Here is a 72089-nt window from a genome sequence, read left to right as displayed (position 1 = left end):
AGCTGTTTGGATTCCGGAGAAATGTGATAACTCGCAAGGCAATGCCGACCCTACGACTCATTTTAGAAGGCAAGTTGAAGAAATATAAACTCAAGTATGAAAAATTTGTAAATTTAGAGAAGGGTTTTGGTACGGTGGACTGGAATACATTTGTTTAAATTTTTAAAGTACTAGAAATAAAATAGAGGGAGCGAAATGTTATTTACAACTTTTCAAATAACAGAATGCATTTATAAGTTTCGAAAGAATGAAAGGGAAGCAGTGCTTGAGAACGAGTTAGGCAGGTTTGTGGCCTATCCCCGATATTATTCAGTCTCTACATGGAGCAAGCTTTAAAGTAAAGCAAGGAGAATTTTGGAAAGCGAGTTAAAGTTTAAGAAGAAGATATAAAATCTTTGAGGTTTAACGATGACATTGTAATTCTATCATAATTCTGTCAAAGATGGCAAAGACAGGAAGAACAGTTGAACGGATTGGGTTGTATCTTGAAACGAAATTATAAGACCAACATCAACAAAACTAAAACAAATATAATGGAATTTAGTCGAGTTAAGTCAGGCGATGCTGAGGGAATTGCGTTAGGAAATGAGACACTATAAATAGTAGATGACTTTTGTTATTTGAGCAGCAAAATAAATGACAATGCCTAAGTGGAAAAGATGTAAAATCAAACTGGCTCTAGCAAGAGAAAAATTTCTGAAAAACAGAATTTTGTTAAACTCTAATAAAAACTTAGATTTAGGAAGTGTTTCCTGGGAGTATGAGTCTCGAGTGTAGCCCTGTATGTATGTGAAATATAGAGAAGAAAGAGGTTCAGACGAGAATAGCCTACAAGTTTTTGAAATGTGGTGTTACAGAAGAATGCTGAAGATTAAATAGGTAGATCTAATAACAAATGAGGAGGTACTAAATCGAGTTGGGAAGAATAGAAAATTATGTCACAATCAGACTAAACGACGTGTTTGACGTGGGAGGGTCAAATTGTTGAGGGAGGCCACAGCTTGACTGCAGGAAACAGGTCTACATTGATGTAAATTACACCATAATCCGCAACTGCGTTTATGGCCTCTGGGTTGGGGATGCCCTAAAGACAGCTGTGCAGTTAGCCTATCAGTGCTCAGTCAGTTTCTGCGTTCCGTTCTGTGTAAACTTCCGAGAGACTTGAGCGTTCCTCGCGTTTTATGTCGCGAAAATGTGATTGACCGATTTCTTCGGTATTCACCCTGTTCGTGTGTTCTGTGAGTTTTCTCATAATCGCTTGAACACCTAGAAAGCGCCAAGTGTTTCACAAACATGCAAGGGACGTTATTTTTAAAGTGTACTCATTTCTCAAACGTGAGACAGGTTCAGGCTAGCCGGTGTTCGAGGTTTCCGAAGTGCGGGAATGCACTGGTGTGCGAACTGTCAAACGTATTGGGCTCCTGCGCAATACTTCGGTACATATTGCGCAGCAGCCCGAACTGTCTCTGTGGGCAACAGGAAAGTGGAATTTTGGTCTCCAGCCAAAGCAGGGAACAGGAATCGACGACTTCGATCAAGATGTCGGAAGGTTTTCCAATCGTATGAACAAGGCGAATTCCCACGGCAGCGAAATTGCTCACTGTTATACGTGAAGCTACTGGTTTTGAAGGAAGTGCAAGGTGAATGCAAAGAATATTGAAGAACTTCGGATTGGAATATGTGAATCTAATGACGGATGGAAATTTTTAATGCAGCGAAGTGGTATTGTTGCTGTTAGGATGACGTTTATAAGAATATGCATGCAGTCAGACCAAAAGGAACATTACACTGTGTATTGCTTGAATAGACTTGGGTAACTCGAAATCACACTACAAAATTTTATTGTGCGAACAACAGAGGGACAAGGCGCCTTGGAAGTTCCAGTGGCAAAAGGAGGTCGTCTTGTAACATGTCACGATGGTTCCACTGATAATCGGATTTGTGCCTCAAAGTAAACTTGTCTTGTGACCAAAATGGAAAACCAACTCTGATTACCATTCCGAAATGAATGGAGAGCGATTGCGAGAATGGTTTCAGGATCAGCTGTTGCCTTATTTGCATCAGGCCCTGTCACTGTTGCGGACGATACAAGCTATTTTTCTCGGCGGGCCTTCTACTACGAACTCAAGAAAAAGTGATATTCTTTCATGGTTTACGAAGTGATAATATACGGCATAATGAAATAAAAACAAGAGCAGATCTTTTGGAGCTCTTTAAGATTTCAAAAGGCAGCGGTAAAAAATATGAAATTGATTCCATAGCTCTGCAATATGGTCACAAGGTGATAAGAGTACTTCTTTATTGTTGTCATTTTAATCCAATAGAAATGGTGTGAACATGGGGCAAGCGAGATGTGGCGTATAAAAGCACTACGTTTAATGTAGCCCACATTGAAAGGCTGATCATTGAAGCATTCCATACTTAGTCACAGTACCACAAAAAATAGCTAACTTATTCAAAAAAAAAAAACAATATTAAAATATCTTTCTCCACAAACAGCAAACTTGGATACCACTTACCTCACACAGTGAACACAAACAAACCAATAACGCAACACAGTGGAATATATAAATTACAATGTAACAGTTGCCCTGCATTTTACATAGGAAAAACTGAAAGAACCTTCCACACACGGTATAAAGTACACACCGATGCCTTTCGACTAAACCATTTCGAAAAATCTACAATAGCTAACCACATGTATATTAATAAACACAGACTTGACGACATCCATAACAGCCTAACTGTACTTCACACAGAACTCAACTGTAAAAAACTTAATCTACTAGAACAGTTAGAAATAATGCTACACAAAGAAAAATGCTACACAAAGAAAAATATTCCGAAAACTTGTTGAATGAAGAAACAGAGTTTAACAACCACAATTTTTTCTACACCTTTAAAAGTTTATTTTTTCCTGAGGAATCAAATCTCTAATAGTACAAACAGCTGACAACCTACAACATGGTGCCAGATAATTATTTTAATAATACCTATGTACGAATAATACTATATCACATTATCTTCTGTAAACAAAAAAATCGATTATATTTAGAAGTAGATCTGTATGAACGACATGAACGAGAATCTTTGACATGTTTACGTTCTGCTACTACAATGTGTGAAAAAGTGTGTGACTATGTATGTATCCCAGTATGTACTGCAAAATTAAAGATGTATATTGTGTATACCAACTGCACAACAGAAGCAGACATCATACAACGTTAAACTGTAAGTTATTTTCATACTGTTAACGATGTTAAACTTATATCTACAATATACCATGTTTTAACACAAAAATGTAATATCAACAGGCAAACAACTAAAAAACCTGATGTAAATCACTAAAAAGCACCTGAAGATGAGCCTCCAGGGCTCGAAATGCATAGTGCAGTAAATAAACGCAACTTATGACTGAAGGCGGTTTGTTCTTTATTTTACGAAAATTACGGTTGCTCATTTAAAGGCGCTCTTACGCCACGCCACGCTGACAAACTGTAAGAATAAGATTACCGGAAAGAAACTGTTAGAGAAGAAATTATGGATTTGTTAACTATCAGTCTGACATCTTCATCTAGCGACTTCAGTTCTGAAGGTAGTGACAGTGAAACATCTGAATAAAAAGGTACGCGAATGGAATTTAAATTTATTTTGTAATTTTCATGGAATATTTATTTTCTTGCCAATTTTCCTGTGCAATAGAAAGTAGTTCACAGCGTAACCTGTTCTGAAACGGAAATTTTATTTTACTTATCGCGCTATTCTGACTATAATATAATTTAGTTTAAAATGCTGTTCATCCTGCTTGTACATTTTAGAATTGATTCTTTTCCACGCGGAGTGGCCGCGCGGTTAGAGGCGCCATGTCACTGATTGCACGGCCCCTGCCGCCGGAGGTTCGAGTCCTCCCTCGGGCATGGATGTGTGTGTTGTTCTTACCATAAGTTAGTTTCAGTAATGTGTAAGTCTAGTGACCGATGACCTCAACAGTTTGATCCCTTAGGAATTCACACACATTTGGACATTTGTGATTATTTTGTCGTTTCGGTAACAAAATAAGAGGTAATCGAAGGTGTAATCCGTTCCGTAAGATGCAATTTATTATCGGCTTGATGTCTGCCGAATCACTAAAGGGGCACATATCGAACATTTGTGAATGCCTAAAAAAACGTTTTGAGTTTTTGTATGTGTTTGCAAAGCATTGTGAAAATATCTCAAATAATAAAGTTATTGTAGAGCTGTGAAATCGCTTCAATCATTTGTAATAACCCTGTAGAATCCATTCTGCAGTGCGAGAATCTGTATCCCTGTTTTTCTTCATGTCATTATAGCTGGGAAAGACTGCATATACATTCCATTTCTAATGTGTATCTCACATTCATTAGGTACACTTAATAAGTTTATAACTAAACGGTTTATAGTACTCTATCAACCAGACCGCAGCGATGTCGATTAAACTTCGGCGATTGCAGCTGTCCGCAAATTGTTGTCTACGCACATTCAGCCGAGTTGACAACGCAAGACTCCTTGTGAGCTGCTTGGCCAGAGGCCATTAACGCTTCGCCGACTACAGCTTTGTAGAGATGAAGAGGCTTGCACAGGATCAACTACCATGGAGAGCTGCAAGAAACGAGTTTTCGGACTGAAGAGTACAACAACAGTATCCTTAAGTACCAAATGCTGCACACTGCGGATCTTACTGGGGGTTTGTCCGATACCACTGGTATGAGTCCCACGAAACCAAACAGGGTACAGGTCTATTTTACTTTATTGAATCGATATCTAATTAGAACTCCATGAATATTTTATGCTACCCACTTGAAAAACCGGTGATGGTTCTACATTTTTCCTCCGAAGTTTTTCAATCGATATGTTTCAATAATCGTGTGAAACAATACTGTCAATAAACGAAAATAATTTATACAAAAGACTAACATGAAAAAGCCTGCGATCAGCTGGGTTTGATAGATGAAAGGAAACAAGAAGGTCTGCGTTACTCTAGTGACAACTAATTGTATATCACGTGTAAGTGATGTTCTTCAGCTCTACAGGGATATGATGTTTCAATATCTTTTCGACGACCAAAACGAAGCAAAAACTCAGATACAAAAGGATGGCAAGAGGAACTGGTAGCGTGGCCTTGTTTCAGAGACGATGCCAGAATTCTTATGGAACACTATGAGAGTGAATGGGTATTCGATTGCCGATCATCCAGAATTCGAATCCCCTAATCACTTCGCAGTGTAATTTGTTGATCATTGAGTCTGCAACACAAACAAGAAGAATGACCAAACGCTTGTAGTGTTGATGTATCTGTGAATATCAACTAATTGCACTCTGTTTTTCACTGAATGGTTGCTGGCCAAATTGCAAAAAATAACAAGCGACAGGTGTATCTGGAACTGTGGTCTTTGTTGAAGCGTAATTAAGAAACAATGAGACAAACAGGGAAAGCTAATCCCGGGTAACAGCAGATATTTCATCGGCACTACTTTATCATAGTATATAAGGCTCTTTGTTGATAGATGTAATTCACAGTGGACGCGACAGAGTAGAGCTAAAAGGCCGAGCGTATGAGAGCGAACAAGTGGTGCTAACAAGTCAAGCGAGTGCGGGAGAAATGCCACTGAATTACGCAACAAAGGAGTTGTTATAAAGTAGAGTGCGTCTGAAGAATCGACATGTGTGACGCCTTTCATTGAAAAAAAAACGTTATTGTGCGTAGGCAAAAATGCACTTAGGTTTCTGGATTTATTCTCATCTGAACAAACAGTTGAAATTGAACAACAACGCATAAATGTGTTCAGTTTACACTCGAAAGCAAAAGTGTCGGCATTTAACGCATCATTCATATTTACACATCGATTCATTCTTCAGCAACTGAACAAGGTTCAGACTGGAATCTGAAGTTCGTGGAGTAAAACTTACTGGTATAGCATAACGCGCAGCACACTAGCTTTTAAGAACAGGAAGGTTCACCACACGCGGCGCCCGTGTTTGTGCCAGCCTGTGCTTTTTAGACACTCGTTTGGCAGATAATAGGCTGTCTCCGTTTCCTGCCTCAGGAAATACGATACACAAATAGTTAAAATACGATCACACACAGTACAAAGTTTACGCACATGACTTGCCTCCCATGAGTTTGTTCGGTGAACCTTCTCCCAGGGATCTACGTGTGAACTGCAGATTAGTCATGTAGATGTATTCATTGTCCACAAAAATTGCGTATTGTGACAATATGTCCTGACAATAGTGTCCCACAACAATGCGGTCACACGAATTGCAGCCACACGTAATGCGACATTACGGGCCATTATTGACCGACGGTGTTTAGCGCTATACATTTCCGAGCCAAAAGTGTTTACGAGGGTTCACACTATTGCCAAAATATGGACGAAGATGAGATAGTGGAAGTCAGTGCGGCTGTACTGCTTGTACATCACACAAGAACTCTAGTTAGAAACAATGAGAGAAATCCGGCTTTGCGGATGGGTCTTTTTTAAGTAACCGAAATCCTTCAGAAAATTTAACTAGACACAAATCTTTTCGAAAATCTCCTCTGAACAAAAGGTTCGAAATTACTAAAACCGATACAAATATGAGAGAGTGTTATGAGGGAGTGTATCTACCAGTAACAAACAGCCTGGAGATTATCCTTTGGCTTTTAGCTACTGGTGATTTGCACAGAAGTTCAGTATTCATCAATAAGCCTCCTGATAACACAAGTATGAATTGCTTTGGAAGATGGGCTGAAAGATTTCGTTAAGGGAAGTTCGAAATAAGAACATAATTTTTAATTTTATTTTATTTTTGTTCACTAGCACACAAAACTTTGTACACTATCTATTTCTGCTTCAGATATGCCTCAAGACTAGCGTGAATCTCATGGAAACAAACGCAAACCATATGCTTACAGAGGTATCTGCGCTTCCACTTCCACATAACTTTTTTGTCTCACATTTGGCATGGGCTCGAAGACTTCGGAATTTTTTGTATGCTTCATCAAGTGTGATTGTGAGCTCACTGGCGACTGTTTGCCAACTTGTTTTCAGATTGTGATCTCCCACACCACTGGCCGTAGAAGAACTGCATTCATAAAATTCGTAGTCCTCTAGTTTGTCCACTTCTACAGCACTGTACACAACAAAGTCACAACAACAAACAACTAAAAAACATATGGCTACATGCACGCACGTAAGCTTTCGAACAAAAGTGAAACGATAACGTATTGTATTTACTCAAACGTGACTTCAACGCTGTCGGTGAAGTATGGAACATGTGTGAGCTAGAGGGTTGCATTTACAGATAAGGACAGAGATAGGTTTGCCCTGCAATACGAATTATTCTCCATCCTTATTGGACAACATCAGCAACCCCTCGGGAATACGTCGGTAATTGCATGAAACAGCCTGCAACATCCCGGGTTCCCGGGTTCGATTCCCGGCGGGGTCAGGGATTTTCTCTGCCTCGTGATGGCTGGGTGTTGTGTGCTGTCCTTAGATTAGTTAGGTTTAAGTAGTTCTAAGTTCTAGGGGACTTATGACCACAGCAGTTGAGTGCTCAGAGCCATTTGAACCATTTGAACCTGCAACATCAACAATATTGCCCGGTCATACCGCAAAATTGCCGTCTATTGCGCCACATTGCAGCAATGTTGACGGTAACGCTACTGTGGCAAGATATTGCCTTAAAATCTAAAGGCATCTTTAAGTAACTGACGGCTGCAGCGACTAGAAGGGCATCCGGCTGCAGTTAAATCATGTAATTTGCCAAGTCTTGAGTACAACTGACGATGCACTAGATGGGATTAATGATGTGTCGACAGAAGTGCCGACACAGTGTTATTTTGAGGGGGCCGATATGCACGCTATAAGCTCACGCAGAATATCGTGACGTCTGAAACAGGACGCTCAATGAATGTTATAAAGAAAAGTACGTTGCTTTTGGAATACTTAACTTTAATCCATCCTTGTTGCATACATCGTTCTTGTTGAGACAAGCTTTAGACGATAATTATCAATTGCTATGTAAGGCTAATGGCGCCTTGCTAGGTCGTAGCCATGGACTTAGCTGAAGGCTATTCTAACTATCTGCTAGACAAAGGAGGGAGGCTTCGTCAGTGTAGTCGCAAGCTACGTCGTCCGTACAACTGGGGCGAGTCTATTCCGTATCTCGAGACCTGCCTTGTGGTGGCGCTCGGTCTGCGATTACACAGTGGCGACACGCGGGTCCGACATGTACTAATGGACCGCGGCCGATTTAAAGCTACCACCTAGCAAGTGTGGTGTCTGGCGGTGACACCACAATTAACTCGAACAAGAAGAAGGCGTCAGACAGGTACTTCTCCATTTCTGATAAACTAACGTTGCAGTCTTCCTTTTTAAGTATCAGTATTGCTCCCATATGCCTACTCAAACATGCAGACACGTTCCATGAAGCTGTCCTCTCGGTCTTATATCTTGAAATCCAGCTGAGAACTTCCCTGGTCCATCTGTCTTCGTTGCAGTTACAGTCATAATTACACAGTACAGTCACATTAATGTGACCACCTGTCGAAAGCCTGAGTAATCACCTTTTGCAGTGCAGACCGCTGCGAATCGAGTAGGGAGACAGTCATTGAGGTTCTGGAAGATAGCAACATGGATGTAGAGCCATGCCAACTCCAGTGTCAGCTGCGCTAGATTCTCGGATGGAGATCCATGGCACGAACAGTCTGATCAACGTGTTCCTACGGCTTCTTGACTCGGTTTATATTCGAAGAGTTTGGCGGCCAGGGCTGTACGGTAAACCCATCCTGCTGCTCTTCGAACCACGCACGTACAATGACAATGTGAGCTGTGTGATATATTGCATTATCGTGCTGATAAATGCCATCGTGCCGAGGAAAAACAAACAGCATTTAGGGGTAGGCATGCCACCCCCCTCCACCCCCCCGCCCACCCCCCTCCAAGGACAAATGCATATTTCTGTTGATCCACTGTGCCTTCGAGATCACCCTGGGAATGCCAAGAAAACATTTCCGAGAATGTAACTCTTCCTCCTCCGGCCTGGTGCCTTCCGATGATCCAACAGTCATCTCTCCAGCAGAGCACTAAACGTGATTCATTCGAAAAGGCCAGCTGTCGCCATTCAGTGGCTGTCCAATAGCGGTACAGGTGTGAAAATTCCAGCTTTCCTCTCCGATGAGCAGCAAGCAGCATGAGTGCATGGACCAGGCTGCTGCTGCGTAGGTCCATACGCAGCAATGTTCTGTGAACTGTCTTGAGGAGACACTGTTCTCAAAAGTGTAGCACAAACCAGAAATCGTCCCAAACAAATTTCCGTATTATTTAGGATACCTAATGTTAGTTAAAATTTTAAACAGGGCTGAAGTAGCAGGTGTTGAAAATCTTCACGGTAAATGATAGCAGCTAAACAGTAGCAGGATAAAGATTTAATCGAATCCATGACCCCGGTTTCGGTATATCTAAATATATCTTCATCAGAAGCAAAAATACACTGTAAGTAGGCTGTTTAGGTTTTTATATTGGTAACGCCACGTAGCGCTCTGTATGAAAATCACTGGCTGTGCTGTGTGCAGTCTGTGGTTGGTTTGCATTGTTGTTCGCTATTGTACTGTTGGGCAGTTGGCTGTTAACAGCGAGTAGCGTTGCGCAGTTGGAGGTGAGCCGCCAGCAGTGGTGGATGTGGGGAGAGAAATGGCGGTGTTTTGAGAGCGGATGATCTGGACGTGTGTCCATCAGAGACAGTAAATTTGTAAGACTGGATGTCATGAACTGATTATATATAATGACTTTTCAACAGTATTAAGGTAAATACATTGTTCGTTCTTTATCAATATCTTTCATTTGCTAACTATGCCTATCAGTAGCTAGTGGCTTCAGTAGTTAGAATCTTTTATTTAGCTGGCAGTAGTGGCGCTCGCTGTATTGCAGTAGCTCGAGTAACGAAGATTTTTGTGAGGTAAGTGATTCGTGAAAGGTATAGGTTATTGTTAGTCAGGGCCATTCTTTTGTAGGGATTATTAAAAGTCAGATTGCGTTGCGCTAAAAATATTGTGTGTCAGTTTAAGCACAGTCAATCATAAATTTTTCTAAGGGGACGTTTCAACACCTGAACAGGAAGACATCTTCATTAGCAAAAAAACTTAGCAACATAAATGAGACAGAAGAAAAAAAAACACTTATAGCTTTAAGTAACCATTACCAAAGTAATTACAAGCGTAAAAAACTTTTAGTCACTTACGCAATTAGCTTCGGCGTTTTTCGTAAAAATACTTTTTCTGATATTATCCTAGCAGATTCCTGTCACCCACAAACTCACAAAACTGCCTTCTTTCACTCTGCAGTTCATCATGCCGTGAACACACCCTTAGAACAGGATTATTTAGAAAAAGAAATATCTTTAGTAACATCCATAGCTATTAACAATGGATACGACCCTATGTTAATTGGCCAAATTGTTAGGAAAAAAACAGCTGTAAAATGTTCAGCCTTAGGAGATAACAGGGCGATAAAGAGTGATGGTAATAACTTTATTTCTATTCCATTTTTGGGGAACGTATCATACAAGATAAGGAGACTTCTACAGAAGCAATAAGGTTACAGAGTAGCCTTTTCCGTAAATAATAACTTAAAACAAAGAGTGATTCATACTATTGGGGCACGGGAAGAACTTGGCATTCAATCCGGAGTTTACAAAATTCCTTGTAACGACTGCCCCCAGCTATTACGTTGGACAGACAAATAGACCCATTAAAGTAAGATATAAAGAGCACATGATAGGTAAAAATGGGGAAAACGTGTACAATTCCACGTTTGCTGAACATCTACTGCACTTACAGCATACACCACGTAAACTGGATGACGTAGAATTGCTACACAAAGTGAGTAAGCGTTACAAATTGGACCTGATTGAGGAATTAGAAATTTTCAAACATCTGTCTCAAAAAGATGGATTTATTCTTAACGGACAGGTGCAGCTTAGAAACAAAAAATTTTTGAATAGTTTCAAACCCCTTCTTGCTCTAACGTAAAATAGTTTGGCTGACTAGAAGCTAGTTTTCTTGTCTGTTGATGCTGGTGAGATGCTCCTTTCTTGTCTTGTTGAGATTTTACGTACTTTTGATGATTGTTGTTCGCGGTTTTTAATATGTACGTGTGGTTTAAATGATTCTGTTATATCGTTTTATTCATGAAGACAAATAGTTACGATTTACTACAACATTTTGTTCGTTTTCGCTAGTATGTATCTTAGTCTTTAATTTGCGCGAGATTCTCGCGCATACCACAAGTGCCCTCTCTCGGTGAAACTGTCTGCTCTAGTGCTTCCACACCCTCTTCACGCTAATTCCCAGGCAGGGAACTGATAATATGCAGTGTTCGCATCAGCCATCTCTTCATAATTATGCTGTAAAGATAGAGGTGAGATTTTAATTTTAACTACTTAGACGCGCTTTCGCACGGTTGTTTTATTCGTCTCCACTGCAGGGTGTGATTTTAGTAAGTGACTAAAAGTTTTTTGTGCTTGTAATTACTTTGATAATTTTCATGGTTACTTAAAGCTATAAGTGTTTGTTATTTTTCTTCTATCTCAGTTGTACTGGTAAGTTTTTTGCTAATGAAGGTGTCTTCCTGTTCAGGTGTATTTTTGCTTCTGATGAAGGTATATTTAGATATACCGAAGCCGTGGTCAAGGATTTCAATAAATATTTATCCTGCTACTGTTTGGCTGTTATCATTTACCGTGAAGATTAGTTGTTCGTCTGCGTGTTCAGCTGCTCGACAGTTGCGCGTGTATACACCCAGTACACGTATCGGCAGCTGCCGTTCACACCTGTCCTGTATGGCCCGCGGTGTACCACAGTTACCTCGGCGCCGGTTTTGGATATCGCCATTTTGCCCTGCAATGCTTACTTTAACCACGGTGGCACGCGAACAGTATACAAACCCACCAGTTTCGGAAATGCTTCCACCCTTGTCCCGAAAGTGAATGATCACTCACTTCTGTACGTCTCATATGTCGCTCAGTTGCCACATTAGGACAAAGACTGCGCTGTTTCCCGCGTGCCCTCGTCGCGCTTTGTGTATCTTACATTGATAGTACTGCCACCTGCGGTCTGGGGGTGGTTCTTCCACGCCGACGTGTAACATCGACGGTGGTCACATAACTGACTGGACCGTGTATGTCACCCAATCTAGGCTGTTTCCTGCTCTATTTGCTTATAATTCTTTCTCTGCCAGAAATTCGCAACAAGCATGTCTCCTTCGCTTGCTCAGAAACCGCCAGTCGTTGAATGGTTTCCATATTAAAATTCAATGTCTGACTATGGTCAGTCAGGTTAAAAGTTTTCCTAATAATTGTTAAAAGAAATAGGGTTCCGCTTATTTCAACAGAAAACGTGCGGATTACCTTGATCAACACTTGTGTGGTGTATTGCTGTATCAGTTTTGCAACATGAGGTTACGGGAAGGAAAACAAGGAGTGAGTGAGGCCAAATGGCTGTAGGTAGTTTTCCTATATCTACGTCTAAGCAAGATACTGTACGCGGATGGTACTCTGGACCAAAATTGTTAATTTTCTTTCCTATTCCATTTGCGTTTTGATAGAGGAAGGAATGACTGTCTGTAATTGTCAGTACGCGCCCTAATCTCTGTAATTTTATTCCCATGATTCCTATTCGAGTTACTCGAACGCGGCATAATGATCGCATATTCTTCTTCTCTAAACGCACACACCTGTGTTACGCTGAAACTACGTTACTTTTTTTCCCATGATTTCCAATTGACCGAATTAAACTGTATGGTTCCAGCGACCTTTTCAAGTCTCAAACATCTATGGTGTATACATGCAGACTGAAGCGATGAATGAAAATTTGTACCAAGTCTGGGATTCGAACCCAGGTCTCGTACTCACTAGGCAGATGCGGTAAGTACGGCAAGAGTAGAGTGTGAAACTACTGTGCCAGGGTGGCGTACTGGTTAGCGCACTGGCCTACTGAGCAGGAGACCTGGGCCCGAACTTTGCTAAAAAATTTTGCTCATTGCTACAGTCTGCGTGCATACATCATTTCCAGTTAAGTTCCCCTAGCTTTTCTGTTTGACTTTCGTGTGGGCTTTACCGGCCTCATAAGATTACTAGCAACACATCTCTGTATTTGCTCGATATCTGGTGACATGTCTACCAAATAAAGACTCCAAACACTGGAACAGTAGTCTAGAACTCGTAGCACTCCTATCCAGTGGCGGATACATATGGAGGGCGCGTCTGCATGATCGTGTTTTATACGTTTATGTCTGGCACATAGATAGCTAAAACATAGCTACGAGAAAAGTCGCGGCCATTCTAATGATTTCGATACGTTATTCTGTCTGGCATTTGGTCGAGAAAAGTCGCGAACATTCTACTGTTTTGTGATTAAAAAGAGACTAATGGGAGAGATTCTTCAATGCAAGCAAACGAGCATAAACGCCCTTAATGATCGCGATTCTTTTGTGCAAGCGTTGTTTGTCTGTCCTAGATCTGATTATCCTACTTTGCACACGCCGCAGAAAATATTTGCTTGTCTACCTGCATCTACTGTTACAGTAGAAAGAAGTTTTTCAACACTGCGTCGTACAAAGACATGGCTGAGGTCGACAATGAAGGATGATCGACTTAATGTCTTAGCTCTGTTTAACACTCGCCCAGACATTGATTGTCCTATTGACGTCGTAATTAACCAACTTTCCAGGAAGTATAGGCGCATAGAATTCATTATTTAAGGAAGAGAACCACAACTGTAATTTTTTTAAATCATAAGATGTCATTGTCTTGTATATGTATATAATCAGTTTAAATAAAACTTTCTTAAACTTTGCATGTGACTCGATTATTTTTTATTACGGTAAAAGTAAAGGTAGCTCAAGGTATATTTAGCGCCCCTTCTTGAGCTTTTTCTGTATCCACCGCTGCTCGTCTCGGATTTCCTTCACAAATGCGCTGTATTTTACGTGAACCCTTCAAACAAATCTAAGCCTTCCAGTCGCCTTCCTTAGTATTCATTACAGACTGCCCCAAATAAAGAACATAATCAGACTTCGGAGAAATTTGATAAGCGATTGTCTGGTGAACAGGAATTGTTCCCAACCATCTTCCACCATCCCTTCCATCCTTATTTATGGCAAAACACGTCAGTGTAACTATTGTTATAATTTGTGTATTGGATTTTAGAAATCCAGTTAATTACTCCAACATCACCCTCCTTCTCAGCTATATACAAGTCAAACTGAGCAAGCAATAGTCTGTCGGTAAACTGAAGAGCGAACAGGCCAGTCCCTAATATATGCACCCAGTTACGTCAAATGGCTCAAATGGCTCGGCCGGCCGAAGTGGCCGTGCGGTTAAAGGCGCTGCAGTCTGGAACCGCAAGACCGCTACGGTCGCAGGTTCGAACCCTGCCTCGGGCATGGATGTTTGTGATGTCCTTAGGTTAGTTAGGTTTAACTAGTTCTAAGTTCTAGGGGACTAATGACCTCAGCAGTTGAGTCCCATAGTGCTCAGAGCCATTTGAACCATTTTTGAACCAAATGGCTCTGAGCACTATGGGACTTAAGATCTATGGTCATCAGTCCCCTAGAACTTAGAACTACTTAAACCTAACTAACCTAAGGACATCACAAAACACCCAGTCATCACGAGGCAGAGAAAATCCCTGACCCCGCCGGGAATCGAACCCGGGAACCCGGGCGTTGGAAGCGAGAACGCTACCGCACGACATCTACAACTAAATGATTACTCTGCAATTCACATTTAAGTGCTTGGCAGAGGTTTCATTGAACCACAATCATACTATCTCTCTACCATTCCACTCCCGAACAGCGCGCGCGAAAAACGAACACCTAAACCTTTCTGTTCGAGCTCTGATTTCTCTTATTTTAATTTGATGATCATTCCTACCTATGTAGGTTGGGCTCAACAAAATATTTTCGCATTCGGAAGAGAAAGTTGGTGACAAATTTCGTAAATAGATCTCGCCGCGACGAAAAACGTCTTTGCTTTAATGACTTCCATCCCAACTCGCGTATCATATCTGCCACACTCTCTCCCCTATTGCGTGATAATACAAAACGAGCTGCCCTTTTTTGCACCCTTTCGATGTCCTCCGTTGATCCCACCTGGTAAGGACCCACACCGCGCAGCAATATTCTAACAGAGGACGAACGAGTGTAGTGTAAGCTGCCTCTTTAGTGGACTTGTTGCATCTTCTAAGTGTCCTGCCAATGAAACGCAACCTTTGGCTCGCCTTCCCCACAATATTATCTATGTGGTCTTTCCAACTGAAGTTGTTCGTAATTTTAACACCCAGGTACTTAGTTGAATTGACAGCCTTGAGCATTGTACTATTTATCGAGTAATCGAATTCCAACGGATTTCTTTTGGAACTCATGTGGATCACCTCACACTTTTCGTTATGTAGCGTCAACTGCCACCTGCCACACCATACAGCAATCTTTTCTAAATCGCTTTGCAACTGATACTGGTCTTCGGATGACCTTACTAGACGGTAAATTACAGCATCATCTGCGAACAACCTAAGAGAACTGCTCAGATTGTCACCCAGGTCATTTATATAGACCAGTAACAGCAGAGGTCCCAGGACGCTTCCCTGGGGAACAACTGATATCACTTCAGATTTACTCGATGACTTGCCGTCTATTACTACGAACTGCGACCTCCCTGACAGGAAATCACGAATCCAGTCTCACAACTGAGACGATACCCCGCAGGCCCGCAGCTTGATTAGAAGTCGCTTGTGAGGAACGGTGTCAAAAGCTTTCCGGAAATCTAGAAATACGGAATCAACTTGAGATCCCCTGTCGATATCGGCAATTACTTCGTGCCATTATTGCGTTGCACAAGAACGATGTTTTCTGAAACCATGCTGATTACGTATCAATAGATCGTTCCCTTCGAGGTGATTCATAATGTTTGAATACAGTATATGCTCCAAAACCCTACTGCAAACCGACGTCAATGATATAGGTCTGTAGTTCGATGGATTACTCCTACTACTATTCTTAAACACTGGTGCGAGCGCAATTTTCCAATCTGTAGGTACAGATCTATCGGTGAGCGAGCGGTTGTATATGATTGCTAAGTAGGGAGCTATTGTATCAGCGTAATCTGAAAGGAAACTAATCGGTACACAATCTGGACCTGGAGACTTGCCCGTATCAAGCGATTTGAGTTGCTTCGCAACCCCTAAGGTATCATCTTCTAAGAAACTCATGCTAGCAGCTGTTCGTGTTTCAAATTCTGGAATGTTCCATTCGTCTTCCCTGGTGAAGGAATTTCGGAAAACTGCGTTCAATAACTCTGCTTTAGCGGCACAGTCGTCGGTAACAGTACCATCGGCACTGCGCAGTGAAGGTATTGACTGCGTCTTGCCGCTTGTGTACTTTACATACGACCAGAATTTCTTCGGATTTTCTACCAAATGTCGAGACAATGTTTCGTTGTGGAACCTATTAAAGGCATCTCGGACTGAAGTCCGTGCCAAATTTCGCGCGTCTGTAAATTATATCCAACCTCGGGATTTCGCGTTCTTCTGAACTTCGCGTGCTTTTTCCGTTGCCTCTGCAACACGTTCGGACCTGTTTTGTGTACCATGGGGGATCAGTTCCATCTCTTACCAGTTTATGAGGTATGAATCTCACAATTGCTGTTGCTACTATATCTTTGAATTTGAGCCACATCACGTCTACATTTGCATAGTCAGTTCGGAAGGAATGGAGATTGTCTCTTAGGAAGGCTTCTAGTGACACTTTATCCGCTTTTTTAAATAAAATTATTTTGCGTTTGTTTTTGGTGGATTTGGAAGAAACGGTATTGAGCCTAGCTACAACGACCTTGTGATCACCAATTCCTGTATCAGTCATGATGCTCTCTATCAGCTCTGGATTGTTTGTGGCTAAGAGGTCAAGTGTGTTTTCGCAACCATTTACAATTCGCGTGGGTTCGTGGACTAACTGCTCGAAATAATTTTTGGAGAAAGCATTTAGGACAATCTCGGAAGATGTTTTCTGCCTACCACCGGTTTTGAACAAGTATTTCTCCCAACATGTCGAGAGAAGGTGGAAGTCCCCACCAACTATAATCGTATGAGTGGGGTATTTATTTGTTACGAGACTCAAATTTTCTCTGAACTGTTCAGCAACTATATCATCGGAGTCTGGGGGTCGGTAGAAGGAGCCAGTTATTAACTTAGTTCGGCTGTTAAGTATAACCTCCACCCATAGCAATTCGCACGGAGTATCTACTTCGACTTCACTACAAGATAAACCACTACTGACAGACACAAACACTCCACCACCAATTCTGCCTACTCTATCTTTCCTGAACACCGTCTGAGACTTCGTAAAAATTTCTGCAGAACTTATTTCAGGCTTTAGCCAGCTTTCTGTATCTATAACGATTTCAGCTTCTGTGCTTTCTATTAGCGCTTGAAGCTCAGGGACGTTCCCAGCACAACTACTGTGGTGTCACCGCCAGACACCACACTTGCTAGGTGGTAGCCTTTAAATCGGCCGCGGTCCATTAGTATACGCCGGACCCGCGTGTCGCCACTGTCAGTGATAGCAGACCGAGCACCACCACGCGGCAGGTCTAGAGAGACTTACTAGCACTCGCCCCAGTTGTACAGCCGACTTTGCAAGGAAAGGTTCACTGACAACTACGCTCTCATTTGCCGAGACGATAGTTAGCATAGCTTTCAGCCACATTTTCTACGACCTAGCAAGGCGCCGTATTCAATTGATAATTAATATTATGAAGCATGTACCGTAACGAGAGATGTTCTACAATTGTGGATTAAAGTTAAGTATTACATCATCTACGTACTTTATTTGCAATTCTCAAGATATTGTCCTGTTCCAGACCTCACGCCAGTCAGAGTGTAATTAAACGCGTGCATTTCGGCCTCCTCTAGAAAAACAGTTTTGGCTCTTCTGCCAACACTACAACTACAACAATTTACAACTACAAATCCGACTGTTCCTTGATCCAAGCACGTCCTGTATTTGCCATGCACCCTTTGAGATTGCAGCCCACCCCGTACTTTCCCGAGGCCTTCTAACCTAAAAAACCGCCCAGTCCACGCCACACAGCTACCCGTGTAGCCGCTAGCTGAGTGTAGTGAACTCCTGGTCTATTCAGCGGAACCCGAAACCCCACCACCCAATGGCACAAGTCAAGGAATCTGCAGCCAACACGGTCGAAAAACCGTCTGAGCCTCTGATTCAGACCCTCCACCCGGCTCTGCACCAAAGGTCCGCAGTCGCTTCTGTCAACGATGCTGCAGATGGTGAGTTCTGCCTTCATCTCGTAAGCAAGACCGGCAGCCTTCACCAAATCAGATAGCCGTTGGAATCCAGAGCGAAGTTCCTCAGATCCAAAGCGACACACGTCATTAGTGCCGACATGTGCCACCACCTGCAGCTGGCTGCACCCTGTGCTCTTCATGGCATCCGGAAGGACCCTTTCCACATCAGGAATGACTCCACTCGGAATGCACACGAAGTGCACACTGGATTTCTTCCCCTCCTTAGCCGCCATATTCCTAAGGGGGCCCATTACGCACCTAACATTGGAGCTCCCAACTACCAATAAGCCCACCCTCTGCGATTGCCCGGATCTTGAAGGCTGAAAGTCATCCTCTGAAACAGGGCAGGCAGTTGCATCTGGCTCAGCCAGAGACAGTACCTGAAACCTGTTTGTCAGACGCACCGGGGAGGCTTTCTGATCAGCCTCCGGGGACGTCTTTCGCTGCCTGCCACGCCTTGGAACGACCTCCCAATCAACCACAGGCGAGGGCTCAGCCCCACTGCAGGCAGCAACCGGGGCAACCACAGCGGCAGACCGATCTGGGGACAGACGGGACGAGGTTGACATCCCCGTGATACCCAAGTCCGGCTCTCCACAGTGGTGCCCTTTGGCAACAGCCTCAAGCTTCGCAACCGAAGTCAGCGCCGCCTGCAGCTTTGAGCGAAGGGATGCCAACTCAGCCCTCATCGGAACACAGCAATCACAGTCCCTGTCCATTCTAATCGATGTTGAACAACAGTTACTGAAACACGAGTCCGTGCCTAGATAATGCAGGGGAAACATGCAAAGAATGTATGAACTAACCTGTACAAATGCCTAACGACTGCGCTACAATCTGCCTGAATTTACGATTACAGTAACTAAAACTCGAAATTACACCTCCTATACGAAACTCACACGCAATTTAAGTAAGAATCTACGAAGTAAACACAGAAAAGAAGCTATATACGTATCTTCCTGCGCTGTCGATGTGCACCAACTGGGAGCTCAGGCGGCAGGGAGCACACTGGCTGTGACCAACCGACACTGGCCGTTCAAAACAAAAACAGAAGACAGGCGACTACGCGAATTTACACTGTTCAGGTACTAAAGAGAGATGCTACAACTCTCAAACACTATAATACACGCGAAATTTATGAATTAAACAATGCAAGTACCCAAAAACACGCATAGAAATTAAGAATTAAACTATGTGACAAATAAGTGAGCTAGGAGTATACGACTTGCTGCTGGCAGCTGCTTACCCAGCGGCGGCAGGGAGCTGCGGACCAGCTACGTCACAAGGAGCAACTACAAGCTGCTTACCTATGTTAACACCGTCCCTTCCGCAGCACGCCTTTCAACGAATGGCTACTCAGTCCGGATACACGCCTGTGAATATTTATTTTCCATTAAATATGTGAACAATTTACGAAATACATAATGTAGTAGCTAATGTAACTAGTGCAAGGTTCAAAATGGCTCTGAGCACTATGGGACTTAACATCTATGGTCATCAGTCCCCTAGAACTTAGAACTACTTAAACCTAACTAACCTAAGGACATCACACAACACCCAGCCATCACGAGGCAGAGAAAATCCCTGACCCCGCCGGGAATCGAACCCGGGAACCCGGGCGTGGGAAGCGAGAACGCTACCGCACGACCACGAGATGCGGGCCTAGTGCAAGGAAAGCACATCAACAAAATCTACGTAAATCACTGCACGCTGCACTGCTAGACGGTCAACTGATTCTTAGTCATCGTGCACGGCATATAGGGCAATCTTTTGCAAAAATTAGCTTCATCCACAGACTCAGTTTACCGACAGATTATAATTGAGGACCGTTTCAACAAAACTCAACAAACGCCGTTTATAGAATTTTACACGAGAGGTATTTTTTAGTTGTACTAAATATCGTTGATTCAGAAAAGTTCAAAATTATAATACTGGTCATCCATGTAGGTATGGACTGACGAAGGAAAAACTAAAGTTCATCACAAACCTATTTTATTGAGAACAGGAGTTAAAAATTACAAATTCTTACAAAACCCAACATATCCACGTTTTCATACGTGTTTGTTCTTTAGCGCTACAAATACTTTCACATTTTCATTTGCGTCCTTGCAGAGAGGTGAGTGAATTTTAAAATTTAGGAGCTCTTTTTATCCATAAACTAATGCTTTACAGTCCGCAGCTCGTGGTCGTGCGGTAGCGTTCTCGCTTCCCACGCCCGGGTTCCCGGGTTCGATTCCCGGCGGGGTCAGGGAATTTCTCTGCCTCGTGATGACTGGGTGTTGTGTGCTGTCCTTAGGTTAGTTAGGTTTAAGTAGTTCTAAGTACTAGGGAACTGATGACCATAGATGTTAAGTCCCATAGTGCTCAGAGCCATTTGAACCATTTGATGCTTTACAACCTTCATGTATGACATTTTCATTTGTAGCAGCCGTTTTTAAGTTACAGGCGTTGGAACATGAGCGTAAGTCACTTTTCCGCCAAACTTCTTGAGGGAACAGTCTACAGCTGTCAAATATTCGTAATATGCATTGTAAACCAGCACAACTTTATTCTTCTACCGGTTTCGATTCATAATACCATCATCACTGGTAGGAAATCTGGATACTAGTGACTTACGCAAACATATAGGAAAAATGGCACTTCACTGTAAATTTGCTTCGGTCGTGGTTCATACAATATATGCTTATCATTACAGCAACTTGTGTCAGAAGATCACGATCACAAACTTCAAATTATTATCCAGAACATGGACAAATTTATCAGGAAGTGGCATTGTATCGATATGTATGTGTAACTCACCAATGTCCAGCTTTTCCCCCGGTGATGATGGTGTTATGAGCCGAAACAGGTAGAGGAATACAATTGTTTTGGTACAGTTGCTGGACTGCTATGCAATATTTCAAATTGGTAAAAATTTCCGACGTTTGACGATGGATTATGGTTGAAAGGCTGAACCGATTTTAACTTTTAATTAGGTCATTCGAAGCAAAATTTTATGCTCTTTCATTCTGGTTTTTTTTGTAGGCTAAAGCGTTTTCGAGTAATAAGCGAAAAAATGAAAAAAAGTCCAAAAATGTCGTGCTTTTTCGGCCCTCAAAAGTTTAGCACAAACCATAAATCGTCCCAAACTAATTTCAGTCTTATTTAGTATAAACAATGTTAGTTAAAATCGAAACTTCCTGGCAGATTAAAACTGTGTGTCGGACCGAGACTCGAACTCGGGCCTTTCGCGGGCAAGTGCTCTACCAACTGAGCTACCTAAGCACGACTCACGCCCCGTCCTCACAGCTTTAATTCTGCGAGTACCTTGTCTCCTACCTTCCAAACTTTACGGAAGCTCTCCTGCGAACCTTGCAGAACTAGCACTCCTGAAAGAAAGGATATTACGGAGACATGGCTTAGCCACAGCCTGGGGGATGTTTCCAGAATGAGATTTTCGCTCTACAGCGGAGTGTGCGCTGATATGAAACTTCCTGGCAGATTAAAACTGTGTGCCGGACCGAGACTCGAACTCGGTACCTTTGCCTCTCACGGGCAAATGCTCTACCATCTGAGCTACCCTAGCACGACTCACGCTCCCTTCTCACAGCTTCACTTCTGCCAGTACCTCGTCTCCTACCTTCCAGACTCTACAAAAATGGCTCTGAGCACTATCGGACTTAACACCTTTGGTCATCAGTCCGCTAGAATTTAGAACTACTTAAACCTAGCTAACCTAAGGACATCACACACAGCCATGCCCGAGGCAGGATTCGAACCTGCGACCGTAGCGGTCGCGCGGTTCCTGACTGAAGCGCCTAGAACCGCTCGGCCACCACGGCCGGCTCCAAACTTTACAGAAGCTCTCCTGCGAACCTTGCAGAACTAGCACTCCTGAAAGAAAGGACATTGCGGAGACATGGCTTAGCCACAGCCTGAAGGGGAGGTTTCCAGAATGAGATAGCCACTCTACAGCGGAGTGTGCGCTGATATGAAACTTCCTGACAGATTAAAACTGTGTGCCGGGCCGAGACTCGAACTCGGGACCTTTGCCTTCCGCGGGCAAGTGCTCTACAGTTTTAATCTGCCAGGAAGTTTCATATCAGCGCAAACTCCGCTGTAGAGTGAAAATCTCATTTTAGTTCAAATTACTTGCAGCTTGTGCATATTCGTTGGTCAGCAAAAGACTAATGTGCTTACACTTATCGTAGTAAGAAATCATCCTGTTCAACATTTATTTTGTTCATATACAGTACAGGCTATCTCTAAAACGATTAAGATAATTGAAACACAGGCATCCTGCTTTGCATGTTGTCTCCTTTCTTTTTTCAGTATGGTTACAGTCTATACAGGAAGTTCGGAAATTCCTGTTACGAATTTCTAGGACTTATAAGGGAACTGAGGAGACAATATTTTGAATTCGAACCCATGTCCGGAAAAGTATTGTTTTCGCAGTACAACCGTTTTAAAACATGTTTGCTAGGTAGGTATGCAACAGGGTAGTCATTGTGGGGGGACGGGGGTGCTTACGTCGGATGGGATGATATCATTTGACGTCTGTCCTGCCTCCCTGACCTGGTTCGAGCCTCACTCTGTGAGTGCCCGCATCTCGTGGTCGTGCGGTAGCGTTCTCGCTTCCCACGCCCGGGTTCCCGGGTTCGATTCCCGGCGGGGTCAGGGATTTTCTCTGCCTCGTGATGGCTGGGTGTTGTGTGATGTCCTTAGGTTAGTTAGGTTTAAGTAGTTCTAAGTTCTAGGGGACTGATGACCATTGATGTTAAGTCCCATAGTGCTCAGAGCCAGCCAGCGTCACTCTGTGAGTGTTATAGCAACACGGTTGAGTACACATTTGCCGAATACACCGACATGATCCTTCTGTATGACGAAGTTTACGGTAGTAGAAGTTCCGCTAGTCGCCTTTATCAATATCGTTATCCACAGCTTCCGAATCCAACGCATACCCTTTTCGCCACAGTTAATTAACGGATTCGAGAAGTTACTCTAGTGCTCCAAGGAGATGCCGAACATCCGAAGTGGAAGAGATCGTACTGCATTACGTTGAAGAAAACCCATCAACGAGTACACGAACAACTTTTTTGATTGTTAATGAGTGGAACTGTAAAACAAGTGATGACTGTGTCACGCCTTGTAAATTACTTGTAAAAGTGGCCGCGTTACTAATGTATTTTTGGACAGGGGTAGGAACTCATCCTATGTACTCACTTCCCCCTCTACAAGTCCTAGAAGTTCTAAATGGGAATTTTCGAACGCCCTGTATTCAGATCTTCATTTTTGAGGTTGCAATCGTGTGCTCCTCACTCTTTTGACTTTGACGACTCCTGCTTTATCTTGCAGTTTTCCCCTCCTGCACTGTTTCAGAATATTCTGAATCTTCTAAAATCTTAATAATGATGTACCAACAAGCACGTACTACAACAGCTACTAATCTTGTAGTAAACCAGTAGCTGAAAATGAAAGAGAATTAAGTGGGACATTATGTACTGTTGTTCGGGCCGACGGGACCGATTTAGCAAACAGCAGGTTTATCTTGTAGAATGTTGTACGACTGCCTGAGAACTACATGCGAATGTACAGGCTATTAAATTTAACTTTTAAATTTTATATTCTAAGTTACAAGTATGCAGTATAAAAGTGGTTCAAATGGCTCTAAGCACTACGGGACTTAACATCTGAGGTCATCAGTCCCCTAGACTTAGAACTACTTAAGCCTAACTAACCTAGGGAGATCACACACATCCATGCCCGAGGCAGGATTCGAACCTGTGACCGTAGCAGCAGCGCGGTTCCAGACTGAAGCGCCTAGAACCGCTCGGCCACAGCGGCCGACTATAAAAGTGGGATTACTTAAGTATTGTGGACTCGGGCGCATTTCACAACGGCAAATAGTTACGTCGTATGTTCTTTTAGCCACCGTGTGAGGCTCGTATTAAAATACCAGAAACAGTCAGAAAACGCGTTTTGAAAAAAAAATGGCGTTTGTTATGTTAAAACGTTCCTCAATTCTGCTTCGAAATCGTGCCATTCCCAGTCTCCCTTAAAACTGGTCCGACTTTGGCTAGTTTCCAGCAATATTTCATTTCTGTATTTTCTTAGTTGCTAAATTATGTGTGTGGCTACTTTCATCCGAGTATCGCCCTCCTGCATTCGTCTTCCTACTTAACTTACATCCTATACGAGAAATAAACGACTGCTGCGGCTACTGCCACACGCTGCCAGAAAAGCGTGAATCACGTAGATCCTATTTCGGATGTTGGGAATAGTGCAAATGTGTGACGCAGGGGGAGCGGACCGGCTTTTGGAATGCCAATGCCAGTTAGTCTGAAGGAAAACAGCGCCCAGAGTCGCCGTCGGCCGCCCCTCCACCCACGCAGGTCTAATTCCGTTCTAACCCTGCACGTGGGTTGGCCGGCCCCCGGAACGCCCGGACAAATGGGATCGTCCTGCAACATCTGGCAGGTGGCAGCACCTCTAGGCTCAGAAAGGCCCCCCAACTACCTCTTGCGGCAGCCTTTAGAAACTGCACGCCTCCTCCTCCTCCTCCCCGCACCCCCCCCCCCCCCCCCCAATCTCAGGAAACCAAGTCTATTTCCCTCACCACAGCCTCGGTGGTGGGGCAGTGTGAAAATAGACAACCTCCGCACGACGTCAGACTTCTGCGTAACCACTACAGCTTGCGCCATCCTTTGAGCACTGGTGGAGACGGAGGTCAGACAAGCACGAGCGACATCTAGTAAAGCACATTTCAAACACCTCAGGCGGCTACTGAATAAATCCTATCCTATTCCTAGCAAAGTTTAAACAAGAGTACATTGTCTTTATACGTTTACCATTTACAGAGCGTCCTTCACTACGCATTTCCAATTTCTTTCCAGAAATGCAAGGCTCTATCCGTACAAGAGCTAAAAATATTGATGAACAGCATGTTCGTTCACCTTTGGAAGACAATACAGCACCGATTCTGCAAGGCATGGATTCGCCAAGTCCTTGATAGCTTTCGTAAGGAATATGCCAGATGTCTACGTACAGATCGCGCGATTCCCGTAAGTTACGGACTGGTTGTTTGTAGATGCATCCGATAGCGTACAAGATGTGTTCCATCGGGATAAAATCAGGTGAATCTGGTGGCCGAAACATCTCTGTGAGTTCACTGTCATGCTTCTTGAGCCACTGTGGCACAATATACCGGCCTTATGACACGGACAGTTATCCTGATGGGAAAACCTTCGCCATCGGGGAAGACATCAGGCATGAAAGGATGCAGGCGGTTCGCAGTGGGTGCCGGAGAACTGCAGATGCGGTGCTATGTGGGCAGCGAGGTTTTACGGAAATTTACAGACACCACCTGTGCCTGGAAGTTTGGGCACCCATCCCTTTTACGAGCTGGCGGTGTCCGCAAATCTCCGTTTTCAAGCCGTCAAGTGATCTCCGCACGTTGAATATTTACTAACAGAACTACACTGACGTGATAAAAGTCATTAACAGACGTTTAACGCGGGTCGTAGTTGGAGCTACACTTATGGGACATTTCATTTCGGAAATTGTTAGATTCAAATGGCTCTGAGCACTATGGGACTCAACTTCTGAGGTCATCAGTCCCCTAGAACTTAGAACTACTTAAAGCTAACTAACATAAGGACATCACACACATCCATGCCCGAGGCAGGATTCGAACCTGCGACCGTACTTATCGCCGTTTCCAGACTGTAGCGCCTAGAACCGCTCGGCAACTTGTTAGAGAATTCAATATTTCGAGACAGACAGTGTCAAGAGTACGCCAAGAATACAAATTTCAGGCATTACCTGTCACCACGGATAACGCAGTGGCCGACGCCCTGCACTTAAAGAGGGAGAGCAGCGGCGATTGTGTAGACCTGTCAGTACTAATAGACAAGCAACACTGCTAGAAATAACAGAAGCAATCAATGTGCGACGTACACTGAGTGATTAAAAGTATCCTGACACCTAGCTTAAAATGACTAACAAGTTCGTGGCGCCCTGCTTCGGTAATTCTGGAATTCAATATGGTGTTGGCCCACGCTTAACCTTGTTGACAGCTTCCACTCTCACAGGTATACTTTCAATCACGTGCTGGAAGGTTTCTTGGGAAATGGCAGCCCATTATTCACGGAGTGCTGCACTGAGGAGAGGTATCGATGACGGTCGGTGAGGCCTGGCACGAAGCCGGCGTTCCAAAACATCCCCAAGGTGTTCTATAGGATTCAGGTCAGGACTCTGTGCTGGCCAGTCCATTACAGGGATGTTGTTGTCTTGTAACCACTCTGCCACAGGCCGTGCATTATGAACAGGTGCTCGACAGTGTTGAAGAAGCAGTCGCCATCTCCGAATTACTCTTCAACAGTGGGAAGCAACAAGGTGCTTAAAACGTCGTTGTACGCCTGTAGTGTGATAGTGCCACGCAAAACAGCAAGGGGTGCAAGCCCCTCCTTGAAAAACACGACCACACCATAACACAATCGCCTCCTAATTATACTGTTGGCACTAAACACGCTGGCAGATGACGTTCACCGGGCATTCGCCATACCCGCACCCTGCAATCGCATCGCCACATTGCGTACCGTGATTCGTCACTCCACAGAACGTTTTCCCACTGTTCTATCGTTCAATGTTTACACCAAGCAAGGCGTTGTTTGGCGTTTACCGGCATGATGAGTGGCTTACGAGCAGGCGCTCGGCCATGAAATCCAAGTTTTCTCACCTCCCGCCTGCCATAGTACCTGCAGACGATCCTGTTGCACTTTGCAATTCGTGTGTGATGGTCTGTATAGATGTCTGCCTATTACACATTATGACCCTCTCCAACTGGCGGCGATCTCTGTCAGTCAACAGACGAGGTCGGCCTGTGCGCTTTTGTGCTGTACGTGTTCCATCAAGTTTCCACTTCTCTATCACATCGGAAAAAGTGAACGTAGGGATGTTTAGGAATGTGGAAGTCTCGCATACAGACGTGTGGCACACGTGACATCCAGTCACCTGACCTCGTTCGATGTCTGTGAGTTCCGCGGAGCGCCCCATTCTGCTCTCTCACGATTTTTAATGACTACTGAGGTCGCTGATATGGAGTACCTGGCAGTAGGTGGCAGCACAATGCACCTAATATGAGAAACGTATGTTTTGGGGGTGTCCGGATACTTTTGATCATACAGTGTAAAACGAACGTATGCGTTAGGACAGTACAGCAAAATTTACCGTTAATGGGCTATGGCAGTAGACGACCGACGCTAGTGCCTCTGCTAACAGCACGACGTCGCCTGCAGTGCCTCTACTGGCTCATGACCATACCAGTTGTATCCTAGATGACTTGAAGAATGTGGCCTGGTAAGTTGGTAAGAGCTGATGGAAGGGTTCGTGTGTGGCGTAGGCCCAAGTTGTGAACAAGGTACTGTGAAAAGCTGGTGAGTCAATAATGGTTTGTGCTGTGTTTCCAAGGAATGGACTGGGTCCTCTGGTCCCACTGAACGAAACATTCTCTGGAAATGGTTATGTTCGGCTCCTCGGAGATCATTTGCAGCTACCCATGACCTTTGAAAATAATTATAACATTTATAGATTGTTATAACTATTTTCAAAGATAATAATTGGATCTCTGATACCTCCAATAATGTTTTCAAAAATAATCAATTCATGGATTTCACGTTCCGAAACAACGATGGAATTTTTGTGGATGAAAATGCGCCATGTCACAGGGCCACAATTATTGGCGACTAGTGTGGAGAAGATTGTGATCAATCCGAGCGAATGATTTGGCCACCCATGAGTCCTATCGAATATTTATGGGAAACAATCGAGAGGTCAGTTCGTGCACAAAATTCTGTACCGGCAACACTTTCTCAGTTATGGACGGCTATAGAGGCATCGTGGATTAATATTTCTGCAGGAGATTTCTAACGACTTGTTGAGTCCAGGCCACGTCGAGCTGGTGCACTACGCAGGGCAAAAGGAGCTCCGATGCGTTTTTAGGCGGTATCCAAAGACTTTTGTCACTTCATTGCATACTATCAGTCCTTCAATACATCGAAGCCAACACTGCACCACCAGTATTTTAGTACGAAAATGCAATTTCAAGAAGCCAAGATGTCGAAGGGCGATTAAACGTTTGTCGCCGTTTTAACACATATTTATTAGGTCGCTTTCTTGTTTATTTTTTGCGATTCATTCTAAATTAACTTCCCGATGAGCTATAGACCTGAAAATTTCATCATAGCACAATTTCGTGTCTGGTATGAGACGGTGGGTACTTTGTGTATCACTGACATTTCTCTCTTTCTTCTCCTTCCACTTGCGAATGTTTCGTGGTAAGAATAGTTGCTAATAAATTTCCGTGTGAGCTCGATCCTCTCTAATTATTTTCCTCCGAGGTGTTTTCGTAAGATAATTGTAAGAGGAAGGAATGTATTGGTTGAGTGAGGTAAAGAGAGACTGAAGTAATCTTGAAATCTACCACTTCTCTCTGTTGTAATCTCATCAAAATGTTGGAAATCGATTGAAAAATTCGACATACACATGACTGAAAGACAATAATTATTTAAATAAAAAACGTTTTAGTATAACACATTTTTAAAATGGACTAAGAAGTATAAAATAATTTCTACTACTCAATACAGATTCCAAACCTCATACAGAGAGTACTGAAAATTTGTGCTTGTGAATTTTTAACAACTATGAAAATACTTGTAGGAACTAAAACGAAAAATGTAGAGTGCACGCAATACAAAATTGATGCATGCGTAGTTCATCTCCTTATCTGCTGTATGCGCTTGTCGTTATCCATTTCAAATTCAACAAGTGTTTTCATAACTATTAAGAATTGAGAAGCGCAAATTTTCGGGACTGTCTCTATGGTGTTAGGTATCTGTATGACGCTAGGAGAAATTATTTTATCCCTTTTAGTCAATTTTAAAAACTTGTTGTATTAAAAAAGTTACTTAAATAACTATTATTAAGTGAGACCGTAAAAAAGGAAAAGAAAAGACACGTGAATGGTTGAGAAAAAAGAACGACGTACTCCCTGTTGACTGAAATCCGGTTTCTGGAGGAATTAAACAAGGCGAGCGTACTCGGGCTGCGAGCGGAAACACATAGAACGTCTGTTCTGCTCAGCTGCTAAAGCCGGACTGTCCTTCTGCAGGCAGCTGCTCTACCGACTGAGCTACCCAAGCACGACTCGCGGCCACTCCTCAGAGCTTTACTTCCGTCAGTAGCTCGTCTCCTACCTTCCAGTTTTCAATCTGACAGTGACTTTCATATCAGAGCACATTCTGCTGCAGAGTGAAAAATGCTTTCTGAAAGCATTAGTATTGATTATCTTCGCTTGCCAGTGACATCATTCGACAATGGTACTGACGATAGGGGCTGTGGGAGTGTTTCTGTTTTAGCTCATTGCTCTCTCTGTCATGTTGTCTAAACCGTACTCGCTAACTTATAACATTACACGCAGTTTGTTACTGCATTCCGAGCTTTGTGTAAATAATTCTTTGTTTTCCCGTTATGTATTTTGTATATTGTATCGCCATCTCTTGTGATAAACAATTTCTTGTACTAATTCGTTAGCCAGTCGGAGTGGCCGTGCGGTTCTAGGGGATACAGTCTGGAGCCGAGCGACCGCTACGGTCGCAGGTTCGAATCCTGCCTCGGGCATGGATGTGTGTGATGTTCTTAGGCTGGTTAGGTTTAATTAGTTCTAAGTTCTAGGCGACTGATGACCTCAGAAGTTAAGTCGCATAGTGCTCAGAGCCATTTGAACTATTTTTACTACTTTGTTATGCTTGTCTTTATAATTGTATGCTAGTCCTTAATACCAATTTTTATCGTTGACTGTGTTGACAGTGGAAACGTCTGGCATTGCTAGTGAGCCAAACTAGTGAGGCCAAGAAAATACAGCATCCTTTAAACCATTTGAATTACATTCGGCTGCTTGAACTAGGCGCTGTGAAAACAAAGCTGTAGCATGCTATAAAAACGCACATGACCTTATAACGCTACTGCCCCCCCCCCCCAAGATTATTATGAACTGTCTGATGCCACCTTTTTTATATGCATCCATGTATTTATCATACGATTCAGTGCTTCCTAGAGCCTTTTATGTGTATTTTTATAGATATCGTTCAGTTCTGTTTGCCAAAAATCTATTATTCTTTGTAAACACATAGAATATTCTAGAATGACGTACATTCTCGTAATTGTTAATAGATCTTGTCATTAACAAAATTATGTACATATGCCAAATTATATATCAAATCGAGAAATTGAAGTAGTAAATGTTTAGCAACAAATATTAAGAGGCTGTGGAAATGTTGGCATAAATGACTAACGCCTCTAATTACCATAATTACGTTCTGGAGCGAAGGAAATGTGGATATACACTGCTGGCCACCGTAAACGCAACACCAAGAAAGACAAGAGGTAGCACAACAAAATTTATTTTGTAGATAACATGTTGACCAAGTATCAAATGATGACGTTTACAGACGTCTGTGACATGTGGTTCTTGCCTGAATCAGTAGCCAGAGTAGCCGCCATTGTTGGAGATCACCGCTGCCACACGTCTCGGCATTGAGTCAAAGAGACGTTGGATGTGTTCCTGGGGTACAGCAGCCCAAGCATCTTCCACACGTTGCCAAAGATCATCTGGTGTGGCAGCTGGGGATGTAATCTGGGTCACTCGTTGAGCAACCATGGACCACATGTTTTCTATCGGCGAAAGATCCGGAGAGCGAGCCGGCCAGGGAAGCAATTCAATCTGGTTATTGACGAAGAACCTTTGGACAATGCATGCCACGTGTGGTCGCACACTATCCTGTTGAAATATGGCTGTGGCCGAGCCCTGAATGTAAGGAAGGACAACTGGCTCCAGCACCTCGGATATGTAGCGCCGGCTATTTAAAGTACCGGCAATGCGTATTAGAGGCGTGCGAGAGTAATATCCAATACCGCCCCATACCATAATGCCCGGTGCAAGACCAGTGCGGCGGTGCATAATGCAGCTGTCCAGCATCCTCTCTCCACGGTGTCTCCACACTCGAATCCGACCATTGTGGTGCTGCAGACAGAAGCGTGCCTCGTTAGTAAAGACAACGTCATTCCATTCTGCCGTCCACATCCGTCTGTCATCACACCATTGGCGACGGAGACGTCTGTGGTTCTGCGTCAATGGTAGACGAAGCAATGGACGTCTTGCGGACAGACCACTCTGCTGTAAACGGCGTCGAATGGTACGCGCAGACACTGGATGATGCGTTACAGACGCAATGTGCTGTGCTATGGTTCGGGATGTCACTGAGCGATCCGTCACTGCCATGCGCACAATTTGCCTATCAGCACGTGCGGTGGTGCACCGAGGTGAATGCGATCGACCACGTCGGTCCGTCGTACCTTCCTGCATCCAACGGTCACATATCCGTATTACAGTTGTTTGGTTTCGTCCAACACGACTAGCGATTTCTCAGTATGATAATCCACAATCTCGGTAAGCCACTATCCTTCCTCTGTCGAACTCGGATACTTGATCAAACGATGTTCGCTGTTGTCTACGAGGTATAACTGATCGTCTTGTGAAACAACCACAAGGTAAACACACGTGCCGAACGTACACTCGTCGAAATTGCCAAGCCTTAAATGGCACTATGAGGTGGCGCCACAGGCGCGCGTGATGTGCGTCTGCGCTGAAATTCTAATCAGTTGCATATCTCATCGCTGCAAACCCATGGTGTAAATTTCACTTGATTCGGATGCTTCCTTCAGGGTGTTGCATTTACGGCGGCCAGCAGTGTAGGTGTTACACTCGCCCACCAGATATCTGAATCAGATGCTTCCGACGAAATTGATATAAAAAAACGGTTATGGCGACACTTTATTACAGAAGTTTAACAAATGACAATCCACAGCACGATTACCGTTCTGTAAGTTGATGTGAATGGTAGCAAGCTGAGATAAACAGGACACTGGATGCTTCTGATCATAAGTCACCACAAAGGACTGAACTCATTGAAGCTATTGCCGATATGCACAAATATCTGACTTGTGACAATGAACCCTCAGAACGACAATGAAGCACTGAATTCATTAATTTGGACTTATGCTCCAAAACATATGTTTTCGAGTATGAAAGTCGACCAAATTGCAAAGAGTCGTGGTGGATGCATTATTTTTATCGATGGATTTAAGGGGGTCCTGCATAACATGAAAGCAAATGGGAGTCGTTATTGGCACCACGGGTTACCCATGCGCCACGAAAAGCGACGAGAAACGCCTCAAGCGCTCGCTCCAGAGCAACCGCGAGGCAAGAATCGCGGTTAGAGAGACTCCCGCCTAAGATAATGAGATCTTCGAAGACGAGAAAGATTTACTGCAAGGCCTAGGAATAGCAGATTAATGGTAAGTTGAAAAATTTAAAAGTTATGTACATAAAACTCGAACTATAGACTTTAAATGCTTATTCCTAGAGATAACGTCAATTAAACTGGTTCGCATTATAAAAGGAAGAAAACAATAAAATTATGCCATTTTAGATTTAATGAAATAGACACTTGTAATTTTGGAGTGAACCTCAAAAAACAATGAATTTATGATAATGTTTGCTATTTATTTACATTTGGAAGCAACAAAATTGGTAAATTTGCAGTACCTACGTTTTCAAGTGGCCATCATTTTGAAGTGCACTTCAGAAATATGGATTTTGAAGGTCAACACTGTGGGAAATTGAATTCTCATATTGTACAAATGTTTAATTTTGATTGCAAACCTGTACTTCACACTGAGTATTGCAAACCATTTAGTTGCGCAATCCGCCATGAGATATTTTGGCCAACATTTAGTGCAACACAGCCACCTCAATATACTGTCTAAAAATTATTTATGTAGTATTTAAGGTATGTACTTTTGTTTGTTAGTAAAGATTTTACGAAAAAGTTTAACAAAGTGGCTCTGAGCACTATGGGACTCAACATCTGAGGTCATCAGTCCCCTAGAGCTTAGAACTACTTAAAGCTAACTAACCTAAGGACGTCACACACATCCATGCCCGAGGCAGGATTCGATCCTGCGACCGTAGCTGTCGAGCGGTTCCAGACTGTAGCGCCTAGAACCGCTCGAAAAAGTTTAACATGAGCATGAAACAGGGCTACGAGACTGAAAAGCGCCCTATAGATAAAGCACCGAGATTACACGATAGAATGTCAGTGCGACTCCTCGAACACCAACAAATCATCGGCGAGTATGTAAATAATTAGAGTTACAATTCTATATGACATCCACAAAGGCCACAACGGTGCTTTAGCGTTGCTCGTGTTTACTGTTGTTACCTGGTATGGTACACAAGGCGGCGTGTACAGCATGAGATGCTGATTGATCGCTGTGAAATTGATGTATTCACGATAGTTAGGAAGTGCTATAGTCCGTAGCCGGCCATGAGTCGGAGAGCATTTCCCACGCTGGCTGGCTAGGTGACGAAGCGACCATATCTCGCGCGTAGTGGGGTGGGGCTCGGCGCTGGGCCGTAGCAACAAGTGTCAGCCTGGGAAATATACATGACGGGAAGTACCACCATCTTGGCGCCAAAGTCACCGATTTTGTTTTTTTATATTTAATAATTAAAGTCATTTATGACAACATGAATACTAGAGGGAGCCTCTGCATATTTAAAACTATTTATCATAATTTTACCTCGTTAAAATTCACACCCGTTCACCAACAAATGCATATCATAGTAAGTACGAACTTGATCGGAAATCCACGAAATGTGACGAAACTAGTAAGAGATACGGACTGTGCGCCAAAGTCGGCAGTCGGCGTTAAGAGCTCTTCCTGTCTTGTTCGATGGTAGTCATGCTCTCGGTTACGAGTAGTTTGTGACATGAGTGTTTCATTATTGATCTAATAGGAATAAAAGTGATATTACAGCATTCTGAATGTTAATTTCGAGTAAATAAGTACCCCAAAGTTAATCGACAGCAATTTCAGATAATTAGCTTCCACCGCCAGAGACATTCAACGCACCAATGAAGAAGCTGCACGGGACGACATTTACGAGAGCTGCACAGCGCACAGGTAGGAGGAAATCCGACGACACGACCCACCAAGGCGGATCAAGGAAGGTCCGACTTAACACTCGCAAATTCCGGGTGAATATGTTGACCAGTTATACTGTACGTCACATATACCACCCTCTACGGACTCGCGGCTAAGCTGAGTAATAACAGTATCAGTTTAGAAGCGAGGGGATCTTGCATGGGTACCCATTCGAATAATGCAGTATCCAGATTTGTGGAGCACTCTGATGTGACTCTGGCCTGATGTGCTACGTGGGAACGTGAGGACAGACGTACTCGGCGTCTTCTTTCTGTGTCGACCACGTAGGATCACCACAAGGTAGGAACGCCTTATTGCAAACCAAACATATTGCAACCTTTCCACATCTGCACCTGCCATCCGAGAAGAAGTAAAGGATTTTCTACAACGTTTTGTGTCATCCCGCACCACTGGCGAATTACAGCCCCAATCATAAACTACCGTTGGCACCACAACAGAAACAGCTACATGTGAAGTGGTGTTGGGACTGAAGAGCATAGACTGCTGATAAACTGCGTTTCATTGTGTTCAGTGTGAATCGCGCTTCTGCACTGCCCCGGTTACCATCGTCAGTTAGTTTGACGGCGGCCTGGGAAGAGGTCCTGTTCTTCCAATGTCAAGAGCCTCCGAAGTGTTACCCCTGGCGTATAATGTGACAGCTTCCGTTTATGACTTTTGCTCACTGCTGGTAGTGAATGAGGGGACTCTGACAGCACAACGTTGCGTAACAGACGCCCTGATCCTCATGTGTCACTTCCGATGTTACAGTATCATGGTGCCTTTTTCAACAAGATAGCGCACGTCCACACGTAGCATACGTCCCTCTGAACTGCCTGAGTGATATTCAACTGCTCCTATTCTCAGAAAATCCCCAGGTCCGATATATACGATATCGCAGTGCAATGTTACTTTGGACATGCAAGCATGCCAAATGGTAAGGCGACCGCTCACGATAAGCGGGAATCAAGATTCGAATCCCGGTCCGGTGCAAGTTACGTTGTCGTCATTTCATTATGCAGCTGATGGCCGTCCATATTCGCACGTGTGAATATATTTCATGTAATCCCCAGATCTGTCCCTCACAGAAAGTGTATTGAACCAGCTCTGTCCTACTGCCAATAACGGGATTTCAGAGACTGTATAGCAGAGCTGTAGGCTAGGAGAAGATACAACAGCCTTATGACACCCTTCCCAACCGAATGAATGCATGCGTCCAAGCCGTGTTGTTGTTGTTGTTGTTGTTGCTGTCTTCAGTCCTGAGACTGGTTTGATGCAGCTCTCCATGCTACTCTATCCTGTGCAACCTTCTTCATCTCCCAGTACTTATTGCAACCTACATCCTTCTGAATCTGCTTAGTGTATTCATCTCTTGGTCTCCCTCTATGATTTTTACCCTCCACGCTGCCCTCCAATGCTAAATTTGTGATCCCTTGATGCCTCAGAACATGTCCTACCAACCGGTCCCTCCTTCTTGTCAAGTTGTGCCACAAACTCCTCTTCTCCCCAATTCTGTTCAATACCTCCTCATTAGTTTTGTGATCTACCCATCTAATCTTCAGCATTCTTCTGTAGCACCACATTTCGAAAGCTTCTATTCTCTTCTTGTCCAAACTATTTATCGCCCATGTTTCACTTCCATACATGGCTACACTCCATACAAATACTTTCAGAAACGATTTACTGACACTTAAATCAATACTCTATGTTAACAAATTTCTCTTCTTCAGAAACGATTTCCTTGCCATTGCCAGTCTACATTTTATATCCTCTCTACTTCGACCATCATCAGTTATTTTGCTCCCCAAATAGCAAAACTCCTTTACTACTTTAAGTGTCTCATTTCCTAATCTAATTCCCTCAGCATCACCCGACTTAGTTCGACTACATTCCATTATATGCGGTGCAATGTCTTACCTGCAAATGGGTTCATACTGCCAAGTTCTTTGTAAATTTGACTCGATTTTGTAATCACTGAAATAACATCATATATCCTCTTAATTTCAATTTGTTTCCTCCTTCCTTTCTGAATGCCTCGCCATTTTTTTCCTTTTTTATCAGGCAGTTTGAATTTAGAAACTGGAATGGAAAGCATAATTGCGTCTTATCTGAAGATAATTCTTGCCCTCCAGTTGACATTATATCAAGATGTTAGAAAGATTGTGGGAAAGTTATGCAAATAGAGTGCGTACCATGCAGATTCCTTACTTATTTCTAGTGCTGTTAGAAACTAAACTGAAAGAAAATATTTTTAATGCACCAGATTTTGGAAAGAACTTTAAAGAAAGGAAATACCTGAAACAAAATTAGATCTACTTCAGAAATAGGAGAGGCTACCGGAGAAGCGTTACCCAGATTTCCAAATAAATTAAAACAAATCAATAAAGAGGCCAGTCAAAGAGCATAAACGGTACCATTACCTTCAAAACATTATTATGTGTCTACTACTGAAAAATGATCCAAGGGTAATTTCACCACCTTCCCCTCCCAGACCATGAAATCATTTCTTGAAATCTACTCGACCTTCCCCAGCATAATCACGTACCAACTAGTCTCCTACCACCTACATCCTGTTTCTTTGACAACCTCGCTAATCACCTGATTTCTTTCATATGACCTCCTCAAGTCGCATCTGTATTGAAATTCCTCAATTACAAAGTGCAACCAGGAGCTCACAGCACAATCATACTCACAAGACTCAAATCTGTACAACTCACCAACATTTCATCGAGCTCCAAATCACCGTTTTTATTCTTATCAGTGCATTTTATGTACTTTTTAATTATTTTATTCAAAGACTATAGTGCGGAACAGGGTCACTAACATCTCACTCCCTACTGGAAGGAAGAAATTAAAAGAAGCGTTTGAACTACTTTTCGAGAACTTCGGTACTGTGGGGAGGGGTTGTGCGGAGAGCGGGAAGGAGACTCATCGCTATTCGTGGAACAGATAGAACGTCAAAATAATTAGTGATATTTTATAAAGAACGTCCTTCGTTTTCCTACAGGTGAAAGAGAACCATCAGAAGCCCAGAGAGCCAATGAGAAAGATAACATAAAGACGTAAAGGTGAGGTGATTTTTGTGCGTACTTTGATGATGAAAAAATTACATTTAGCATCACAAATATTCACGAACGCAATTCATAGTAAAAGAATTTTAAAATAATATTTTCTCATATTTTGTGAGAAACATTCTGAAAATTCTTACATTTTAGGAACAGACGTTTGTACTTTAAATCTATACATCACACTGCATTAATAAGTTGAAATTTTCAAAACAATTTTCTGTATAATCTTTTCTATCTAATATACTTTGTGACGTACCACCCATGTACTTAGCTACCTAAACTTAATTGCTAATACCAACACTATCATGAACGATAAGTGTAAATAATTGGATCGCTAGCCTCACTGTAAAATTTTGACCCCCGGAGACAAGTATAATTCATTAACTGTAACTGTACAGGCCACACTGACTGCTCATTTCCCGAAGGCCCGCCATCATTTCAAGGGATCAGCTAACTATAGGGATGTCAACGCAGGAAACTGCACAACAATGTATTGAATTAAATGAACTACTCTTCCGTTCACTCACACCTGTGACAAATTTTACAGAACATTCTGGAATGCAGTGACAACACAAATACACGAAAATATTTAAAGAAAGGGAAGACTAACTCACGCTATCATAGTAATACCCAGCAAACCTTGGCTATGTATCTTCGTTCAAAACTTTGATGTGTTTCAGTAACACAGTTAGTAGCTGTAAATTAACAGTAACAGAAAACTACGGGTCCTCCACCCCCTTACCGAACTACTCTGTACCTCCTGCTCGTAAGCTACGAGTTACCCTAAGCACTGTACCTTGAATTACGCAGTCGGTGTCTCTTTGCTTTCCGCCACTCCACTTCGTTCCTGCAGCCTACCCACTGCTGTGTCTTGCTTGTTCGGCAACCAGACATACACCGGCGTCCAACGGGTAGCCGAGCTCGACACATCGTCCGCCCTGGCCACCACAGGCGTTTGCAAGTCAAACACCGATCCGCACTCGCCTCGCATACGAAGCAACTTGGAACTGCCAGCCTTCTCATCATCGCCTCTACCACTGGCCATCCTTCAGTGGTATCATGCATTCCGAGACTGTCGTTCTGCAGTATGGTCTCTCGGAGTTGAACTGCTTATTCATCAAGACGCACTATTTGAAATTTGGTTATCACAATTGGTAATACTCCATCAGGAAAGACTTTAGCAAGACTACTTTTGTGTGCAACCCTTATAGTATTGAGAAGTGCACTTTATATGTTATCAGTAATAAATTGTTGTACTTTGTCTATATGGTTGTGCATCTTTTCATAGCAGCTCAGCACTGTTCATATCACCCTCTGATGCCTTAATCTCTCGTCGTACTCCACACTTCCCATTGGCGGCGAATACCATCCTAACAACGACTGAAACCGCTGCCTTCCAGCTCCCGAATACCGAAACATATTCAGTCGTCTTCATCCTTCTGATTAGTTGTCTCAGAAATACCTTCACAGATGTGTCTTTACATTGTTCACTCAGCTTCCCTCTAACCCGCCTCCCAGCTTGCCCTTCCCAGGTGAATTTCCCGTTATAATTTTTATAACAGGAAAATAATACCTTGCAGCTGCAGTCCCACATCCGCACGGTATGTGCAAATATGTCGGAGTTCCCGGAGCCACTGTATTTCCATAACAACTCCAGATGTGATCTAGGATTGGTAGCAAACGTTGCCGTGAACAGGTTAAGTTTGATGTGTCCGTCGCTCCCCAGAAACGTACCTGAGCCTTCCAGCTTTCCAGAGACGCGATACAATTTGCACTGTTCCCAATATTTCTGCCGGAGACCATTATGAAAGGAAATATTCTCCTTGCCGTCAATGTAGCATGTTTCCCACATTCTCCCTTGAACGGAAGAATGACCACCATGGACGTTAGTGATATCTTTAGATCAAAGCCTCACTAAATGAACTGTTACAACTCTCACCTACAACGTAAATATTTTAGGTCTACATGCGTATCCTAAAACACCTAACGTTTCACCTGCAATCATGGTGTTTACAAAATAACTATGAAAAATGTTCTTTCGACAGAGATTCCTCTTCCTTAAAATGCCTAGTCTCTCCTTTTTTCTAAGGCCCTTTAAATTGTGGAGCCTGTATAATTTAGTGGGTAAGGCGATACATAGCTTGGAGGAACACAAGATCATACTTACACCATACGATCACCCCCAAAAAATTACGGTGGCGCAAGAACAAATTTGAGATTGTTAGCCTCTGTACTTAACCCCAAATAAGCGTAGAGAATCGAACGGCTTTTACAGAAACATAAAAAATAGTTGCGTAAGAATTACAAATAAGATGTTGACAAACGATGTCCTATCGCTGCAGCTGACTTTTTTTTGTTCCGGGTAATAGAAACATATTTGTCGGTGTGAGGGGATGTTGTATAAACATTGGCTAAAATAACTGCAAACGAGAAGATTTGAAAAATTCTTCGTTGTTATCCATAGTTACGATCTTGCCATGCACTCAATAACACGCAAACTTTGAGATGTTCCACAGTAATCACTATCGGTTGCTCAGAGAAGCTTTTAGAGTCCGTAAACAACTTCGGTAAGAAGGGACCTAAGGTAAACGTTGTGAGAATTCTGATGCTACGCCAAACGTCCACTGCGCCACATAAAACGCATGTAAACACGATAGAGCCTAACAGCCTACCTACGCATCAGAACGATCACTGTTCGCTGAAAATAACACCAGTCAGAGAAGAGTACCCGCCGCCTACGATAGCTCACTTCGACAGTGACACCACTGTAGACGCTGAAATGCGTGGGACTGTAACAGCTGGCGTAAAAAATACGAGAAACTTTCTGCAGCTAACAGTTCAGTTTCCAGTGACTTGACATTTGCAACTCAGAGCTCTTTATAACTCAGCTGGTATTGTGTGCTGTTGAAAATGGAACATATTCAACATTGTTGATGTTAATGTTGATGCTGCCTTTGTTTCTGCCTCTCTGATTTATTTATCCACTGTACAGTCATCGTGTGCTGCGCACAGGAAATATACAGCTGAGAATATGTCAATTATGGTTCTTGGTGAACTTATGAAGCAGCTTTGAGACAGTTTTCTATGCTGGCAGCTATTAGACGGCGTCGTTCACTTGTAATACATGGCACTGACACATGACATACATCGTAGGCTTCTGGTCCTGGCACTTACTATACTGATAAGGCTATTTACGCAAGCTGCGGAAGTTTCTTAATTCGTTACCTGCTGCTGATTAAGGGTTTGAAGAGACTAAACATTTAAGGTCATCAGTCTTGTTTCCACTTCCTAGGCCGGATCTGTGTACCCCATCCGTCTGCGTCTGGAGTTATTGCTATGAGTAGGTGTGACTACATGTTCTAAATGTTTGCGTGGAGCCTGACGAAGCCGCAACGTGAGTACCTGCTCGATATTCTCCTAGCGCGATGCTAGAAGCCGCCTAGAAACCACATCCAGGCTGGTCGGCTGGCCAGCCGTCGTCGGTAATACACAAGGCGGATTCGAACCTAGTCAGGTTCACAGAAATGGCGCCTTGAAATGCGCGGCTATCCCCCCGGGTCGTTCGCTACGCTATAAATTAGAGGTTACTGGTAGATTATATGACGTGTCAAAGGTATTTGACTGAGTAAATCATTATATCGTTTTAAGCAAATCAGAATATTGCGGTGTTGCTGCAAACGTCGCAAAATGGTTCATACGGTATCTCTCCAACAGGAAACAACGTGTGTCTATAGGTAAAAGTTCTGCGTTAAGTAAATCAGTCATCATCCAACTTTGAACTAATTACATGTAGTGTCCCATTATTCTTAGGGCTCTTATTCTTTTTTATGTATGTTAGGGACCTTTCAGCAGTATCACAGATGCCTAATCCGCTTTTTCTTGCAGACATTACAATAAGTAGCATATAAAATAAGAATTTAGAAAGACCAGTTAACAAAATTTTCATGCACGTTAATAAATGTTTCGTTTCTTTGTATCTAAACTTTGAAAAGACACACTATAAGCAGTTCAGAATTTATACCCGATTTCCCGTCAATACATGTCTAAAATCCGCTGAACAATCAGAAAAAGTCGACACTGTTAAGTGCTACGGGCTATAGCTTGATAACAAATTCAGTTTGGAGAAATATACATCAGACTGCTGAAGTACCCAAGTACTCGTAAATTTTTACCTGTAAGCGAAAGTTTCCAGACGTTATAAAAATACAAAACCTAACGCATTATTTTCATTTCGTAATGCGATATGTGGTCATTTTTGGGGTAACTCGTTAATCGAAGATAAAATTTTTGAGAGTCGAAAGGCGAGTAATACGAATTATTTGTGGTGTGAACTCAAGAACGTGCTGTAGAGGACTGCTCAACGAAATGTGGATATTCCTTGATGATATTTATCGCAAATAATATGTCTCTTCTTGACCCTTTTGGATATCAGAGCGCATTAACATTCCATGTCTGCGATTCGGGGGATGAGTATGTCCCGAACAGAATCCTGTCACGGATTAACCACGAAATCTGATGACGTGGCTAGCCTGAATGTGGTTCTAGGCGGTTTCCCACATCCAACTAGATAAATACTGGGTTGGAACCCCTATACCCCCTCAGACACACACTACACAAACATTCAGCAAACGTTCTCACACTTGAGCATGAGATTACACACAGACAGATGGGGCACACGGATTCTGCCTCCCAGGAAGGCAAGGCATCTCGCCACCAATTGTCACTAACGTTGGCAAAACCCGCATATGCAGATTAATGTGACCGTCTGCTACGTTGGAAGTCAACGCGCGGTAATCACCTGCAGACAGCAACCGGCAGTAATAGGGGTGGACTGTATATAAAGCGTGTCGGAGTACGCGGAAAACAGTGCAGTCATTGTCGAAATGTGTAAATAAAACGATTCATCTGATGTCTAAGAGGACCTGACCATTGGCTTTCTGGCCAGGGGTGGAAGAATTTCCGGAACGGCTAAGTTTGTAAACTGTTGGCTTGCCGCCGTGGATAAAGTATCCCGTGTGTGGCAAAACGGCGCTATCCAAAACCGTTGCCGAGGGAAGTGTGGTGCACCATGTGCCATAGATGACATGGCTGAACGACGTATGAGGAGATGTGTACTGGAGAATAGTCAAGCAACTGTTGAGCAGCTGACCGCACATATCAACCAAGGGGCTACCAACTGCGTCTCCCCAACGACCGTTCAGCGAACATTGTTCCATATTGGCTTCCACAGCGGGCGCCTGGTTCGTGCACTCACGGTGACTGCTGTTCATAGGCGACGAAGGCTTGAATTTGCATTCCAGTACTGCAGTGAGACGTCCTCTGAGTGGTGACAGATGGCCTTTTCAGATGAATCATGTTTTGTACTCTATCGAACAGAGAGTAAACACCTTCCAATAATCGTCAGGAAGGTCCAGGCCGCAGGAAGGAGGGTTATGGTTTGGTGAATGCTTCCGTGGCATTATCCAAGTGACTTCGTTATTCTGGAAGCAACAGTGGGTCAACACAAGTAAGTATCTATCGGTGGGGGCGATATCCACCCGTACTTGAAGTTTGTTTTTCTTCGTCACGATGGCATCTACCAGCAGGACAATGCAACGTGTCACACAGATAGCAGAGTATTTGAGTGGTTCGAAGGGGACCAGTATAAGATTTCCATACTCCCCTGGACACCAAACTCACAAATTTAATGGCAGTCAAGAATCTGTGGGACCACCTCGCTCGAACTGTTCGCGCCATGTATCTACAACAGAGAAACCAAGCGCAGCTGGCCACGGCGCTGCAGTCGGCACTGCTCCACGTCCCCGTCCGTAACATCCAGAAGCTCGATGACTCCCTGCCTGCACGTCTCGCAACAAACAGCGGGAAAAGGTGGTTATTCAGGCTTCTGACAAGTGGTCGCATTAGTGTGACTGAACAGTGTATTGTCGCCGACGCCTTAGAGAGTTGGGGAAGGGCAAAGAAGAAGAAGCAGAGGAAAATACATCTCTTTTGCAGGTTACGAGTTCACTTCATGGAATCAGTTATCGAAATAAGAATAATCCTCACAAAGAATGAAAGTGACTTACTTTTGTCCAGAAAGGTGTTCATCAGCCAGGAACACATATCTACATCCACATCTACATAGATACTCTGCAAGCCACCTTACTTGTCATTTCCCCTCCTGTTCCACTCGCAAATAAGGGCAGGGAAAAACGATTGTCTGTACGCCTCCATATGAGCCCTAATTTCTCGTATCTTATCTTCGTGGTCCTTATGCCCGATGTATATTGGCGAGAGCAGACTAGTTCGGCAGTCACCTTCAAATGCCGGTTCTCTAAATTTTCTTACTAGTGTTTCCCGAAAAGAACGCCGCTTTCCCTCCTGGGATTCTCGTTTGAGTTCCCGAAGCTTCTCTCTAAGACTTAAGTTTTATTCGAACCTACTGGTAACAAATGTCTTCCTTAAATCCGACCTGGTGCGGATCCCAAATACTCGAGCAATACTCAAGAACAGGTAAATATGCGGTCCTTTACAGATGAATCGTTCTTTCCTAAATTCTCCACTTCATATCACTTTGCAACGTTACACCCAGATATTTAAACGATTTGGCTGTTTCGGCCGGCCGCGGTGGTCGAGCGGTTCTAGGCGCTTCAGTCCGGAACCGCGCGACTGCTACGGTCGCAGGTTCGAATTCTGCCTCGGGCATGGATGTGTGTGATCTCCTTAGGTTAGTTAGGTTTAAATAGTTCTAAGTTCTAGGGAACTGATGACCTCAGATGTTACGTCCCATAGTGCTCAGAGCCATTTGAACCATTTGAATTTGACTGTTTCAAGCTGGACACTAGTAATACTGTATCTGAACGTCACAGGTTTGTTCCTATTCATCCGCATTAACTTACATTTAGGGCTAGCTGCCATTCATCACACCAACTGGAAATTTTGTGTAAATCGTCTTGCACCTTCCTACGGTCACTCCACTTCGACACCTTACCGTACACCAAGGCTTCATCAGCAAACAACCGCAGACTTCTGCCCACTCTGTACGCCAAATCATTTATGTATATAGAGAGCAACAGTGGTCCTCCTGACGAGGACAACATACTGGGTTCTATTATTTAAGAAGTCTTTGAGCCACTCTCATACCTGTTAACTTATTCCACATGCTCTTTTCTTCGTTAATAGCCTGCAATGGGGCACCGTGTCAAATGCTTCTATCTATAAATGTGGAATCTGACTGTTGCCCTTCACCCATAGTTTTCACTATATCATGGGAGAAAAGGGCAAGGTGAGTATCGCACGAGCGACGCTTTCTAAAACCAATTTGATTCGTAGACATAAGCTGCTGAGCCTCAAGAAAGTTTATTATATTCAAACTGAGAATGTGTTCAAGGATTCTGCAGCAAATAGAAGTTACGGATATTGATCTGTATTTTTCGGGTCCGATCTTTTACCTTCCTTATTTACTGGAGTCACACGCGCTTTTTTTTCCACTCGCTTGGGACTTTGTGCTTGGCGAGAGATTCACGATAAATGCAAGCTAGGTAAGGGGTCAGTGCCTAGAGTACTCTTTCTAAAATCGTACTGAGACTCCATCCGGACCTGGTGATTTATTTCTTTTCAAATCTTTGTTTCTCTACGCCAGGTATGCTTATTTCTATGTCATCCATAACGGAGTCTGTCCGATGGTCAAATGACGGTATCTTTGTAAGGTTCTCCTGTGTGAACGTGAAATTTAAAACTTCGGCTTTCGTTTTGCTGTTTTCAACTGCCACACCAGACTGGTTGACAAGGACTGAAATGGCTCTGAGCACTATGCGACTTAACTTCAGAGGTCATCAGTCGCCCAGAACTTAGAACTAATTAAACCTAACTAACCTAAGGACATCACACACATCCATGCCCGAGGCAGGATTCGAACCTGCGACCGTAGCGGTCGCTCGACTCCAGACTGTAGCGCCCAGAACCGCACGGCCACTCCGGCCGGCTGACAAGGACTGAATGGAAGCCTTAGACCCGTTTTGTGATTTTACATGCGACTCGCTAAGATCTTTTGGTAAGGTGTGGCGGTGGTATTGTATGCTTCCCGCATAGATCTTTTCACAGACGGACGAATCTCTACTAACCTTCACTTGTCGTCATTTGTGCGTCACCTAGAGTGCAACAGCCTCTGCTTCCTCAGCATCCACCGAATTTCGTTACTAAACCATGGTGGGTGTTTTCCATACTTTATCCACTTACTAGGCACGTAACTCTCTAGACCACGATTTACAATCTGCTTAAACTTTGTCCGTAATTCCTCTACATCCATCTTACAGTGTCTAAGTAAGATATTAATAATTGCTTATCTGCTCTATCTAGTAGAAACACTCTCCTAGCCTTCTTGACTGATTTATTAACTTTCGTAATCATAGTTGGTATAGTTGCTTTAATGACATCATGGTCGATAACCGCCGATCTATGCAGACATTGTCGATAAGGTCCGGTCTATTTGTAGCTACAAGGTGTAAGATATTTCCATATTGTGAGGAAAGCCAAGCTATCTGCTAAAGACAACTTTCAGAAAACGTTTTCAAAAGTATTTGCATAACTGTCTGTCTGGCTGTACCCCCCTCCCCACCGCCGTAATGAATCCATAGACATCCCAGTCTATACTCGGCAGGTTAAAGTTGCCTCCGGCTAGTATTGCATGATCTGAATATTTACACGCTATTGACAGCAGACTTTCTTTGAATGACTCTAGAACTGCCTCAGCGGAAGCTGGTGGCCGGTAAAAACATCCAACTTAGTTTCATCTGCACCTGTAATATTCGACCAGACGATTTCACTGTTACACTTAACTTATACCTCAATAGAGACAATATTTTCAAGAACTTGGAAGCAGCCATAAATGTTTAACTGCTAATATAGTTCAGTTGCAGAGGAGCCTTCAAGATTTACTAATGATCAACTATTACTGCATTAACGAATTTCTTAGTACAACCGATTGATGTGTATATGTTATTAATGATATCAAATGACATATTACGCAAAATCTGACTTCTACCCATCTTCTGCGCAGTAATGTGATAAATGTAAGTAAGTGTCATAAACTGATGTTCCGTTTGATGATGCGTGACTACAGTAAACTAAGAATTATCATATCCACTCAGTGTATTATTCGTTTACGAAGATGAATCCAATGAAAACGTTAAAAATACTGTAAAATTCCTAAAAATTGTACTATCGATTTTTCAGTTGGAACAAGTTACATTTGTGTTTTCAAAACCGACCTGCAGTTGACAGACTGTTGCTGCATCAGAGGAAAGGAAGCTGTGTCAATGTAAAGTTGACCGCCACATTGTCAACTTGCACTGTGTTCGAACAGCGATCTGTGCTTTGTTTTTTGAGCAGTGAAGCTCTTAAACTTGTGCAAATGCTCGGCAGAATGAGAGCACAGTACGGTGATTCATGTCTCTACTTCTACATCCTACTCGGAAAACCCACCTTATGGTGTGTAGCGGAGGGTACTTTTAGTACCACTAACTGAGCCCTCGAATCCTATTCCACTTGCGAACAGCGGGTAGGAAGAATTATTGTTAGTAGGCCTCTCTATTGGCTCTAATTTCTGAAATTTTCTCCTCGTGATCGTTACGCTAGACATTGTGGGGTGAGATCAGGGGAGGGGGGAGGAGGGGAGGGAAGTAATATGTTTTCTTCCCGAAAATTGCTCCCTCGAAATTTCGATAGTAAATCCCTCCGTGATGCACAACGCCTCTCTTGTAATGTCTGCCAGTTGAACATCTCCGTAACGCTCTCGCGACGGCTAAACGATCCCGTGGCGAAATGCGCCGCTCTTCGTTGGAGGTTCGCCGTCTCTTCTATCAGTCCTACCTGGTAGGGATCCCAGATAGATGAACAACACTCAAGAATCGGTCGAACAAGCACCTTATAATCCACTTCCTTCGTGGATTACATCTCCTTAAGATTCTTCTTACGAATCTGACTCTGGAAGAATCTTAAGGAGATGTAACTCATCCACGAAGGAAGTGGATTATAAGGTGCTTGTTCGACCGATTCTTGAGTATTGTTCATCTATCTGGGATCCCTACCAGGTAGGACCGATAGAAGAGACAGAAGTGAACGTAATTTCCGGATTACCCCAAGGAAGTGTGATAGGATCGTTACCGCACTATTTGTTTTATGCGGTAATTTCACTTAAGATCACTCTGGATAATTACGCCTACATATTTTACGGTAGATACTGTTTACAGCTATTTGTGATCTATAGTGTAGCTGTACATTAGTGGATTTCTTTTTCTGTGGCTGCGCAATATGTACGTATGTTCAGGGTCAATTGCCAGAGCCTGCACTATTCATCAACTCTCTGGAGGTCATTCTGCGAACCATTACTATCTTCTGGCGTTGCTACTTTGTGATAGACAATCGCAACATCTTTGAACAGCTTTAAAGAGCATCCGAAGCTTTCTACTAGATCGTTTACTCATGTTGTAAACGGTAACGATCCTATCACACTTCCTCTGGGTAAACCGGAAATTACGTTCACGTCTGTTGATTTTGTTCCTTTAAGAGTGACGTGTATGTTCCTGCAGCAAATGCATGAGTGGTGTGGAAAGTCTGAAAGAAGTGGCACACTGTGCAGTGACGGATGAAAACATTGTCGCAGTGGCAGGTGTTTTGTTGAAACAGCAAATTCTTGTCCCCATACAGTCCTTTCAACCGTGGCAACAATATAGGATATGATATCTGAATGTCAAGAATCCCTGCCTTATTCGCCGGAAACACCCTGTCCGAGTGATTTTCATGTGTTCGGACGGTTCAGAAAAACGCCGTGACGCAAACAATTCAGAAGCGATGAAGAGATGAAAACCGCGTGCACGAGTGCCTACCTTCACAACTGAAAGCATTCTTTTCGCGACGTGTCCGTCTACTAACGAATGTGTACATTACACGTCATGAGGGCTTCGTCGAAAAATAATGGTCTGTGATTTTTCCGAATGTATTATAACAAATGATTAAAGTTTTCATTTGAATCACTATTGTGCATATTTTATGTGGTGTCACCGCCAGACACCACACTTGCTAGGTGGTAGCTTAAATCGGCCGCGGTCCATTTAGTACATGTCGGACCCGCGTGTCGCCACTGTGTGATCGCAGACCGAGCGCCACCACAAGGCAGGTCTCGAGATACGGAACAGCACTCGCCCCAGTTGTACGACGACATTGCTAGCGACTATACGGACGAAGCCTTTGCTCTCATTTGCCGAGAGACAGTTAGAATAGCCTTCAGCTAAGTCCATGGCTACGACCTAGCAAGACGCCATTAGCCTTACATAGTTTGATAGTTATCGTATGAAATGTCTCATCAAGAACGTTGTAAACCAACAAAGAATAAAAGTTAAGTATTCGTGGAGCTGCATACTTTTCTTATTAGAATTCACTACTTATCCTGTTCCAGAATTCACGCCAGTCGGCGTGTGTGTACGCGTGCCTTTCTTTCGGCTACCCGTCACTGTGGACTGGCTGCCTTGTCAGTCCACTACATTTTACGACAAATTTGATGTGACCTCTCAAATGAAAATGTGTTTAAGATTTTTGACTAATTCCACGTCTACGAAGATCATTACACCTAAGATCTCTGGAAGGCTAATTAGCATACCTCTTTCTTCAAAATAAGTATTATTTGTTCTTGTTTTATGATATGTTCTATATCCTTGCGGATTTCCTCGCTTCCTCGCTTTGGATCTGTGGTACAAAACTTAAACCTAATCCAATCTAATGAAATCTTGGGTGCACTTATTTGTAACAATATGTTTGTGGCCGCAACCAGTCAGGAGACATTATTACTTCATGTTCTTTTATTGCTTATATGTGCATGGCAGTATAGGTTTCGCACTTTCGGCGATCATCAGGTGTTTTATTACACTTAGGTCTAACACAAAATACGTTTGTACATTATAAAATAAAAATATGGTCTATCCTAACGTAGCCTATTGTTGCAGCCTGTTTGCTCTAAATGCTGTTTGTCCTTTGCTTATTATCAACTGGCTAACTTCAATTGATCCTGCAAGTACGATATGCGGTGGTAGTAGCAGTAGTAGTAGTAGTAGCAGTAGCCATGTTTTACACCAATGTCTAGTTTCTGCAGTTTTCGTCACCACAGATCGCGAATGGGCAGCGCTGTCCTTCTGAGGAGGCAATGTTTATCGTCTCGTGGCTTGAGATTTTTTTGTAAACAATTCTAACGTTTTGGCATGGCATGGCTCTGAGCACTATGGGATTAACAGCTATGGTCATCAGTCCCCTAGAACTTAGAACTACTAAAACCTAGCTAACCTAAGGACAACACACAATACCCAGTCATCACGAGGCAGAGAAAATCCCTGACCCCGCCAGGTATCGAACCCGGGAACCCGGGCGCGGGAAGCGAGAAGCTACCGCACGACCACGAGCTGCGGACTCTAACGTTTTCATTGGTTTAGATGGCACAGCTTGTATTTAAGGGTCCTTGAAGGGTTTAACAGTGGACTTACGCCGGCCGCGGTGGTCTAGCGGTTCTAGGCGCTCAGTCCGGAGCCGCGCGACTGCTACGGTCGCAGGTTCGAATCCTGCCTCGGGCATGGATGTGTGTGATGTCCTTAGGTTGGTTAGGTTTAAGTAGTTCTAAGTTCTAGGAGACTGATGACCATAGATGTTAAGTCCCATAGTGCTCAGAGCCATTTGAACCAATTTGAAGTGGACTTACCTTAGAGTAGCCTTCTGTGAAGTCGCATGTGAATGGCTCATCAGCTGCGTCACCAAGTTACACACACGGATATGTTTCGATTCGTATATTCGCAATGCTTTCCGGTGTTGGAAAATTGTTTTTAAGACTTAGGAGAAATTGTTTGAGCTATTTTCGGATTTTTTATGCACTCTATAAGTGATTGCACTTTTACCGGACAACATGTTGTGCTAATTTTACTTGTGTAGGCTTAAGTACGTCGTTTTATCAAACAAGATTTTCTTCGAAGTTCAAAGAAGAAAGTATTCGTAACTATACTAGTATGATTGTGAAGTAAACACAATAAAATTTGTACTGTATTTATTTGACCATCTGTGATTCATTACAAGATATTCAGAAACGATTCCAACTTGTGGTTGTTATTTTGAATGGAAACAGAAGTGAAGATGGATCTTGTGTGCTTGTAACCGTATTTCCACGGAGTGAGGAAAAAAGAAACCACTGGACATTTGCAGTAAACAGAGAAGATATGAAACACAGAAAAATATGCATTTGCTGTTGATTGATAGATATTTCTGTAAATACTGTTGTGTGTGAAGTCCTTAGGTTAGTTAGATTTAAGTAGTTCTCAGTTATAGGGGACTGTTGACCTCAGAAGTTAAGTCCCATAATGCTCCGAGCCATTTGCACCATTTTTCACAGTTGCTCTCAAGGTTTCCAGTGACTGCTTTAGTTTGTTGCTGCAACTTCAAAAGGTTCAAATTGCTCTAAACACTATGGGACTTAACATCTGAGGTCATCAGTCCCCTAAACTTAGATCTACTTAAACCTAACTAACCTAAGGACATCACACACATCCATGCCCGAGGCAGAACTCGAACCTGCGACCGTAGCAGCAGCGCGGTTCCGGAATGAAGCGCCTAGAACCGCTCGGCCACAGAGGCCGGCGTTGCAGCTTCATTCACACCTCCAAACACCGCAAAATTATGATTTTTGTCGTAGCATATTTCTTTTCAATTTCGAGCATACGACCACAAGGTTTCATGAAGCCTGATTCTGCCATTCCTTGCTGCCTGCTGCAACTTAGTTTTATTACTGTCTTCAGCACAGGCTCTCTTTCGGTTTCGGTATTATCGCTGACTGCCGGCGCGAATTGATTGTTAGCACGTTTTTCCGCATTAGATGGTTGCTTCAGCACGGTTCACTGTAAATAAGCGTCCACTTGAAGATTTTTTTTATCTTGGCTAACTTTTAAACTAATGATATACTGTATCTCCAGATTTGTTGCCTGAAATAAGAAATTAATATTTATCGTCCAGTAGCGACAGTTTTTTTTTAATATATTAGTTATTTTGTATCCCTATTGCAGTGATACGCCTTTCTGCTCACATTTTAAGCTATCTTTTAGTTTGAAAGCAAAACAAAGCTCCTCCGTTCTGGCCTGAGACTGTTCAGTCGGAACCGACAGCCCGCCGTGTCATCCTCAACCAACTCATGCGGTAGGTAGAGATGTGAAGTCAGCACACCACTCTCCCGGTCGCTACGGGCTTTGTAGGCCTTGGAGCCGCTACATCTTGTTCGGGTAGCTTCTGAGTTAGCCCCACGTTGCTGGGTGGACCCCTGCAAAGGAAAACCCCCGACATTACGTGGAACTGAACCCGGGTCCTCTGCATGCCAGTCACTCATGCTGACCTTCTCAGCTATAGAGGCTGAAGATCTCCCTTTTCACAAACTTCTTCCCGAGTTGTCTTATTGCGTTCAGTTGCTTGTTGCGTAGTTTCTCTTTTATTTACTCGTAAATAATCTTGTGAAGACATTTTTCGCGTCATAAAATAGATTTTTCAGGGTATGTATTTTTCATATACGAATATACGTAATAGCACCTGTCAATAACAAAGACATACGTTTCGTGTCTGCGGGTAAATCGCTTCTCAAAGTGCTTTATGTGTGACTGAGGTTCACGAGCATACTGGCACGTTTCAGAAATTGAAAATGCTGGAGTGTCACAAGAGCAGTCGCTAAGACATTATCAAATTCGCTCATTCTATGACTGATAACGCTGCTAAAGCAGCCCCGTTTCTATGGCAGCTTCAAGAATGTGACGCCGTCTGCTTTGCATAGCATCTACCACATGCGACAGTATAACATACCTCGACAAAGTAAACAAACAAATCACGTAATAACTAAAAAAACCGTAGCTATGACTCTTGTACCACGGAAGAACTAAAGTAATAAGCCATAATTCGATAGGTAGTAGGATGAGGACGCTACACACATAGATCTTCCGAAAGTTTCAAAAAATAATATTATTCACGAACGATGAAAACATTCTTCTCTTATGAGGCTGCAGTTGCCTCATACAGCAATTGATGTTATCAGTCTTCCGTGGCGGCTTGGTGCCTGTAATTACACCGGGAGCCATCGTCTTCATAGAATTGACCGTTGCGATGCGGTAATGAAAAAACTGGACTTGCCTTTGAGAGGATTTATGATGATGTTTAGTTGATGGGGCGCTCAACTGCGTGGTCATCGGTGCCCATACACATTCCCAATCTGTACACAGTCCAATCTAGCCACTTTCATGAATGATGATGAAATGAGGAGGACAACACAAAAACCCAGTCCAAAAGCAGAGAAAATCCCCAATCTGGCCAGGAATCGAACCCGGACCGCGTGACCCAGAGGTAGCAACGCTAGCCACTAGACAACGAACTGCGAAAGAGAGAATTTAGGTTGATCGCTCTGTCGTGAGTGTACATCCTTATAACAATGAACTGAAAATGTAAAATCGACAGACAGTGTTCTGTAGCAGTCATTTATAGTAATAACCAGATGCGTCACACCATTTAACTGTTAATGTTTCCTGTATTTTCGAGTTAATGGCGACGTGGTGTCTTCTTCAAAGCCACGAATAGATTCCTTCGCTACCTAGCGCACTGTGTCTACAGACTTCGTATGTCAGTGAAGCCCTAAATTGCATGCTTCTTTTGTTTGACAAACCAGCAGTTCTTACAGTTCCGTTATTACGCAGTTTGACGTAGTGTGTTTTCTCGCGTGCGAACGCTGAAATAGTTTAGCAACAAACACAACGTTGCGAAAACCACGTACAGCAACGTAATATGTATGTTTTAATACTTTCAGCTGAATCTGTAGCCTTTTGTTTTTGGGTTCCTCGAAAACACAATGTAGTGTATGTTCAGTGTCAAAAACACACAAAAGGGTGAAGAGGACGCGTTAGTTACTTCCGTAACATTTAAAATTCACATTTTGTGGCGTTGCCTGTACAGCACTGCCATCTACACATGAAAACTTGTTGAGCAGTTGGTCACTAAGCGGCGCCACTGTCCAACCCTGGCGGGTACAGAAGATCTCTGCGTTACCGACGCTCTGTGCTATTCGCGTTAGTCCCACTAATAGAACAGCAACAGGTGAGCGCCGGTCACTTCGAGAGGGGCTAGGCTATTACACGCTGTCTGGCGAATTGGCAGCGTTCAGCAGCAAGTTTGGCACCAAGCACAACGCAGAAACTTTTTCTGCTGCTGCTCTTAAAATGAGGTTTCTTCGTGATCTTTTGATGGGGAGCTTACAACGTAAAAGCCGATTAACACTAAAGTGGAAAAGTCTCTGTCTACGCGATAATATGTGAGTTGATCGGAAAGTCTTTATGCACTCATAAAGAATAACTCGTAGCAAAATAGTTCTCAGCTTGGCAGCTTCGAACACTGAAGTACGAATTCACGCCAGCGCCCAACCCGGAGGTAATCAGGTGGAACTGTGAAGGTGGAATAAGGAGAAAGAAAACAGTGGCGTACAGTCTTGATCAGCGGGCCATGTACTAATGGCTTGGATTAAGTCTTAAACTTCTGCATTGTCTCAAAACGAGAAGGGGTGTGACGCTGTTAACAGTGGTTCGTTCTTCGGATGGGGACAATGAACTCGGCAGCCTTCTCGGTATGACCGGCTGTGTGACTCCTTCCTAACCATCCATAACAATACAAAAACCACAGCTCACTGTGCACATGCTTTTGATAATCATCTGCAACTTACAGATACAATGCTGACTCGTAACCTACAAGGAATTAGCGGGTTCAGGTTCTTAGAACAGAATTTCGGTTTATTCCACACTTCCCGCTTATCACATCGTAATGGCGATTGCTGCTTCCTCAGGCTCTCAGTATTCATGAAATCTTCCATATTAATAATTCTACTGTGCTCTTGCTATCATTCCATTTTAAAGTGGCATGTTATCAGCACATTTGCGGTCAAGGTAATATCAAGTGAACAAGTATGTTATGAACCCTTTAACACAATGCGGCACACACGATTTAGCGTCATATTCGTATAAACTTGCTCACAAGCGAAATGCTGTTTCGCTCATCAACCGTTAGTTTCCTGCAGTTTCCCGCAGTTCCCATTTCCAGTCGCTTACCACGTACGGTCATCATTTCAGGATAACTGCTGCTTCCCAGAACATCTATAGCCCGCCTCACGTACTCGTTTCAGCAAAGATTCTTCTCATAATATGTGTCCACCCAAGATATCTCTTAAATACATTATATTAGTTATTGTTTTTGTTGTTGTGGTCGTCAGTCCTGAGACTGGTTTGATGCAGCTCTCCATGCTACTCTATCCTGTGCAAGCATCTTCATCTCCCAGTACCTACTACAGCCTACATCCTTCTGACTCTGCTTACTGTATTCATCTCTTGGTCTCCCTCTACGATTTTTACCATCCACGCTGCCCTCCAATACTAAATTGGTGATCCCTCGATGTCTCAGAACATGTCCTACCAACCGATCCCTTCATCTGGTCAAGTTGTGCCACAAGCTCCTCTCATCCCCAATTCTATTCAATACCTCCTCATTAGTTATGTGATCTACCAATCTAATCTTCAGCATTCATCTGTAGCACCACATTTCGATAGCGTCGGTTCTCTTCTTCTCTAAACTATTTATAGTCCACATTTCACTTCCATACATGGCTTCACTCCATACAAATACTTTCAGAACTGACTTCCTGACATTTAAATCTATACTCCATGTTAACATATCTTTCTTCTTCAGAAACGCTTTCCTTGCCATTGCCAGTCTACATTTTATTTCCTCTCTACTTCTACCATCGTCAGTTATTTTGCTCCCCAAATAGCAAAACTCCTTTACTACTTTAAGTGTCTCATTCCCTAATCTAATTCCCTCAGAATCACCCGACTTAATTCGACTACATTCCATTACCCTCGTTTTGCTTTTGTTGATGTTCATCTTATACCCTCCTTTCAAGACACTGTCCATTCCGTTCAACTGCTCTTCCAACTCCTTTGCTGTCTCTGTCAGAATTACAATGTCATCGGCGAACCTCAAAGTTTCTATTTCTTCTCCATTGATTTTTAATACCTACTCCGAACTTTTCTTTCGTTTCCTTTATTGCTTGCTCAATATATAGATTGAATAACATCGGGATGAGGCTACAACCCTGTCTCACTCCCTTCCCAACCACTGCTTCCCTTTCATACCCCTCGACTCTTATAACTGCCATCTGCTTTCTGTACAAATTGTAAATAGCCTTTCGCTCCCTGTATTTTACCCCTGCCACCTTCAGAATTTGAAAGAGAGTATTCCAATCAACATTGTCAAAAGCTTTCTCTAAGTGTACAAATGCTAGAAACGTAGGTTTGCCTTTCCTTAATCTTTCTTCTAAGATACGTCGTAGGGTCAGTATTGCCTCACGTGTTCCAACATTTCTACGGAATCCAAACTGATCTTCCCCGAGGTCGGCTTCTATCAGTTTTTCCATTCGTCTGTAAAGAATTCGCGTTAGTATTTTGCAGCTGTGATTTATTAATCTGATAGTTCGGTAATTTTCACATCTGTCAACACCTGCTTTCTTTGGGATTGGAATTATTACATTCTTCTTGAAGTCTGAGGGAATTTCGCCTGTCTCATACATCTTGCTCACCAGATGGTAGAGTTTTGTCAGGACTGGCTCTCCCAAGGCTGTCAGTAGTTCTAATGGAATGTTGTCTAGTCCGGGGGCCTTGTTTCGACACAAGTCTTTCAGTGCTCTGTCGAACTCTTTATGCGGTATCATATTTCCCACTTCATCTTCATCTACATCCTCTTCTATTTCCATAATATTGTCTTCTCGCACGTCGCCCTTGTATAGACCCTCCATATACTCCTTTCACCTTCCTGCTTTCCCTTCATTGCTTAGAACTGGGTTTCCATCAAAGCTCTTGATATTCATGCAAGTGGTTCTCCTTTCTCCAAAGGTCACTTTAATTTTCCTGTAAGCAGTATCTATCTTACTGCTCATGAGATAAGCGTCTACATCCTTACATTTGTCCTCTAGCCATCCCTGCTTAGCTATTTTGCACTTCCTGTCGATCTCATTTTTGAGACGTTTATATTCCTTTTTGCCTGCTTGATTTACTGCATTTTTATATTTTCTCCTTTCATCAATTAAATTCAATATTTCTTCTGTTAGCCAAGGGTTTCTACTAGCCCTCGTCTTTTTACCTATTTGATCCTCTGCTGCCTTCACTATTTCATCCCTCAAAGGTACCCATTCTTCTTCTACTGTAATTCTTTCCCCCATTACTGTCAATTGGTCCCTTATGCTCACCCTGAAACTCTGTACAACCTTTGGTTTAGTCAGTTTATCCAGGTCCCATCTCCTTAAATTCCCACCTTTTTGTAGTTTCTTCAGTTTTAATCTACAGTTCATAACCAATAGATTGTGGTCAGATCCACATCTGCCCCTGGGAATGTCTTACAATTTAAAACTTGGTTCCTAAATCTCTGTCTTACCATTATATAATCTATCTGATACCTTTTAGTATCTGCAGGGTTCGTCCATGTATACAACCATCCTTCGTGATTCTTGAACCAGGTGTTAGCTACTATTAAGTTAAGCTCTGCGCAAAATTCTACCAGGCGGCTTCCTCTTTCATTTCTTAGCCCCAATCCATATCCACCTACAATGTTTCCTTCTCTCCCTTTTCCTACTGACGAAATCCAGTCACCCGTGACTATTAAATTTTCGTCTCCCTTCACTACCTGAATAATTTGTTTTATCTCATCATACATTTAATCAATTTCTTCGTCATCTGCAGAGCTAGTTGGCATATTAGTTATTAGGAATTTTTATTGTTCCGGGACATCGTTATTCCTTACTCGATCAGTCCATCTGATCTTCTACTTAATCTGTAACAGAAATTTTTTATTTCATTTCTGCCTACCCGACTCACGTCTGTTTCTGTTCACATTGCAGGCCGGTGTGGCCGAGCGGTTCTAGGCGCTTTAGTCTGGAACCGCGCGACCGCTACGGTCGCAGGTTCGATTCCTGCCTCGGGCGTGGATGTGTGTGATGTCCTTAGGTTAGTTAGGTTTAAGTAGTTCTACGTTCTAGGGGACTGATGACCTCAGATGTTAAGTCCCATAGTGCTCAGAGCCATTTGAACCATTTGAACCTGTTCACATTCCGTGACTGTGCCCACGACACCAGTTAACTGTACCACGCTGTTTTCTTGTTCGTGACAAACACCTACCACGCCGAGTTAGTCCTGTTACATCCCTCGCGGCCTCTTCAACGTACAAATTAAACGTCATTGGTAGCAATGTGCAATAATGTCCTACGCTTCTCCTAATTTTGCCCTCTTCTGCCGTACCATCAATACTACACTATCTTTCTATGAATAAAGAGAATGGATTATTCTATATCTGTAGTTGATACAATGATGCCTAAGAACGGAAAATATTTTATTACATTTCACTCTGTCAAAAGCCTTCCTTAAATGCACAACTGAAATATCTAACATTCTGCGTGGTTCAAAAATGGTTCAAATGGCTCTGAGCACTATGGGACTTAACAGCTATGGTCATCAGTCCCCTAGAACTTAGAACTACTTAAATCTAACTAACGTAAGGACATCACACACACCCATGCCCGAGGCAGGATTGCAACCTGCGACCGTGGCGATCGCGCGGTTCCAGACTGTAGCGCCTAGAACCGCTCGGCCACCCTGGCCGGCTTCTGCGTGGTGTCTGTTGTTCTAAGTCGTGTCTCCCTATCACTTTCGCGCAACGACGCTCTGAGCGTGTTTTTTAGGGAATTGATTAGTTTGAACCTGGAACCTGTTGCTGGTAAGGAGACGCCAGACCACACATGACATGTAGAGTTCAGAAGAGTTCAGTGAGACTAGCGATGATATAACCAAATACTTAATGATTTCAGCGTCAGCTCCACTGCACTCCCTGTAAAAGAATCTTAATACTAACTAAATTTAGTGGAAGGGGTTCAAGGCTTGCCTATTTTTAGTTAGCTAGTAAAATAACGTCGAAAAAGCAGTTAAGTTTACCATTGGAAATTTTATTCTACTCACAAAACATTGTTTATAAATTGCACTATTGATAAAAGGAAATGTTTTAATACAGGATGATAAAATCCAACTGCGTTCAACAAAAACGTGAATGAATATTCCCTGAATGGGTTTCCAAGTTCTACAATGGATCGAAGGATGACCTATGTCATATCACATCTATAATCTAGGTTTAAATTAAGTTTCACAAAAGAGAAAACTATCAAAATGGTCTACAGTGACCCTCAATTATCTTTAATTACTTATCTAACTTGTCGTAAATTACAGTGGCTGATGTGGCTTCTCAATAATTATATAACAGAAAAATCATCGCGTTTCAGATTTTAACTTACGTAGCAAATGTGAATACTATGTGCTCCAATTGACGATCGACACTAGTATTACGTAAAAAGGGGATGTAACAGATGAGACTTATGCAGCTCTGAGTGAAGTTTTATCCGCTGTTATGCGGCATCGCGTGCGTTCATTACCTTGTCGGTGTTCGTCAGGGGGCAGCAGGCAGCACAGCTCCCCTCACCTCGCCGTCTCGGAAGCAACTCTCTCCTAACTTCTCCTTACTACAATTTACCGAAGTTGGTTTAAAAAAAACTATCTGTGTTTTCATCTGACCAATCAGGGTCTCAATGTTAACCTTAAGCTCCGCCTACAAAAATTCTGTCTATCCAATGAGAAACGTTATACTTTTCGTGGTGGGGCAATGTTTTTAAAGTTTGCAACGTAACAGAGACGCGAAAAAGTCTCACGCTAAAACTTGCAGCTGGTGTGGCCCTTTTTTTGCTATCGTAAGATCTATACTGTTCTTCTGGAGGGCTCTAGCTTTTAACATGGGCTGGGTGGTGGTCCTAGCGGTTACTTTTCGTTGTGGGGTAATGTTTTTTAGGTTTGCAACGTAACAGAGACGCGAAAAAGTCTCACGCTAAAGCTTGCGGCTGGTGTGGCCCTTTTAGTGTTATCGTAAGATCTATACTGTTCTTCTGGAGGGCTCTAGCTTATAACATGGGCTGGGGGGTGGTCCTGGTGGTTAGCTGGCGACGTGGGTGTCCGTCCCTTATCGTAGGGTCTTCTAGCTTAACACGGTTCTGCTCTCGGCTTCTGTTATCGTTTCTCCCCTCAGAACTGCGTCTGTCTCACGGTGGGAAGGTAAGACATGCATTTAGGCATTCTTGCGTTAGTCTGTGGTATTCCATTTGCTCACTCGTTACTCGTATTACTTTGGTTAGTTTAATGTCACGATTTATTCGGAGCTATGTGACATACTACTGGATTTGCTTATCATGTCAGGGTTTTCATGGAAGGTGTTGGATTTGCCTGACACTTTACAAATATATTTCCTGTCTTTTCTAAATATGACTCCTGTTATTAACTGTAGCGCTAAAATTGCTCCTCGAGTGGCTCTGTTCCTCCTAAGATCAAATTACTTCTTTCCGGGATTATTTTGTAAGACGTATTACATTCATCGATAAGTCACCGTTGTGGGTGTAATTTTTATACAGGGTGAGTCAGGAGGAAACGTACATGCTTTGTGGGGTGATAGTATTAGTGATTCTGACCAAAAATCTTCATATGGACGTATGCCCTGTTCCTAATGGTTTCCGAGATGGAACACATTTGATACCACTTTTGTACGTTTTTCTTGAATAACTCCAAAACTGGAGGGTGCGGTTTTGCAGTTATTCAAGAAAAACGTACAAAATTGGTATTAAATTTTCTCTATTTCGGAAACCATTTGGAATAGGGCATACACCCATACGAAGTTTTTTTGCTCAGAATCACTAATACTGTCACCCCTCAAAGCATGTACCTCTCCTCCTGACTCACCCTGTATATGTGATACCAGACTGATACTAAACAACCGTCCACTCTTATGTTCTCCGGAGGAGGATAAGACATATTTACATTATTTTCAAATTCTCATGGAACGGCTACACAAAGTGGCAGCCCAGCTTATCTTATAAGTAAAAAACTTAACATAGTACTAACCAAGAAATACATGACAAAGAACTCAAGAACGTTAGCAGATGCCATAAAAGATATACGCCAACTGCCTTGCTGCAGTGGTAATACAGGCTCCCGTCAGATCACCGAAGCTTAGCGCTGTCGAGCTGGGCTAGCACTTGGATCGGGGACCGTCCGGTCTGCCGTGAGCTGTTGGCAAGCGGGGTGCACTCGGCCCTTGTGAGGCAAAATGAGGAGCTACTTGATTGAGAAGTAGCGGCTTCTGTCTCGTAAATTGATGTACGGCCGAGAGAGCGATGTGCTGATCACATGCCCCTCTCCGCATCCAGCGACGCCTGTGGGCTAAAGACGACACGGCGGCCGGTCGATACCGTTGGGCCTTAACGGCCTGTTCAGGGGGAAATTTTTGGTTTATGAAAGATACAAAATATTACAAAATGGTAGATTCGTGTGGTGTTCGTACTGTAAGACCTTCGGTACACACACCATCAGATTATTTGACTTGTCGCTGTAACGAAGTAGGCGAGTGTCAGCAATATGTCTCGTGGACTTATCGTGGCGTGTTTATCTTCTGCCGTTAGGTCAGACGATAGAAACACACTGACACTTGACAAAGTGTCTATACATTTCTCTTCATGGCTATGTAGAGGAATATGATAATCTTATCAGGCACAGACTGAAACGTGACAATAGACTGGTACAGACAAATGCAGACTAATGCAGACTAAGGCAGACCGACTAATCGGAGGTCTGTACACTCTTTATAATACCTCGTGCGTTCAGGTATCAGTGCGCGAGTGTGATCCGCGAGGAGAAAAGGTTCTATGTTAGCAGCAATCTCATTGGCTGCATTACATATTAATACGCAGCTCGGCGGAAGCAGAACTTGGTCCGTCTCTAAGACAGCGCCATTTTGTAGTGCGGAGACGGACAAGCGCTGCGCCTGCGCTGTTGTGCTTAGCAGTGTGCGCTCTATTGGGAAAGTTGTGTACGCGCTGACTACGTGGAACTATGTACACAACAATTTGTTTCCTTTGATATTACAAACCTGTAGACAAACATGCCCATACAGGAAACAATAGAAATTATAGGAAAATATTAGTTTGAATTCAATCAAAAAATTTACCAGAGGCCGATGGAGTGATGATGGGAAATTATATTGCTGGTACAATTGCGGACATATTTATCAACACATGAGATGAAAAATTTTTCAGTCCCAAGTGGCCACTACTCAGCAAAACTCAGCAGATGAGACTAATAGCCGGCAACGATGAAGACATCCAAACAATTTATCAAGAACCCAACACCTTGATCGAAAGATAAAATTTACAATGGAAACAGAAACAAATAAATCTATAAACTTTCTTTATCATTAAATCAGCAATAACGAATATCATCACGTGTTTGAAATCTACAGAAAATCAACTATTAAAGACAGTATAATTAATGGAAGTTCTTGTCACCCAAAATCTCAAAAATGTATCTACTTCAACGCAGTGATTAATAAAATAATCAGTTTACTAATTGAACACCAAGTAATACTAAATTAGGTTACAATACTCCAACATAGAGACCAAAAAAAAAAAAAAATGATTTCAGCCCGAATATAGTTCACTGACTCTATCAAAAAAAGGAAACGTGAAAGCCAAACCGTACGCAAAGTCATGAAGGTAACAAGGGAAAACGAAACTAGACAATGAGCAACATCTGTACCGACAATATACTTGGGTCAAATATCGAATAAAAAAAACCAAATCTTAAAACAATCGTAAAATTATTTTTTCAAACAAACAACACTCTAAGAACGATAAAAGGATCTTGAAAAACCACCGAGCGAGGTGGCGCAGTGGTTAGAAACTGGACTCGCATTCGGGAGGACGACGGTTCAATCCCGCGTCCGGCCATCCTGATTTAGGTTTTCCGTGATTTCCCTAAATCGCTCCAGACAAATGCCGGGATGGTTCCTTTCAAAGGGCACGGCCGACTTCCTTCCCCGTCCTTCCCTTATCCGATGAGACCGATGACCTCGCTGTCTGGTCTCCTTCCCCAAACCAACCAACCAACCATCTTGAAAAACCGAAACACCGCTTTTTGTAAACCCAGGAATGTATAAAATTTCGTGTAATGTTTGCACAAAATTATCTATCGATCAAACGAGTCGAAATTTTAGCAGCCTTAGATTCAAGAAACATGCAAAAGTTTTTGTTACAGTAATCAATCAAACTTTTACTTTCAAAACAGAACATATCGAAAATGCATTACAAGTTCTACACAGAATACGAAAAGCACATGCCATGAACATCTTGGAAGAATTAAAAATATACACACGCATTCACACAAATCACCCAAACGACTTCCTGAACTTAATGAACAGATCGATCACAAACTTAAAAATTATCTAGAAAATTTTGCCGACATTTTGGAAAAGGAGAACGGATAAAAAACCGCAGTTTAAAAAAAAAAACAAAAGACAGCCTTAGATACAAATCTAAACAAAATTATGATATCAATAAAGGAGAAATAACATTGCTGATTAACAAAGTCTACCCAGTAAACATGAAGTATCAACGAGAATAAACTGCCAATCCAGCTGTAAAAAGCATTTCACGAAAATATTCTGCAAAGGTAGAATTTACGTGATTATCTAGCAACAAATAGACCATCGGTAGTCTCACTGACACAGTATGGGCTGCAGTGCGGTCATCTATACATACAACTATATATCTATATATACAACTTTTATAAACGTCAGTAAGTATTAGGTTGGTGCAAAAGCTCGTAGTGTTTTTGTTTTTCATATTGTATCTCGGTTGCTATAGATTGATTTATCGATTATCGTTTTTTTTTTTTTTGTAGTCCACTGTTGCTATTTGAGTTTACATATTGTAGTTTTGTCATTTGGAGATAGTGGATGGAGTTGTGGAAGCTGGAAAATGTAGTGCCAAGTGGAGAAATAAGAACATTTCCGACATATTTTCTTGTTTGACTTCAATAGAGAGCTGACAGCAGTAGAGACAGCCAGAAACATTTGCACCGTGTATGAGAATAATGCCACTGAACACAACACGGCCAGGAAATGGTTTTCTCGTTTCAATGAGGATCGTTTTGACGTTAGCGACTCTCCACGTTCAGGAAGTCCTTCGGTGTTTGATGAAAATCGTTTAAACTCATTAATCCACAATGACCACGTCGGTGATTTCAAAACTGGCAGACGTGATGAACTGTGATCATTCTATAGTCGTGTTAAATTTGCATCCGGTGTTTGGGTGCCGCATGCTCCGAGACAAAATCGCAAAAATCAGAAAGTAGCCATATGTGCATCTCTGCTTGCTCATCATCAATTTGCTCCTGAACAACATCGACGGTTCCTATCCTGTATCGTTACTGATGACGAGAAACGGTGTCTTTATGTTAACACAAGAAAAAGAAACGAATGCTTGAGCCCAAACAAAGCAGCAACTTCCCGCCTAAAGACGTACGTGCATCCACAGGAGATAACATTATGCACCTGGTGGAACAGCGACGGTGTGGCGTATTACGAATTGCTTCCCCGAGGCGTAACCATCACTGCTGACATTTATTGCCTACAACTGAGAAGGCTTCCAGACACAGTCCAAGAACGACGATCAGGGAGACTGCATGAAGTGATGCTACTCCACGTTAAGGCCAGCCTGTTTTCTGCTAGACAGACAAAAATCACTATACATGAGTTGGGTCTGGAAGTCATTCCGCACCCACTTGATTCACCTGACATTGCACCCTCAGATTCTCACCTTTTCTGATCTCTACCGAAGAACCTTTAACAACCTCCTTTCCGGATGAAAATGAGCTCTGAGCACGCCTCGACGAGTTGTACGCCTCAAAACCACGTGATTTCTACAGTCACTAAATCGAAAAGTTACTCCAGCGCTGGAAGACTGTTGTGAATGAAGGAGAATATATTACTGACGCCGAAAGTCTCTGTTACGGGTTTCTGTTGTGTGGAAAAACGCTACGAAATTGCACACCAACCCAGTAGACTCACCAGATGTAACATCTACAGGCTTACTTTACAATGGCACTGTAACCGAAATAAGCTTATAGTTAAGAACAGTTATTACTAGTTAATCTATTGCAGCTTACCTGGAATTATTCTTTGTAAAATGTCATATTACAACGTATTCTATGCTGCGGGCATGCCGTAAACAAATGACACATTTCAATTACGAGATTGTACAGATTTTACTCCACCCTTCACCGTAAGTGTTCATGTGTTGAATCTCTCCTATCAACTTCTTACATCGTGTCTTATATATATATATATATATATATATATATATATATATATATATATATATATATATATATATGCCACCTATACAATTTCTCCAAGTATTGTTTCCGTTTCCTCGCCTTATTTTGTGTTTTCGCTACCAAGCTACCTTTTTCGTCTCTAATTATTTTATTTCTTATTCTGTGCTCCTTGAAGAGCATGTTTCTTAGTCTGTGTACAGCATCCGCGCTAACTTGTTTCAATTTTGTTTCTATCTCATGACACGTGTCCTCCATCCATTTCTCCTTCGCTTTCCATGGTGAGATTCTCTCTGAAAAAGAGGCGTATCTCTGCTCACCACATAATTGCCTTCTGGGCTGCACAGTTATGATGTAACAAACAAGGGAATGAGTTGGGACACATAATGGGAATGACAACACTTCCACGCGTCATGTTAGTTGAATGTTTGTCGACTCTGTGCAGATGAAACGAAGCTACGATAGGTGTTACTTCCACTCTCTGTATCATTATTTGCAACTGCAAATTACTTTCTCAGCAGAAACATTTCTGAAAAGTTGTACTTAACGAGTGTAGTTTTACTGAATACTGAATCTTGCGCATTACCTGATACAAGTAATTATTTAAGCTGAAAGATGTGATCGCCTTCTACAAGAGTGCAGACGACAATGTTTCCATTTTGTGTGAAGATTAATCGTCGTTGTACGAAGAAACATTATGACTGTCCGTGGATCACTACATGTGAATTAGTTACCTGGTCAGCTCCACAATAAACCATGTCGCCATTATCCCAGGATACCCAGGATACGCCTGACTGGTACATATATGCTCAGAGAAAGATGACGTAAGCGCTATGTTGTGGATGATATTCACCTGATATATCTTGAAATCTGGGGTTGTTTGGATAACACCGTAACATATAACGAGTGCGTCAATGTTATTGCTAAAGAGTTGCTGCACGTACAGTCATTGGCGTCCGTAAGATGGTGGGGTTTTGTGGTAAGAGTGGGCAATTGGCCCCTCCTGTAGTCTGGGCAGACATTTTATTAATTTCAGAATTCTCACGTATTTGTAGAAATGATGGTCTCTGATTCTACTCAGCCCCAGATTTAGCACTGCCGAATACAAGATGAAGCACTTTAATAAACACTATATTGTTTAGTTATCAGGCAGACCACAGAAAATTATGCAGCCGTTTCTATCGTAGCCGTGGTTTCGGTGTTAGTTTACGATCTTAGGACATGGGAACCTTTATAGAACGTTTCCGAAATGGAGTACCCGGTATTTTCTCTGTCACTTGCTTGTATAGCCTTTAGCGAGCTATAGAAAAGTACAGTTACAACACCCAGCACAGTACTCGACACCATCTTGAATTACCGCAAGAACAGCCTCTTCACCTGCTGCACATCCTGCAGTAAGTCCACATTCGACCCGTCAAGGCTTTCTGAGTCTTCATTCAGTTTTAAACGGTAGAGCTATCGCAAAAGAGCGTGAAGAACAAGGTCATGTTATACTGTAGGTGTAATTACCTATACTTCATATGTAGATCGAAATGCAAAAGAAATACCATTTCTGCGCTGAAAGAGAGGAAAAAAATTGTCAAGTAATGAGGTTCAGAAAATGTTTGGATCGAGTTAAATCAAACGGTTCTCAAACTACATGGCGTGCAACTCAGAGCGACAACCATTAATAGAATTATTGCAAGGAGGACAATCCTGGCCAAGAGCAGTCTGCTAGTTTCAAACATAGGTCTTAATTTGAGAATGAAATTTCTGGGAATGTACGTTTGGGGCATAGCATTGTATGACACGTGGACTGTGGGAAAACGGGAACAGAAGAGAATAGAATCGTTTGAGATGTGATGCTACAGAAGAATTTTGAAAATTACAGATAATTGAAGACGTAGGTTGCAAGCGTTACCCTGCACTCTAGCGAAATTTATTGGTTGGGCCACGAATTGGTCTCAAATTCCACGAAGGAGTTGTGCAAACATGGCGCTTTTGGAATCTTGCCTCCTCCTGGATAAATTTCTGCAGACACACGTAGCTACGGCCCATGTCTTACCAAGCAGAAACATACACTGATCAGCCAGAGCATTGTGATCATCTTCCCAATAGCCACCTATGTCACGGATAACAGCGACGACGGATCGTGGCATGGAAGCAATGAGGCCTTGGTGGGTCGCTGGAGAGAGTTGGCACCACGTCTTCACACACAAGTCACCTGATTACCGTGGATTCCGGGTAAGGGAACGATGAGCTCTGACGCCACGTTCAATCACGTCCCAGATGTGTCCGATGGGTTCAGGTCTGGACAGTTCTGGGGCCAGAATATCAATTGGAACTTTCCACTGTGTTCCTTGAACCACTCCATCACACTCCTGGCCTTGTGATGTCGCGCATTAACTTATTGAAAAATGCCATAGTCATCGGGAAACATGATAGTCAAGAAGGGGTGTACGTGATCTGCAACCAGTGTACGATACTCCTTGTCCGTCAAGGTGCCTTGCTAGAGCTTCACTGGACCCATGGATACCCACATTAATGGGCTCCGGAACGCCCTATACTTGCAATGTTAAAATAACTCTTATAAATTACATCTTTCCTCACAAAGTATTTGAGGTAGGAAGTTGAACTTTTTACAGATTATTTATTGGGCTACAACTTAACACAGGGATTTTACAAAATTTTAGTTCAGTTATTAAAGATGATTTTTTCAATTGTAATGAAAATTCACAACATTTTTTTGCAATTTTTTATTTATATATTCAAATATATACAGTTTTTTGGAAAAATGCTGTGTTAAATTATGCAGAAGGTACTGCGTAACATTTACTGAAAGTTTGAAACAAATATGTTTGGAAGATCCTTAGAAAACATGTAATCAGTATGAGAAAATAAAAGTTTTGGGAATCGAGCGACAAAGATTGGATTAACTTTTTAGTGCATTCCAGGTCCATAGGATGGATTATCTTCATCCTCTGCAAACTCCTCCTCCAGCTTCCTCTTGTTCCTCCTCCTGTTTACTCTTGATTGTATTTCTAGACTCTTTACAGCCCTGTCTGCAGCCCGAAGGCGTTCCTTGTCTAAAGCAAGCATCGCTCGTTGTTGTGTTCGTAGATTTTGCTACCATTTTCTTCAGTTGCAGTTACTGCAACACTGTTCCAAAAGGTGGTCATATATGAACACTTATCACATTTCAGTTGTATTTCACTAGCAAGTCCTACGTGCTTTATTATGGAGAGTTCCAGACCAACTTCACTACAATGAATACATCTTACACAGTTTGAAAAAATTCCTTTGAGAACCGACATATCAAATATTTCATTCACATCCGATTCGCCCATAAAACATTCATAGTTTTCACTCATTGAACCAAGCTTCTTCGATGAAGTATTTTCTTTCCCACTTTGACTGCTATGGGCAGGTGTACTTGAGAGGTTAGGTTCACTCACTTGGTTATCGTCTTTATTGTTTACAGTAATAACACATACCTTTGGCTTTCCAACATTTCTCCTTTTCTTAAAAGCCTTCAGAGGATTTCTAATAACTTTACTTTTACTCATTATTATACTTCAACAAAACAGAGACTCAAGAAACAGAATTAATTACGAATATTTTCGAGATAACGACAGAGTAAATAAACATGAAACAATCGACAATCACACCAGCGATATATATTGAACCATCACAGGTTAGCCACAACACATACTTTATCTCACATCACTAAAATGTACCTGATGAACACGGACGTTAATAATAACACCATTTGACAGCAGTTTAACAGCGCCACAGTGGGTCACGCCCATGTAGAGCACATTTCAAAAAAATTTAAAAATAGTTGTAGTCTTCGGAATTGAATAAATTATATATCTATTAAAAGGTAATAGTCTGCAGATTCAGAAAACACAAAAAAGTAAAAATTGAACTTTTCATGATTTTGAGCCTTTCCGGAGCCCCTTAATGATCCCAAAAGCATAATGGAGCCACTGACAGCTTGTCTTCATCCCGCAGTGCAGATGGCAGGGGGCTGCTCCCCTGGAAGACGACGGGTTCGCGCCCTCCCATCGGCATGATAAAGAAGGTATCGGGATTCATCAGACGATGCTATGCTCTGCCTCTGCACCAACGTCCAGTGCCGATGGTCACGAGCCCATTTCAGTCTTAGTTGCCGATGTCGTGGTGTTAATGTTGGTATATGCATGGGTAGTCGGCTGCGTAGGCCCATCGTTAGGAGTGTTCGGTGCACTGTGTGTTCAGACACACTTAAACTCTTCCCAGCATTAATGTCTGATGTTAGTTCCGCCACAGCTCGCCGCCTGTCCTGGTTTACCAGTCTGCCCAGCCTGCGACGTCCGACATCTGTAGTAAGGGGTAGACGCTCATGACGTCTGGACGTGGCTTCACGTTGGCTGAAGGCACTCACTACAGCATTCCTCGAACACCCGGCAACAATTTTCAGTGGCTAGTTGCCAAACGGCTTACTCTCATAACAAGTGAGCTACAATGCGAAAAAAAAAATGGAAATCCTTAAACCACCAATATGACTTTTCCCGTCATTTTATTACAACAAAACGTACCAAAAACGAGTCCTTCAAGAGACATTCAATGTGTTGGTGCTTAGAAACAACGAATAACATATAACGCACTGATACGAGCTGCTACTGAACCTGACAGATACAGTGTAGCGTCTTGCTTTCTGTTTGTGACGTTGTTGAATCCACTTTAGATGGCATGTTGCCTAAATATTGCAGAACTTATGTAGTGTTTCACGTGCCGAAATGGCTCCTCAACGAGAAATACAGTAGCTGAAAGTGACGTCACAAAACGCTTAGAGCGCCACGTCAGCGTTAACTAACTTGTATACCGACGGCCTTAAGCAACGTGGTGGTCTGGACATTCGGTCTCTACTATTTTCGCCCGAAGCTGTGAACATTGCTGCGTGTGCCGCGGAGCTGTAAATTAGTGGTATTTGTCTTGTGGTACTGAGATGGGTATTCTCAAGCTACATTGTCCAGAATATTGGTGAGGTTGTTGCTTGCTCCCGCTGCCCAGGCGTAATTCGACGCTACAAGATTTTTCAAGTTTGTTTACGAGATGTACTTTGAAACTGTGTATTCGCATGAGTAGCGATAATTCTTTGTTCCATCCGTATCTTTGTTAGAATACGAGAGGATCAGTTCCTATTTATTATTGGATCATCCGAGCATATCAGTCGCTTTGCACATTTCTTTCTCATTCTTTAAATAACACTACCGGGATTGTCAAGAATAGGATTTACTTTTCTGTATTTTTGTAAATGTGTGGCTCTGTACAGCCACGTGGTACGAAAGCGATCGTTTATATATGTTATTCATGAGCTTTTGTGCCTACCTTCTGAATAATAACTGAGTCTAAATGCAAATCTCTCCTCAGCTGAGTTTCTCAAGAATTCAGTTTTCAATCATTCGACTCTGATGCACGATTTCACTTATGAGTATTTAATCTTTGTTTGTGAATGTAATATACGCAAGTGCAGTCTATTTGAAATATATTTGACCAAGCTGCCTTTAAGACACGTTATTTTACGAATTTTTTGAAATTTTCAGGTAACTGAGTTAAGTTCGACTCTCAATGATCATCAGGATACACTTTGCAGGAACGAATACCTCGATAATTTGCCTTAAAATGATTTATTTTCCATTCGTGAGGTATTAGAATACACCGCATGCAATTATATCTGCACCGCACTTATTACACCTACAAGGAGTGACTCAGTTTCAATGATAGATTGTAGTAGAACATTTAAAAGATCTTGGCTGAAATTTACCTTGACTTAACTTGTGCTAAATATATATGGCTGTGAACCACTTTCATAGGGTAACGGTTTTATATATATATATATATATATATATATATATATATATATATATATATATATATATATATAACCGTTACCCTATGAAAGTGGTTATTATATATATATATATATATATATATATATATATATATATATAACTAAAAGTAGTCAGATCACGTTGTTGTTCATTCGTGGATTATATTTCACGTAAAGGGGAAATTTTGGCGCTTTGCAACTGGAGACATAATATGATATGTACTCATGGGTGAGGTAGTGGCACCTTTCAACGTATCTAATCTTCCCCACAGGATGAGGGCGTCTCGTGGAAAACATCGTTGTACGTGACCACGCCTTTCTTTTACTCGTAATTCACGCACCTCTGCCTCAGCCGACGCGTGTGGCGGTGGGCTTGTTTGCTTTGTCCGACGTCCCTGGTTTCGTTTTGTTTGCACACGATTAACTCGGTGTCTTTGATCTGGCGCTCCACTGCGGCTCTGGTCACACGCGCGTCACGAGGTCGACACCAGTCTCGCCTACGCGTGTCATCTCTTCTATCTCCCGCATACTGCCGATGAGGCCCATCACTGGACACAATAAACACTTTTGCTGCCTCATATTTAGGGGCCTTAGTCGGGGTGGCCTGTTGGTCACATCGAGGAATTCAACATGTGATCATCGAAGCAGAACACCAACGCAGCAAAATGCACGGCATAAGTTGCTATCCGCTGCAGCTATCATGTTCATTTTTCCAGTCTCCTGTGCGGCAAGCTTCCAGCATGCAGAAGTCTTCCTATGTGCTGTTTTCGCTGCGTTCCTTTGGTTTGTCTTCACTTGAATGTTGCGATTCCGGCCAAGCCTGGGCAGTGGTATATGGACCCTTGCATTGGGAATGCTGTAGTCGAACGTGTCGGCTAGACTTATGCTCCAGGACTACTCCCCTGCCGAATCACCGACCTTGTTGTTCGCGGCTCGATGTCTTCGTTCGTGTTTTGTCGTTTTTATTCCCATTGTGCGTGAGTGACTGCCAGTGCGGGTGATCGCTTTAGCAATTCCATTCCGGGGTACGGGTTTAAAAGTACGAATCCACAGACTGGAATCCAAAGTACCTCACTACGTCCCAGCCGAGATATGTTGTCAATAACAAGAGTTGTAATGAGAGAAGAGCTATAGGAATCAAAAACATACACAAGCCAGAAACGCCAACAGCGCACTTCACGTGAGAAGATAGCAAATCGCGAAAAAGATACACCTAAATGGTTCAAATGGCTCTGAGCACTACGGGACTTAACATCTGTGGTCATCAGTCCCCTAGAACTTAGAACTACTTAAACCTAACTAACCTAAGGACATCACACACATCCATGCCCGAGGCAGGATTCGAACCTGCGACCGTAACAGTCGCGCGGTTCTGGACTGAGCGCCTAGAACAGCTAGACCACCGC

The sequence above is a fragment of the Schistocerca americana genome, chromosome 4 (assembly GCF_021461395.2).
Source record: "Schistocerca americana isolate TAMUIC-IGC-003095 chromosome 4, iqSchAmer2.1, whole genome shotgun sequence".
Classification (NCBI taxonomy): Eukaryota; Metazoa; Arthropoda; class Insecta; order Orthoptera; family Acrididae; genus Schistocerca; species Schistocerca americana.
This window is presented reverse-complemented; position numbering follows the sequence as displayed.